At 45.2% G+C, this 70907-nt stretch overlaps 2 protein-coding genes across 7 annotated transcripts; one reads left to right on the top strand and one right to left on the bottom strand.

The window, feature by feature from the left end:
• Positions 1-2097: 2097 nt before the first annotated feature.
• LOC141511091 (uncharacterized) lies at positions 2098-26134 on the bottom strand. Of its 3 annotated transcripts, none has more exons than XM_074220395.1 (6): positions 26047-26134; positions 24869-24974; positions 22714-22814; positions 14458-14584; positions 13798-13884; positions 2098-5507 (listed from the first exon to the last, which is right to left on the bottom strand). In XM_074220395.1, the coding sequence occupies exons 2-6, from the start codon at positions 24900-24902 to the stop codon at positions 3784-3786; spliced, it is 2073 nt and encodes a 690-aa protein (XP_074076496.1). In that variant the 5' UTR covers positions 24903-24974; positions 26047-26134; the 3' UTR covers positions 2098-3783. The 3 variants fall into 3 exon arrangements, with proteins under 3 accessions (XP_074076496.1, XP_074076494.1, XP_074076502.1); XM_074220393.1 differs by lacking the exon at positions 26047-26134 and adding an exon at positions 25830-25901; XM_074220401.1 differs by lacking the exons at positions 24869-24974; positions 26047-26134 and adding an exon at positions 17425-17493 and having other exon boundaries at positions 22714-22798.
• A 27499-nt stretch (positions 26135-53633) lies between these two features.
• On the top strand, positions 53634-70679 carry LOC141511202 (uncharacterized). 4 transcript variants are annotated; one of them, XM_074220466.1, is made up of 6 exons: positions 53634-53664; positions 55570-55634; positions 58194-58277; positions 60286-60412; positions 61025-61126; positions 66674-70679. In XM_074220466.1, the coding sequence occupies exons 3-6, from the start codon at positions 58245-58247 to the stop codon at positions 67753-67755; spliced, it is 1344 nt and encodes a 447-aa protein (XP_074076567.1). In that variant the 5' UTR covers positions 53634-53664; positions 55570-55634; positions 58194-58244; the 3' UTR covers positions 67756-70679. The 4 variants fall into 4 exon arrangements, with proteins under 4 accessions (XP_074076567.1, XP_074076554.1, XP_074076556.1 ...); XM_074220453.1 differs by lacking the exon at positions 53634-53664 and adding an exon at positions 54044-54175; XM_074220455.1 differs by lacking the exon at positions 53634-53664 and adding an exon at positions 54330-54342.
• Positions 70680-70907: the final 228 nt, after the last annotated feature.

Raw genomic sequence — 70907 nt, 5'->3', positions numbered from 1 at the left:
TTTCCATCACTTTCCATACGCAAGAGGCCAAGCAGTGCTGACTCACACTCTCTCCCCCACCTTCTCCTAGCCCTTCCTTCCTTTGCCTCAAATCTCTCTTCAGTTTCTACAACATCACGTATGATATTATTTCAGTAGCCTCTTCACTGGTCTTCCTGGTCCCAGTCACTCTTCTGCCATCCACGCCACAGACAGTTGACAAATCAGTACTGAGAACATAGACCTGGGGAGGAAAACTAAAACTGTTTGTATATCCTGGGCAAGTGACCATCTCTCTGGACCCTGTTTCCTCTCCCATAATATGGGCAGTCTGAATAGGATGCCTCCTATCCAGTTCTAAACCCACCATCGCTCCCTCCTCAGGGTTACTCCCTCATTTATATTCTCTTCTGGCTACACAAGCCTCCAGATGATGCCCTCTCTCCTCTCCTACCCCTTGGGATCCCCAACTTTCTTCTCTGAGGGTTATCAAAGGAGCCCCTTCCAAGACCAGGTCTTTCCTGTTCCTGCCAGGTGGTATTATTCTTTCCCTCCACAAATTGCTACAAATTGACTTATCTAAATGGGTTTTACCTCCCACAATAGAATGTAAATTCCTTTAGGGGAAAAATAGTTTGCTATATGTGTGCCCCTTGTCTTTCCAATATATATAAACACACAGTTGGTGCTTAATAAAGGTTTAAGGACTGGACTTGGTGGTGGGCAGAAGTTCTCCAAGTATAGGCAATGGACCATTGAGAGTCCTCGGCAACTTTCAATAGTATCTGTGAGATCAAGACAATTTTCATAAAACTAAAATGTGATTCGCCTATTAAAATACTTTGTCAAGTATATATCTTAGTGAAGTCAACGATATTCTTCCTATGCTCTACCCAAAACAACGCAGAATAGATTGAAGGCAGAAGCAGATATGAGAATCCAGCTAAATCTATTAAATTAGACATTAAAGAGACCTGGAAAAAAATTCTAATTATTGTGGAAAGCTATTTTTTCCATTTAAAAATGTTGTATGTGATTATATATAAAACCTATAATAGGTTGTTTGCTGTCTTGGGAAGGAGGAAGAGAGAAAAATTTGGAAATCAAAATCTTATTAAAAAGGAATGCTGATGGGGGTGGCTAGGTGGCGCAGTGGATAAAGCACCGGCCCTGGAGTCAGGAAGACCTGAGTTCAAATCCAGTCTCAGACACTTAATAATTACTTAGCCGTGTGGCCTTGGGCAAGCCACTTAACCCCATTTGCCTTGCAAAAAAACCCAAACAAACACCTAATTAAAAAAAAAGGAATGCTGAGGGGAGTCTAGGTGGCACAGTGAATAGAGCACTGGCCCTGGAGTCAAGAGTACCTGGGTTCAAATCCAGTCTCAGACACTTAATAATTACCTAGCCGTGTGGCCTTGGGCAAGCCACTTAACCCCATTGCCTTGAAAAATCTAAAAAAAAAAAGGAATGCTGAAAACTATCATATGTAATTGAGAAAAATATTTACAAAAAACTATTAATTATAATGGGCTTATTATTTTAAAATAGGTAACTATTTTCAAATTTTATCAGTTTTCATTTCTAATATGATATTGATAATTAGAACCAGTGGTATGCTTGTAAATATTTAACAATCAGCTTTGGTAGAGGGTGGGGGTAGGAGCATTCATACATATACATCACCTAACATGGAACTGGGAAGTGATGGACCTAAGATAGCATTCATCCTGTGCTGTGTTACCTTTTCCATGCAAATAGATGAAAATAACCTCAAATGCATAGGCAATAGTAAAAGGTAGCAAATAATTCAGTTTTGATGAGTTTTGAGTGTTACTTTTATTTTAATATATGCATGTTTAGATAATTTAATTTTTAATCATGGTGATTTAACAACCAGCTCACAAGAATCCCTAAAAATTTAATGATCAGTGAGCTGGTAGAAGCCAATTTATGCATCTTAGTGGATATAACCCACAGAAATAAAAGCTCTTTGAGGGATTTTTTTTTAAGGTTTTTGCAAGGTAAATGGGATTAAGTGGCTTGCCCAAGGCCACACGGCTAGGTAATTATTAAGTGTCTGAGACTGGATTTGAACCCAGGTACTCCTGACTCCAGGGCCGGTGCTTTATCCACTGCGCCACCTAGCCACCCCTCTTTGAGGGATCTTAAGAGTACAAAGAGTCTCTTTGAGTATCTTGGAGTCCAAAACGTTTGAGAAAAGCTGGTATGGAAGGAAACTTCCTCTATCAAGGTCTGCTTTGCACAGATGGGTTTGATGTCTTTTCTACATGCAGTAAGGACGCTTGAGAGATCTTTATGTCTTAGAGACTGGTTCTCTAACCACTACACTATTCTGCCTTCCAACTGGGAATAGGAAATAATGGAACAAGCATTTCTATGATACCTGCTTCAGCAGGCACTGCTTCATACCATCTTTACAATAACCCTATTATCTTCATTTTACACTTGAAGAAACTGAAACAGACATAGGTTAAATGACCTAGCCAGAATCCCACAGCTTGACAACCATCTAATCAGGTTAGGCACATTATACCACTAGCTACCTCTATTTATTTGGATAAAATTTAGTATTAAAATGCCACAACATATCACAGATAGACTACAGAGAAATGTGGGAAGACATATGAACTGACACAGACTAAAGAAAGCAGTGGGAACAATAATATATATTCAACGACTACATCTAGGTACAGGACAGCAACATTCAGAAAGATACACGAGAGAACAAGGGGCCGGAGAAACAGGCAGAGTCTTTTTTTCACCATCTTTGGACGTGGATGAGTGGACAGCTTGGTTTATTTAACAGTCAATAAGATAATATACATTTAATGTACATCAATCTTTTATGCTTGTTTATTTTATTTTTGGTCATGAATGGCTAATAACTTTAGCATAAAAAGGAAAACAGAAAGACCTGTACAAATAACTAAATAAATAACATTTTGGTGATTTTGATTGAAAATATATCTATTTAACTTTACTGCCCAGGTGCTATTTCAGACCAACCCATTGGCTGCTCTGATGGAGGTCACCTAAGGGCAGCAAATTCATTCTGGAATAAAAGGGTCAAAATAGAGCCTGGAGATATTTCTGTCTCTCAAAGCACCAAACCAGGATAGAGCTGCTGACCAACAGCAGCCTCAACTATCGAGTATTTAATGAAGCCAAGTGATTAAGACAATTTTCCCCAGAAAAATGGTACACCTTTGGGGTCAGATGGGGCGTGATGGGAAGACCCTGAATCTGGGATCAGAGAATCTGGGTTCAGGCCACAATGTCATAGGCTGAGAGTGGGAAGGGACCTCAGAGGTCACAAAGTCCAAAGACTTGACTTTACAGAAGAGGAAATGGAGACCCTGGGCCTCATGCAAAATCACAAAGAGAGTGGGACTGGAGCCAGGTATTTTGGGTTCAGAGTACTAGCACCCAGTGGGCTCTCCATTGGAGGAAACTGGTTGCCCATTTAACCTCTGTTGCATTGTTTCCTGATTCTGAAAATGAGGATGCCAGATTAGATGATCACTAAGGTCCCTTTCAGCTCGATGGTAGTTGAGAATTAAGTTTCTGATATCTTGTGAGAGATGAACTGGGTTCTCTCAATTTTCTGTAGTTATTCCATTACTTGTGTTTTTCTTCAGTTTCTTCAATGCTTTCCAAGGGTCCTGAAGCCCTTTCTACATTAATACATGATGAAGATTCTCCCCATGAATGAATTCTCTGACATCCATGATGGTGTTTTTTCTGGCTAACAGTTTTCCCACACTCATCATATTCCAAGAGTTACTTTCGAGAATGAATTTTCACATGTTCAGTAAGATGTCTCTTCCGTCGGAAGGCTCTCCCACACTCACTACACTCAAAGGGTTTCTCTCCAGTGTGGATTATCTTGTGTTCTGTAAGGTGCCCTCTTCGGCTGAAGGCTCTCCCACATTCGTTGCAGATAAAGGGCTTCTCACCGGTATGAATTCTCTTATGTTCGTTGAGGTTTCCTTTCTGGTTGAAGGCTTTCCCACACTCTTCACACACAAAAGGTTTCTCTCCAGTGTGAATTCTCTGATGGAGAATAAGGTTTGAGTTTTGGCTAAAGGCTTTGCCACATTCATTACACACAAAGGGTTTCTTTACAGGGATTCTCTTTTGTTCAGCAAGGCTTCCCCACTGGCTGTAGGGTCTTCCAAATTCATCAAAGCTGTGAGCTTTTGCTCTGGCATGAACTCTCTGATGTTTAATAAGCTGTCCCCTCTGGCCAAAAGCTTTCAAACATTCAGTACATTTGTGAGGTCTCTCTCCTGTATGAATTCTACGGTGGGCACTGAGGCTTCCCCTGTGCCTGAAGGCTTTGCCGCATTCATTACATTTATGGGGTCTCTCTCCAGTGTGAAATCTCTGATGGAGATTAAGGCGTGTGTTGTTGATGAAGCCTTTCCCACACTCACTGCAGATAAAGGGCTTCTCTCCGGTATGAATTCTCTGATGTTCAATAAAATTCCCTTTCTTGCTGAAAGCCCTCCCACATTCATTACATTCAAAGGGTTTCTCACCAGTATGAATTCTCTTATGATAAATAAAAGATGCCCTGTGTCTGAAGTCTTTTCCACATTCATTACATTTATAGGGTTTTTCTCCAGTATGAATTCTCTGATGTAGATTAAGGCATGAATTGTTGCTAAATGCTTTTCCACACTCTTTGCACTCAAAGTGTTTCTCTCCAGTGTGAATTCTTTTATGTACATTAAGGGTTCCTCTTTGGCAAAAGGCTTTTCCACATTCATTACATATATAGGGTTTCTCTCCAGTATGAATTCTCTGATGTGCAGTTAGAGTTCCCCACTGACTGAAGGCTTTGCCACATTCATTACACTGATAGGGTTTCTTTCCTGTATGAATTCTCTTATGATGAGTCAGATTTTCCCTGTGACTGAAGGCTTTGCCACATACATTACATTTATGGGGTTTTTCCCCAGTATGAATTCTCTGATGTTGTGTAAGATATGCTTTTTTCCCAAAGGTTTTTCCACATTCATTACATTCATATATCTTTTCACCATTATATATTCTATGAAACTGAATAAGGTCTGAGTGATAACTAAAAGGATTCCTAGATTTATTATATTTACAAAGCTTCTTTCCCAAGGAGAGTCTATTACAATCAATTAAGTCTGAAAACTGCTTGAAGCTTTTAACAAGAGTATCATATTTATGAAGACTCTTCTCCGTAGATACTCTCTGCTGTGAAACATAGATTGACTCGAGACTAAAATTCCTGTCAACTGCATTGCATTCAGGGATACTCATTTTATTAAAAGATTTTCTGGAGGTAACTGTTACTGGTCTGGATTGTATCTCTCGGGTGCCTTTCTGCCTCTCTCCTGTGACGTCAAGGTCCCAAGCTTCAACCATCTTGGAATGCCAGGGACCATTCTTGGATGCTGGTCTTTCCTTGAATGATGCTCCCAAGAAAGGGTCATGCTTTGGAATCCAGTCATTGATTTCATACTTGGTTCCTGAATTGAGGGAATATGAAAGAAATGAAAAGCATCAGTATTTATTGTTCTTTGTAGTAGGAAGAAGGAAATTGAGACAAGTTAACATAAATTGATTAAGTAGCCACTATATATTGGGGATACTCAGTGTTGGGGATGCAAGGAAAGGCAAAAGATGGTCCCCCTCCTCGAGGAGCTCACAACCTAATGAGGACAATAGATAAACAACTATGTAGTGATGGGATAAACTGGAGATAATCAACAGAGGGAAGGCTAACATGAAAGGCTATTAAGAAAAGTTCCTTGGAGAAGATGGCATTTTAGGGAGGATTTGAAAGAAGTCAGGGAAGTTGTAAGGCAGAGATAAGGAGGGAGAGTTTTCCAAACAAGAACAGCCAGAGAAAAAGCCAGAAGTAGAGAGAACAAAGATCTTGTATGTGACTGGTGTCACTGGATCCAAGAATATGTGTTGGAGGTTAAGGTGAAGAAGACTGGAAAGATAGGAGAAGATTGGTTATGAAGGACTTTGAAGGTGGAGGCAGTATCAGGGGAGAGAAGGTGGATTGAGGAAAAAATCAATAGACCTTGAAAACAGATTAGAGAAGGGAGGAGAGAGAGAGAATGAAGAGTAGAAGGTGAATCTGAGGACTGAGAGGATGCTGGTAACCTCAATTTTTAGAAATGGTAAGTAGATATGAGAGTTGGGGGAAATGGAATGAGTTCAGTTTTGAACATGGTAAGTTTAAGATGTCCAACTGGCAGTTGGTGATGCCAACTGGGAGAGAAGGTAGGACAAGTTAAATAAATCTGAGAGTTTTGGGGAAATGGAATGAGTTCACTTCTGGACATTTTGGGTTTAAGATACAAAATAGATAATTGGAGATGAGAACCTTGGGGTTGGAACAGAAGGCTAGATTAGATAAGTAAGTCTGAGAGGTTGAAGGAAAGGAATGAACTCAGCTCTGGATGTGTTGGGTTTAAGATACCCAATAGGCAATTGGAGATAAGGGAGCCTTGGGGTTGTGAGAGAAGGTAGGATTAGATAAGTATATCTGAGACGCTGAAGGAAAGGAATGAATTCAGGATGTATTGGTTTAAGAAGCCAATAGGCAGTTGGAGATAGGAGCCTTGAGGTTCTGAGAGATGGTAGAACTAGTTAAGTCAATCTGAGAGTTTGATGGAAAGGGAATGAGTTCAGTTCTGGACATGGGGTGCTTAAGAGGCTCAACAGGAAGTTGGAGATGAGAGGCTGGTGATTGGGACAGAAGGTAGGATGAATTAAGTATATCTGAGAATTTGAGGGAGATGGAATGAGTTCAGTTCTGGACATGGTGAGTTTAAGATGCCCAATAGGCAGTAGGAGATGAGAGTTCCTTGTGATTGGGAAAGAAGGTAGGACCAGTTAAGTATATCTCAGAGTTGAGGCAAAGGGAATGGAGTTCAGTTCTGAATGAATTGGGTCTAGGATGGCAATAGGCAGTTGGACATGTGAGCCTAGGGTTTCAGGAGGGACAGCAGAAGTAGTAAATCTGAGAGGATGATAGAAAGCTGGGTTTTGGGGTTTAAGATGTCCAAAAGGTATTTGGAGATGAGAACCTGTTGACTGGGAGAGAAGATAGGACTAGTTAAGTAAATCTGAGAATTTGGGGAAAATGGAATGAGTTTACTCTGAATATGTTGAGTTTAAGATGCCCAATTGGCATTTGGAGATGAGAGTCTGGTGGTTGGGAGAGAAGGTAGAACTAGTTAAGTAAATCTAAAATTTTGGGGGAAATGAAATGAGTTCAGTTCTGGACAAGCTGAGTTTAAAATGCCCTACTGGCAGTTGTAAATGGGAGCAGTTGGGTTGGGAGAGAAGGTAGGACGAGATAAGTAAATCTGAGAGACTGAAGGAAAGGAATGAACTCAGCTCTGGATGTGTTGGGTTTAAGATGCCAATAGGCAGTTGGAGATGAGAGTCTGGTGACTGAGACAGAAGGTTAAGTAAATTTGAGAGGTTGATGGAAAGGGAATGAGTTCAGTCCTGGACATTTTAGGTTTTAAGATGCCCAATAGGTATTTGGAGATGAAGAGCCTGGCAGTTGGGAGAGAAGATAGGACTAGTTAAGTAAATCTGAGAGTTTGGAGGAAATGGAATGAGTTTAGTTTGGGATATGATGGGTGTAAGATGCAGTTGGAGATGAGAGCCCTTGAGTTGGGAGAGAAGATAGGACCAACCAGTTAAATAATTCTGAGAGTTTGGGGGAACTGGAATGAGTTCAGTTCTGAACATGTCGGGTTTTAAGATGCCCAACTGGCAGTTGCACATGAGAGTCTTGGGGTTGGAAGAGAAGGCAGGACTAGTTCAGGACATCTAGTAAAGTGGTATCCAGGGAGAAGGACTGAGTCCTGGAGGCCACGGATAGGTAATGGGTATAACCTGCCCAGGATCAAGTCAAGGAAACTGGGAAGAAGCAACCAGCTGGCAAGGAAGGAAGAAAAGAAACAAATTGCCCAAGCATCTACTATCCTCCAGGAGCCCCACAGGTGCTTACAAATATCATTTCACTTGTCTTAGGCCAAATTTGAGCCTGGGGCTTCATGACTCTAAGCTCAGGGCCCTGCTTGCTTTGCCACCTATGACTAATCAAATCCAGCCCCAGACAATGTGCTCTTGAAGAAAACCATGACATCAGGAAGGTGATACCATGACAAGCACATGAATAAGATTTGAGTGGAGGGTTGCTGTACTAAGCCCCCAGCCTCACTTTCTCCTCTGGAGCCATCTGGGCTCCATATAGGAATTAGGATGACTGGATGTGAGGTAATCAGGGTGAAGTTACTTGCCCAAGGTCACACAACAAATAAGTGGCAAATGTCTGAGGCTGAATTCAAACTCCCATCCTCCTGACTCCACTGCACCATCTAGTTGCCCAGCTACGATAGTAAAAATGGCGTGGCCGAAATTACCTTACTTATACAATGCCCAGGGCCACACAGCTACTGGTAAATCTCTATTCCCTCTATCCAGTGCCCTGTTCACTGTGCCGCCTAACGGTCCCATTTCATTGAACCAGGCGAGAAAGGCGAATTTCATTTTGTCCTAATTGTTCCTTTTTAAATAGAACTAGGAAAAACTGAAACTCACCTGGAGAACCAAAAGCTCAAGAGTTTCCAGGAAAATAACGAAAGTGAGGAGAAAGAGAGGAGGCCTAGCAGGACCAGATCGCAAACTACACTACAAAGCTGCAATCATTGAAATGCCTTGGTACTGGCTGAGAAATAGATTAGGCGTACAATATCCAGAATCAAAGAAGCACTACTGTGTTTATCATGGGGTCAATTAAAACCAAAGACCCCCCCCCCCCCAGTTACTGGGGTAAGGACTCACTCTTTGACTAAAAGGGCTGGAAAAACCAACATAAAGGGTGGCATCGTAAGCAATTAAAGAAGCAACAGAGAAATGACCATTCCAATCTGGAAGATGGCAAAAAAAGTATCACAAGAAAAAGAAAAGGACCATTTTGATTATAAAAAAAAACTTAAAAGGTTTTGCATGAACAAAATTATTGTAATTAAAATTAGAAGGGGATAATTAGGGGAAAAAAGTTTTTTGTAGTAAGTTTCTCTGACAAAAATCTCACCTCCAAGACATATAAGGAATTGATGCAATTTTTTAAGACTAAAAAGCCAGTCATTCCCTGGTAGTTAAATGGTCAAAGAAATGACCATGATCGGGGTGGCTAGGTGGCTCAGTGGATAGAGCACCAGCCCTGGAGTCAGGAGTACCTGGGTTCAAATCTGGTCTCAGACATTTAATAATTACCTAGCTGTGTGGCCTTGGGCAAGCCACTTAATCCCATTTGCCTTGCAAAAACCTAAAAATAAAAAAAAACAAACCCAAAACTACCATTATGAAGAAATTGAAGCTATCAACAAATTCTCTAAATTACTAATAATTAATGTGCATTAAAGCAGCTGGGGGTTCCATCTCATGTCCCTGACACTGGCAAAGTTGATGGAAAAGGAAAATGGCATATTGGAGCGACTCTGGGAAAACAGGCCACTAAATGCAAGATGGTGGATCCATGAATTGAACAGCCAATCTGGAAGGAAATTTGGAATTATGGCCCAAAAGATACTACTTGCATGCTTTTCACTACTACAATTAGGTCCCAAAGAAATTAAAGAAAGAAGATACAAATAGACAAAAAACATTTATAGCAACTCTTTTCATAGTAACCAAAAATTGGAGGTGGCACAGAGGATGGAGCATTGGACCTGGAGTCAGGAAGACAATTCTGAATTCCCATCTGGCTGACCCTGGGCAAGACATAACCCTGTTTACCTCAGTTTCCTCATCTGCCAAATTAGCTAAAGAAGGAAATGGCAAACTGCTCCAGTCATTGGGAAGAAAATCCTAAATGGGGTCCCTAGAGTCAGGCATGACTGAAATGGCTGAACAATAACAAAGTGATTTCATCAGCATAAGAACTATGGAATAAGAAAACTAACTAAACCCACCTTATTGTGTTGGGGGTGGCCTAGGACATCCAGAGGTTAAGTGACTTGCCCAGAGTCCTACAGCCTCATGGCATTTGAACTCTGATCCCCCAGTCTCTGAGGTTGGCATGCTAACCACTATACTGCCACTCAAAGAAAACAAAATAATAAACCAAAAGAGAAATAAAACCAATCATCAAAATGGAAATAACTGTAATCCTTTTCCCATTCTTATTCATAAATCTCTTGAATGCTGTCTGCAAATGCTTTGAGGGGGTCCCTGCTCTAATGGTTCAGAGACACACACATATTTTGTCAATCATCAGTCCTTATGCATTGAGAAATGGCTTATTTCCATTTATGTGATGTCCCCTGAGACTCGCCATGCCAAGCATCTTCAGATGCTGAGGGCTTGGTCTATAGGCATTTGGCCTCTTGGTTTTGTCTGTCTATCATTCTTGAAGAAGACCATGAGGTGATGCTGCAACTAGCATATGAACTGGATTTGAGTGGGGGGGGGGGGGGCTGTGCCAAGTCCCCAGGCTCACTTTCTCCTCTGGAGCCATCTGGGTCCAGTGACCAGATAGGGATCAGGATGACTGGAGATGGCCCTAGATGTGAGGCAGTCAGGGTGAAGTGACTTGCTCAAGGTCCCACAGCTAGTGAGAGGCAAGTGTCTGAGGCTGGATTTGAACTGGTTCGCTGTGTATTACCCCCTTAACCCAAATCCCATTCCCAACCTAATTTTTGCTATTCCATGCCCAACTTCACAATGAAGTTACAAAATAAACTCAAAATTCAACAGGATTCTGAAATAATAACAAAACCCAAGGGGCAAGAGAAATCCCATTCCAAATAACTACAAAATATATAAAATATTTGGGAATCAATCCACCAAAGCATACAAAGGACTTGTAAAAATTAAAGTATAAAATACTTCTTAAAGAAATAAAGGGGGGGGGGGAGCTAGGGGATGCAGTGGATAGAGCATGGACCTTGGAGTTGGGAGGACCTGAGTTCAAATCCAGCCTCAGACAAAAATTACCAAGCTGTGTGACCTTGGGCAAGTCACTTAACCTCATTGCCTTGCAAATCCCACCCCCAAAAAAGAAAGAAAGAGCCACCTAAATATAAGCAGTATTCAACCCTCATGGCTATATGTCTTTTATCACCATACTTTCACCCCTTTATCATCAGCTAAGAATTTCCCACCCTTGTCCTCTCCTGGAGAGTCATTCATTCATTCATCCATCCATCCATCCATCCATCCATCCATCCATCCATCCATCCATCATCTATCTATCATCTATCCATCTATCTATAATAGAAATGTCAACAGTAACAAATATATGCATTTAATAAGATGCAAATCAAATCATCAAAGGGACACTTTATAACTTCATAAAATCACAACATTCATTTGGAAAAAACAAAAAATCTAGATTATCAAGAGGAAAGATAGAAAGAAGTAGAAATGAAGGAAGAACTCAGAATTGTCTTCTTGACTCCAGGTCCAATGCTCCATCCTTTGCACCACCTCCAATTCTTGCTTACTATGAAAAGAGTTGCTATAAATGTATTTTTGTCTATATGGATCTTTTTCTTCTTTAATCTCTTTGGGACTTAAAAATAGAGATGGACCAATGGAATTGACAGCACAAGTGAAAATCAGAAAAGATGGAAATAAATATTTCAGTGTTCAATAAAGAGAAAGACATCAATTGCCTAGGAACAAGCTCCCTACTTGATAAAAACTGCAGGAAAAGGGAAAAGGAGCTGGCAGAAATGAGACTCGGACCAACACCTTATACTCTGCTCCATTATATGTTCTAAATGGATCCATGACCTTACTAAGTTCACACTATTAAAAAGAAGAGAAGAAAATTTGATAATATACCTCATGAGTGAGGGTAACAAACAACAGGCGAATTTCAATTGAAAATATTCTGCAGACAAAATTAATGCACCTTCGACAAGAGAGGAGGGGATCTAATGGTTATTTAAAAGATATATATATATATATATATATATATATATATATATATGTATATATACACCAATATAACTTTTCTCTAAAAGCCATTCCCTAATAGATTATTGGAAAGATATGAACAATTCTGAAAGGAAGAGTTACAAACTCTTTAAAGAACGTTCCAAATGATTGCTGGGGGAAATGCGGATCAAAACAATGCTTAAGTTTCACTGAATACTCTGCAAGTTGGCAAAGATGACAAAAAATGGCAATGTTCAATATTGGAGAGGTTGTGAAATCAGAGGTACACAATGCATTGTAGGTGAGGCTACGAAATGGCACACCATTTTGGAAAACAATTAGAACTATGCAAATAGAGAACTAAAATATCCATATTATTTCACCCCGAGGGTCCATTGCTGAGTTCATACTCCAAGAAAGCCATTAATGCAGAAAAGTCTCAGAAAAATCAAAATATTTATAGCATCCTTTTTGTCAGAGCAAAGAATGAGAAGCAACGTGGGTACGCCCTGAAAGGGGAACGGCTAACAAATTATAGTTCATTGGAGTTACGGGATATCACTGTGTTGTAGGAAATGTCAAATATGTTGAACCAGAAAAGTATGGAAGGATCTATGGGAACTTATGCAAAGGGAAGTCAACAGAGACAAGGAAACAATGCACATAGTGACACAGCCATGTAAACCACACAGACACACACAGACACACACAGACACACACACAGACACACACACAGACACACACACACACACACACACACACACACACACACACACACACACACACACACACACACTCTTTGCTGTGAAAAGTCTAGCCCTAAAGCAGGGATTAAAGAAGACACCCCTACCCTGCCTTGCAGAGGTGGAGGTACATAAAGGGTGTATGACAGTGATTTCTCCTGTTTTTTTTTTTGTCTTAAAAAAATGCTATTGATTAGATAGACTGGCCCGCTGGGAGAGGGCAATGAAAGGAAAATTTTTGCTGATTATAGAAGGTGAAACCATGTAATAAAGCAGCCAAGAAAAATTTATTTACAAACAAGAAATTATAAGGTGGTTTGGGGGCTCTGAACCCCCCCCAGAGAGTTCTGTGTTGTGTCCTGGAGGTGATGGAGTCCCTGTCGTTTACTGAGCAGGTGACACAATGGAACTGTATTTTAGGAAAATCCCTTTGGTGGATGAATGGAAGAAGGCCTGGGGTGGAGAGTGGGAGTCTGGAGTAGATGGCACACCAGCAGGTCCAGGTGAGGTGATGGGAGTTACCCTGGGTGGGGGGCAGCCTCCGAGGAGGTGGGGGGGCTCCAAATCTCTGCTCCTAAAAATACTGACAGCAGGACCCCTGAGCTAGGGCTGAAGGACCTCCAAGGCCGTCTTGTCTCAGCCCCTCATCCTCCAGAAGAGGCCCCCTCACTGGTAACACTCCTAGTCATAATGAAAAACTGTGTCTGATAAAGGGGGACGGGAGAAGTAAACTGTGATCCATCAAGAGAATGGAATGACAAGAGAATTGAGGGGTTCCGTGTGCTGAGGTGCCACTGAGCCAGAAACCCAAAAGCCAGCGCATGTGGACGTGCCCCGGGAAATCACACAGACATCGGCAGTGGACTGAGAGCCAGGGGTGCCTGCCTCGCTGCCCATCTGCCCTGGGCTAAATACGCCAGCTTGGCTGATAGCAGAGGCAGGATCTCTCAGAAATGTGCTGGTACAGCAGGGAGGAACTGGTGACCCTTATGGAAAGGAAACAAATGCAGAAGGCCAGGGCGGGGGGGGGGGTGAGGCTGTGAGACCCCGGCCCTCGTCTGACACCCGCCGGCCTCCTACACTGCTCACTCACCTGTACACGGCCCCTCCATCTCAGGCAAACACGGGGTTTCTCCTCTCTCCAGCCGGCAGATGACCTGAGGCTTGGAAACGGGAAGACCTGGACATTGGGACAGAAAGAAGGCAATGTTGGGGTCAGACCCCTCCCAGGGTTCAATCCTAGGTCCACACAGCATGTGACATGAGCCCGGGTGGGGGCAGGGTGAGCTAAGAGGAGGCACCTGCCCCCTCTCCAGACTATAGAGGAGAACCACTGACCCTGAGGAAAGATCTGGGAGGTGCAGTCCTGGAGAATCTGGGAAGACCTTTCAGAGGGGCAGCATGGTGGAGAGGGGGCGAGACCCCAAGTCCTTCCTCAGCTACCTGGGTAGTTGCCTCAGTTTCCACTTCTGTACAGTGGAGATAAGAGCAGTTCCCTCAAGAGGCTGTGTGATCCAATGAGATGCCGGGGAGGCGCCTCCCAAACCTCAACAAACCCCCTGTAGAAATGCCACCGGTTACTGTTATGACTGCGGTTGCAGCGTAAGGGTAGACTGGCTCTAGGCGATCGTGGAATCCTTGGACTCATCCTACCGTCAGGACTATTCCTGCACCCAAAGTCCGAGCTGGGGGAAGCCCTTGAACCCCTTCTCTCCATCCTGCCCCAGCCCGGACATCACCACGCTGCGCTTACCCAAGGAGACGAGGTTCTCAAAGTTCTCCAGCATCACCTCCCGGTACAGGGCCCTCTGGGCAGAGTCTAGGCGGTTCCACTCCTCCCAGGTGAAGTGCACGGCCACGTCCCGGAAGGTCACTGGATGCTGGAACGGAAATCGCAGGCCTGCTCAGCCGTGGACCCTCCCTCCCATCTGTGGTCTTAGGAGCAGGCTGTAGAGGGAGGCCTGGGGCTGTGCTGACTTGCCTGCCCAGGTGAGCCCTTGGTCGATGGCACAGCCCCGAGCCATACCATGAACATCCCCAGCTTTGATGTCTGACACTGCCGTCAGCTGCCCACCCCACTGCCATGCTCACAAGGCCACGGGAGGTGGGGGTGGGGCTCTATGGTTAGATGTGGAGTTAGACTCGAGGCAGGCTCCTGCAACAGACTGGGAGCAAGGGGGTGAGGCGAGGGGGACGGCCCATGAGAATGGAAGAACACGGAGCCTCATGGTCAGCTCTCAGCCCAAGTCTAGGCTGCCTCCAGGATGGGTCTCCCTTTCCCAAACTGACAGCCCCAAGGAGGAGAGGTCAGATCGGAGAAACCCGAATCACTGAAAGACTAAAATGTTTTCTCAGCCTCTGACAAAGTGACCGATGGTTCCATAAAGAATTCTGGAGGAATAGACATTTAACATGGAGAGGATCACCATCATAAGCCCCGACTACCACAATGCACTTTAAAGGGACCATAGCCAATGTCAACAACCTGCTGCAAGCGGGGCCTGGGGACCCAGATTTAACTGAGAGGTCACAATGAGGGGGTGAAAAGGGCATCAGACCTAGTTGGAAAGACCTGGGTTCAAATCCTCCCTCAACCTCAGTGGTCCCTAAGGTCCTCCCAGTTCCATCTGGGATCTCATCATCTACAATCTTATGAATTCGAAAAGGCAGACCCCGGAGCAGCTAGGGAGCACTGGCCCTGGAGCCAAGAGGACCCGAGTTCAGACCTCAGACACTTAATAATTGCCTAGCTGTGTAACCCTGGGCAAGTCACTTAACCTCATGGCCTTGCAAAAACCAAAACAAAAAAATAAAACACTAAGAAAGGGCAGCCCAACAGTGGAGAGGACCCTCTCCCCCCTCTGGAGTCAGATTACCACTCACAGCCTATATGACCTTGGACCAGTCACTGAAGGAGGGATCACAAGGCTGGAAGGACTCCAGGGGCCACCCATCCCCACCCCTCATTTTACAGACGACACTGAAGCAGTGACGGAAGGAAGCTCACACAGCAAGCACACTGGGGTTTGAACTCGGGCCCTCCACCACCACAGTCTTCTGTACCAGGATGCCTCTCTGGGCCTCTCTCTCCATTTGTAAAATGATGGGTGGGGCAGGGGTGGGGGGGTCCTTTCCAGGGCTAGATCTATGATTGGAGGATACTAGCATCAACACAGAAAACTGCCCATTTAATTGGAAGAGATCAGGGCCCTGACTTATGCCCTGAATAATAAATTGCTGAGCATCACGACTGAGTTGTGGGGAACCACTATGAGACCCCCACTATAAGGCATCAGAAAAGAGTGGGCAGAGATGAACTTGGATGCCACTTCTATCCCTGGCACCTGAGGGTGCCAGGAAGAAAATAATAAAATTAAATTAAAAAATAAAACTCCACATGCCCCCCACTTGAGAGAGCTGATCCTGGACTCTGGGGATGGGGAAGTTGAATGGGTTTCCTTTCTCTGTTGCTAAAATAAGGGAACTATTCTGGATCAGAGGTCCTGATCTGAGGTCTGTGGATGGAATTCAGGAAAGCCAAGAAGGGGGTTGGGAATCACATCTTTAGAGCAGCATTTCTGGTTTCTCTCATAATTGGGGGCCCTTCATTTTCTGCCTTTGATGCTCAGGAGTCCAGAGCTCTGGGACCCAAGAAAGGGGTGATCCCCATTGACTTGTCTTAGAGTCAACATGCAGAGTATCTTTGTCTTTATATCGTTGGGCTTGCTACTAAACTCTGCAGGCCACTATCCCTGATGTTTGTCTAAGCCTAGGTTTGAAATGGTGAAGGGGAAGGAAGCTGTTGGGAAAAGAGATTTCGTTGTTCTTCCTGGGTCAGGGCTCAGAGCTAATGATTCCTAGCATGTTTCCCATTTTAGTAACGTTTGATCTAATGTTACGCCATGCCTTGTACCTGTGACAGAACTAACATGGTAGGCAAGCCAGTGGTGGCTAGAGGTTCGGTGGGAGGCAGTTCTCACACCCTCCACTGGGATAACCCCTATGTATCCCCTAGACGTTTACCACCTAAGGGGGTGTGTGCAGGTTAAGGTTAGCCACGAGTACTGTGGAAATATGAAAAATCTCACACCGGCCCCAAAGCCACAGGAGCCCAAACAAAATGACAGATCCTTATCAACAGACACAGAACCCGAAAGGAACGGGGCAGAATAAACGTGCCGTCCTTCATACTTCAGGGTCCACGATGCCCATTTCTGTGGGTGGCCCTCTGAACTTGTCCCTTGTCTTCTCCCTCTCCTAAGTCTCCACAAACCACCTAGCCCATGTGCGGAGATCAGTGGATCAACTGGCTCCATATTGTTATTCTCCTGTGTAAAGGCAGTTGGCACTTGGAGATTTTATGTTGGAAGATCTGACAGGCTGGGGAGGGGCGCAGTGTGTGTACAGACAGAGGACCAGCCTTGGTTCTGGCAGGCTTGTGTTCAAGGATAGCCCCTGACACATGATGCTAGAGGGACCCTGGGCAGCTCCTTTCGTCAAGTCTCTCTTTGTCCCAGGGAGTTAACTCTCTGAGATGCTAAGTTACAGAGGAGTGAGCTCCTGATCTGGGTTGGGAGAAGGCATTTCCATACTGAAAGTCCTTCATAAAAATGAAATCATAGGCCTAGATTCTTAAAAAATGAGACTTCCTGTTTTAATAAGTTTTCTTAGGAATATCATTAAATTTGTAACATTTAAAAACACAAAGAATCAAACTCACCATAAGGAGCATCATGTGAAAAATAAAAGCCAGTATTATGTGTCCTGAGAAACACAAGAGGAATTCTCACTAAAAAAAAAGGCAAGAAAACAAAATACCCACTTGTTGTTGCGTCTTCAATTCAATGAAGTAGAGACAAGGCTAAAATAAATTCAGCCTCTGACACTTAGTGTGGGGTCACTAACCGCTGTCTGACTCAGTTTCCTCAACTTTAACAATACCATTAATGGGAATAGTGTGATTTACAATAACAGTGCCAACCCCGTAGGGTGGGTGTGAGGTTCAGATGATATCTGTGAAGTGTTTAGCCAATGCAGCCCCTAGAGCAGGCCCTCTTGACAGGCTTGTTCACTTCCTCTTCCTCACCTACCCCCCGTATCTGCCAATGGTTCAAAGACAAGACGTAGAACAGTGCAGTCGACTGCCTCCAACCAGTCTTGGGGCCTTCATCAAGGTGAGGGAGAAAGGTTCAAGACAGGTAAGACTTGAATCAGGAGAGGCTCTTGCTCGTGGATCAGGAGAATATTTGGACCTCGATTTCATCTCCAGAGGGAAGTCCCGGTGGAGAAGCTCTCTCTCCCCTGCCCGACTTCTAGTCACAGAGAGTGGCCTGGGGGTCCTCAGTGTCTAAGTGTCAGAGGGAGGACTGCTGACCACAACACTGCTCCCCGTTTGCTAACACCACCCTGCCCCTCAGGAGGCTAAATATAGAAAATAGGATATATTGGGGCATAAGACTTGTTGTGACTGGTCAGTTGTTTTTTTCATGTGTCCGACTCACAGCCCCATCTGGGGGTTTTCTTGGCAAAGTTCTGAAGCTGTTTCCTTCTCCAGCTCATTTTACAGATGGGGAAACCAAGGCAGACAGGGTGAAATGACTTGTCCAGGGTCACCCAGCTGGTTAGCCTGGATTTGAATACAGGAAGACTCATTTTCCTGACTCCAAGCCCAGTGCTTTATCCAACGTGCCACCTAACTACCCACAAAAAAATAGCCCGCTTTCTCACTGAGTGGCAACAAGAGTCTTTCTAAAAATGAAACTCCAGGGTGGCTAGGTTGCATAGTGGATAGAGCACTGGCCTTGGAGTCAGGAGGACCTGAGTTCAAATCCAGCCTCAGACACTTCATAATGACCTAGCTGTGTGGCCTTGGGCAAGTCACTTAACCCCACTGCCTTGCAAAAACCACCAACAACAACAACAAAATAAAATGAAAACATTCCACTTATAACTTGCCAAAATACTCCCAAGGCTGAGCTGCAATGGTGAAGGTGAAGGGTACCATTTCCACCAAGGGGGCAACGAACCTGGGACCTCCTGGCTTCAAGGCCAGCTTTCTGTCCACTGGACAAAAGCAGGATATTGAAATGATTATCAAAAAACAAAAGGGTTGGGCAGCTAGGTGGCACAGTAGATAGAGCACCAGCCTTGGGGTCAGGAAGACCTGAGTTCGATGATCTCAGACACTTAATAATTACCTAGCTGAGTGACCTTGGGCAAGTCACCCATTGCCTTAATTAAAAAAAAACCCCAAAAAACAAAAAACCCAAGGGGCCCCCTCCAGAAATGAAGTGGACAAAGAACTGTAAAATTAACAACTCTATAAAAGACAGCTCCAAATCTCATTCTTTTAACAGTGCCCAATGCTGAGATTGACCTCACAGCCGGCAAAGAGACATGGGAGACAAAAGATGAAAATAATTTCTCTCCAACTTGGGGGCTGTTCTCCAAACCATTATCTTCCTAATTTTTAAAAACTCATATTCAGTTCATTAATCTCCATTTCCTCTCCAAATTTTGGTCTGGTTCATCAGGATCATTCTTTCCCATAATGATCAATTCTGGTTTGTTCTTTAACCTTCTCATGAGTTGGGACCTCAATGTTAAGTCTCCACACGGCCCTGTGTCTTTGGTTTATGACCCCTACATTAATAATCATCTTTATTGCACCGCGCTCTATAACTGCGGTAGTTCCAATTTCTGCCATTTTACATTTGTTTGCAATCTATCTGTGCCCTGACACAAGGCCAGTTAACAAAACAAACAAACCACCAAGCTTTGCTTCAGAACATCAAGAAAATACATCTCCCTTCCTCTTATGAAGAAATGTGGGGTTATGGGTGTGCAAATGTTACACAATGAAGGAGATAGGTGTATCTGCCTCCCCACCTTTCCTTCTTTTTAAAAAAAAATTATTTATTTAAGGCAATGGGGTTGAGTGACTTGCCCAAGGTCACCCAGCTAGGTAATTATTAAGTGTCTGAGGCTGGATTTGAACTCAGGTCCTCAGGGCCGATGCTCTATCCACAGGACTACCTAACTGCCCTCCTTTCCTTTTTTTTTTTGATCATTTGTTTTGAGAAATGGAGAAATGGAGGGATGGAGGGGATGTCAAAAAAGTCACCAATAATTTTTTTAAGGGAATAAAGAATGACAAAACAAGGTAGTGAAATATCTCTACGCCACATGATGGAATAAGAGTCCTCTTATGCTTCTGAGTTTCGGATGATGTTACAAGGTGGTTAGCCCAAAACAAAACAAAAAACCAAGAGGCAGATCAATGGCATAGGATACTCCCTAACTCAACGTCTACAAATGACGAGGATTCAAACTATAGGAGAGAAGGGTTTGCTCAATGAGTCAACATCTTTTGGAAATTTGGTGGCCAAATGATACGTGGGACCTTGTGGACCACGATGCTTCCTAGTTAACTCCAGTTGACTGATCGACAGTTATAAAACAGCCAGTAAGAAAAGCAAGAATTACATGTAATGATGTCTTTGTCCTGCTTGGGAAAGGAGGTTTTTGTTTTGATTCAGCCAATGATAATATTTTTTTTAGGCTTTTTATAGGGCAATGGGGTTAAATGACTTGCCCAAGGTCACCCAGCTAGGTAATTCTGAAATGTCTGAGGCCAGATTTGAATTCAGGTCCTCCTGACTCCAGGGCTGGTGCTCTATCCACCAGGCCACCTAGCTGCCCTGAGCCAATAATATTAACAAGAATGCCTGATTCTATCAAAAGAGCAAATTCTGTCCAATAACCCCTCACAAAATGGAAGAGAAAAAGGTCAGGAAAAATACAAGTATCACAAAAACTCAATGTTTGACTGTATGGGAACTGTGACAAGTCTAAACATGGGAAGAGAATGATCCCTTTCCCAACTAGAGTGGTGGGAGAATTCTTCCCAAGGAATCGATGAGATCCCAAAGAATAAAACAATTTTGACTCCATAAAAGTAAAAAGCTTTTACACGGATCAAATCCATGAAGCCAAAAGCATTTGGTGGGTTTTTTCCCTCCCAAATGACTGCACCATAAAAATGAAGGACAGCCATAAAACCATTTAAATAGGCCCAATGGGGACAGTGAGGTGGCCAATGGTAACTCCCAGTCCATAATAGAAAAAGTCAAAGATGAACAATTTAAATATAGAGTATTCAGAACTGCTAGAAAAAATACTCCAGGGGGCGGCTAGGTGGCACAGTGGATAGAGCACCGGCCCTGGAGTCAGGAGTCCCTGAGTTCAAATCCAACCTCAGACACATAATCATTAACCTAGCTGTGTGGCCTTGGGCAAGCCACTTAACCCCATTTGCCTTGCAAAAACCTAAAAAGAGAGAGAGAGAGAGAGAGAAATAGATTCGTTCTTTAAAAAATAAATAAATAAAAATGAAAAAATACTCCAAGAACCAAAGATGTAAATTAAAATAACAGTACCCGTGTAGTCATTGAACTGGTAAAAATGATGAAAAGCAATGAAAGTCAGTGTTGGTGGGGTAGTGCAAAAGGAGGCTGGAAGGGGTGGCTAGGTGGCACAGTGGATAGAGCGCCGGCCCTGGAGTCAGGAAGATCTGAGTTCAATCTGGCCTCAGATACTTCATAATTGCCTAGCTGGGTGACCCTGGGCAAGTCACTTAATTCCATTGCCTTAACCAAATAAAAATTAAAAAAAAAAGAGGCTGGAGAAATCACCAAGTAACACCATCCTTTTTTTTAAATTTAAGGTCATGGGGTTATGTGACTCAGACAAGGTCACACAGACAGTCAATTATGAAGTGTCTGAGGCCGGATTTGAACACCATCTTTTTGGAAAGAAATCTAGAAATTAAGCAAGCCAAGCCTACTCTTTGCCATCTCCTTGCGGGCTCCAGACCCTGCAGGAACGGTCCCTAACGAAGAGTCTTGTGTCAAAGATTTCCCCAGCACCCTTGTAATTGCCCCAGATCCCCAAAGATCATGGCCACATTCAGGGGAAGGTTAAGTCACCGGTGCTCTGTTGACACCCAGCAAGTGCCCACCTCTACAGGAGCTGCTGCAACATGTAGCGCCTCGGAGAGGTTCCTGGGGCCTGGAGGGGTCAAGCAGCCGGGGGCGCTCAGGGCCAGCCCTGTGAGCTCTCCATCCCTGATCAGGCCGGACTACCAGAAGGGATGTCGGAAAGAACAGCAAGTAATTGGGAAAGAACTCAAGGAGACCACTGTTGGAAAGAGCCTTTGGCTAGGGACCCAGTAGGAGAACGTTCCAGGCCCTGAAGAACCATGTGTCCAGGGGCGCTGTGGTGGATGGAGCGCCAAGCCCAGGGTCAGAAAGACTCATGTACCTGAGTCCAAATCCAGCCTCAGGTCCGTCCTAGCTGGGTGACCCTGGGTAAGTCCCTGACTCTGTTTGCCTCAGTTTCCTCAAAGGAGCTGTCAAAAGGAAATGGCAAAGCCCAATGGAAGGGGGTTGGGGGGGCTTCTGCCAGGATGCCAACTAGATCTGGCCCCCAGGAGAACGGAGTTGAATTCAAAGCAGCAAGTATTAGATGACGACTGTGTGCTGGGTCCCAAAAGCGAGCATCCCCGTTGCCCTCACTAACCCTGGACCAAGGAAGCCTGAGGCATGTGCTGGCCTCCCCCAAATGCCAGGGTGTGGGAGGGGGCATGGGGCACTGGGACCTCCCCTTTAGGGATAGAGGGGGTTGTCGCCTTCAAACAAAGGGCTCGATGAAACCTCTACATGGCCTGATTCAGACATATTCTGTCTGGGTGACCCTGGATGAGTCACTCGTGTCCATGAGGGGCTCCAGGACCCTCTGGAAGGGGGAGGGGCTCCCCCTCCCCAGCTGGGCGACATCACAGGCGTACACACACACAGTCACACTAGACACAAATGCACAAACACCCATAGACACATTCACAGACACAGACACAGACACACTCCCACACTCTCTGCCCCCATCCCTCCTGGCCCCAGGCCAGAGCCGATCACCCTTCTCAGGGTGTCTCAAAACGGAGCCTTCGCCTCACCTGGGCCATGGACGTCAGCAGCCTGGAGGCCAGGCCCTCCTCCGCCTCTTCCTCTTGGAGGCTCCATTCTTTGGAAAGGGGGAACCCTTGGGTCGGCAGGCCTGAGGAAAGATAGGGGAGTCACGAGAGGTGGCCTGCTGCCCCCTGGAAGGCCTGCCCAGGTTTGAACATGGCCATGATGGGGCCGGACCCGCCGGTCTCGGAGGCCCGTCCAGCACAAGGTCCCGGCCTCCCGCGACCCCAATGTTCGCCCCTTATCATGGAAGAGTCAGCCCAGAATGGCCCCGGATGCCCCTGCCTCTCCCAAAGGAGAGGGCTCCTTGTGCCTCCGGGGAAGCAAAACAGGGGCTGGGCTGGGCCCTGTCCTCAAGCAGGGGGGACAGCCTGGCGCCCCTCTGGGTTTGGGGGGGTCCTGACGCTGGGGGAGCAGGACAGGAAAAGCCAATACTGGGGAGAGTGAGGACGAGGAGAGTCCACAGCTGGTGGGCCCGGGGGCCAGCCCCTGTCTCCTGGCTACATTCTTGAACACACTCCCTCTGAGGAGGGCAGGGGGTTGGCAAAGGAAGCCACGGAAGCCACCGCACTGTTGCCAGAACTGGTCAGGCTCACTGCCTGCCCCTCTTCCAGGAGCTCCAGAGGCTGGTCCGCTAGCCCTGAGGAGGGGGTTGAAGGGGCGAGGGCCAGTTGGGGAGAGTGGGCCCCATTCTAATCATTTCAAGGGACTGTTGGGGAGCTTAGGAAATCTGCAGAAGACATCAATCCCCCCACCTCTGCCTTCCGGCCCCCCGCCCTGGCTGCCGTCTTGCAGTCTCGTGCTGTCTCTTGCCTTCCACAAGGTTCTGTGAACCTGGGAAAAACGAGCCTGCGCTGACCGCCCATCAAAGGGCTCGCCACCCCATGTTTTAGTGGGTGTGTTCAAAAACCGCCCTTTGAGGAGGGGGCCCCAGGCCACTAAATGGCCATGACAGAGGGGACCGCCGATACCAGGGGGCTGGCGTCTCTCCCCTCCCCCAAACCTCCCTGGCGTCCTGGGCCAATCCATGCCTCCCTCACCCCCTGGTCCAAACCAGGCCTCAATAGGCCAGCCACGCCTCATCTGCCTCCGCTCCTCTACTGCGGCCCTCACCACCTCCCGTCTACACTACTGCAAGAGACTTGTACGTTTTGGGGGTCCTCTCGGCCTCCCATCTCCCCACAGGCCTGACCATCACCCCCTACTCAGGATCCTTGGGGCTCCCCAGCACCTCCAGGATCAACTATGAAGCCTGGTAGGCACCCCCCCAGCTCCAGGCATCTTCACCAGCTGTGCCCAGGCCTGCGAGGCAGCCCCTCTTTCCTTACCCCGCCTCTGCCACCCTCCAGGCCTCACCTCCGGGCCTGCCTCCCCTCTCTGGCTGGTTTGTCTGCTTGCCCCCCCCCCCCCATTAGATGGTAAACTCCTCGAGGGCAGGAGCTACCTTGTGTGGATCTTTGGACCCCAAGTACAAGCAAACAATAGGTGCCTAATAAATGCTCACTGCCTCCCAACAAGGGTCACCCAGTGTGTCAGCAGGACCCCTCTCCCGTCTGCTGTCTGCTGTGATGCCCCGTCCAATCCGTGAAAGTCGGCACCCCAGGCACCTACCAAAGCCCCAGCCACCCTCTTGCCAAGGTCACCCAATCCGAGAACCCCTCACTGGAGACGACTCCCCTCCGCCAGCCTCTGGGGAGATGCCCCAGGCGGGTCCCTCTGGGGTCGATCCTTAACGCCCCCCTCCCGCTGCTCCTATCTGGCCCAGGCCCTGCCCACGTTGGGGGGCAGCTGGAGGAACCCCTGGCTGGGGCCCAGGCGGAAGGAACCAAACCCGGCTTCCTGGGCCCAGCTTTCAAATCCGTGGGGGCAGCGGTCCTGGGGCCCCTAAAGTCCAGACCAAACAGCCATTGCAACTTCCACCGCGGGTCCCGGCTGCCCCCGGCACATCAGCCCACCCAAGGGACCCGGCCTCCAGGTCCCCGAGGCCTGGAGTGGTGAGTATACAGTAGGTGTTCGACGCATGCTGAGCCAGAAGGACTGGAGACCCAGGCCGGCTCGGGGGAGGGAGAGGGCTCTTCTGGGGGGTTTTCTTTATCCCTCCGCCTGCCCGCCTTGGGTCCCCCCCAGGGGTGCGGCTCTTACCTCTCCCCTGGAGCATGAGGAAGAAGTGGTCCATGCCCCCCGCCAGGCTGGGCCTCGGGGCTACCCGGGGGTCTTCACGTCCTCTTCCTTGCTGCACGGTGGGGACCTGGGGGGTAAGAGGTAGGGTCACGGGGTGGTGCCTCTCTCCACTCCAGGGCTCGGAGCCCCCCAGCAGAAGGCCCGGAGAGGAGCCCGAGGCAGCGGGGGCTCCCCGCAATGCCAGTCAGGGGCCGGGCCGCGCCAGCCGAGGGACCCCGAGGCGCTTCATTCATTCAGTCAAGATCAAATCTGGCCTTGGAGCCCAGCTGCGGGTGTGACCTTGGCCAAGTCACCTCACCCGACGGCCTCGCACCCAGGGCCGCACCGGCCCCGCTGGACCCAGGTGGCTCCGGAGGTGAGCGAGGAGGGGGGCTTAGCCCTGCCCTGACGTCATCGTCATCTCTAAAGTGGGGAGAGAAGGGCGGCTCCCTCCTGGGGTTCTGGGGGAGTCTGGGAAAGAGCCCGGGCCCCCCAACACTGAGAAGGGTGCAACTGGACCAGGGGCCAGCGGGGGAGGGGGGCAGCGGGGGAGGGGCAGCGGGGAGGGAGGGGGCATGGAGGGGAGGGGCCATGGGGAGGGGCAGCGGGGGAGGGGCCAGGGCTTAGAAGGCAGAGGGGCTGAGGAGGTGGGGGAGGGGTGGGAGGAGGGGGAGGGGCCCGGCAGCGCTGGAGGCTCCTCCTGCCCCGCCCCCACACCTGGCCCCGCCCCCCACACCTGGCCCCGCCCCCAGCCGCAGCCCCCCCCCCCCCCCCAGGCCCCACCTCCCCTTCTCCGGGCCGGACCCGGGAGGCCCTGGGGGGGGCTCTCGCGCCCTCCGTGGTTCCCACGCGCGGGGCAGCAGCGCCCCCTGCACACCCGCTCACACCCCCGGCCCCCCCACCGCAGCGGTGCCACGCACACGCACGAACGCGGGAGACTCACCGGGCCCCACGCGCACTCGCTCACGTGCCCGCGGCCAGACAGATAAGTGCACGTGGGCGCGGCCACGCACGAGTGCGATCACGCGCATGCACGCTCACGCGCCCTGACACACGCACACTCACGCACGACCGCGGCCCCGGCCCGCCGAGCCCCGCAGCACGCCCATTCCCCTCCGCCTCCGTGGCCCGGCAGCCGCGCCCCGGGGCCACGCCCGCACCTGCCCCGCCTCCACGCCCACGCGCGCTCCGCGCCGCCGCCCGCAGCTCCCGCAGCCCCGCGGACAAAGGCCGGGACGCCCAGCCCGGGGCGCACTGCGCCTGCGCGCCGGGGGCCGGGGAGGGCACCAAACTACAGTTCCCGGCATGCCTCACCGCTCAAGTTCACCGTCAGGTGGCGGGCCAGCTTAGACTGCGCTTGCGCACAAGGAACCTCTCCTCCTCTCCTCCTTCCTCCCCTCCCCTCCCCTCCCCTCCCCTCCTCTCCCTCCCCTCCTCCTCCTCCTCCTCCTCTCCCTCCCCTCCCCTCCTCCTCTCCCCCTCCTCCTCTCCTCTCCCTCCTCCTCTCCTCCTTCCTCCCCTCCCCTCCCCTCCCCTCCCCTCCCCCCTCCTCCTCTTTTCACCCCCTCCTGTTTTCCCATGCCTCCGGATCTAGCACAGCGCAGGGCAGGGAAACTGAGTCCCTAGGCTCTTTCTGCAGCCCCCTGCTGGGTGATTGGAGATGAGCCCAAGCTGGGCCCCACAGAGGACCTCAAGAGGCCCTTGGGGACACCCCGGGTGGACGAGGAGATGGGGCCTTCCTTTAGAAAGAGTTTGTCTAAAGGAAGTATTCCTCCTGACCCTCACAGGGTGCTTCAAGGATGGTGGGGGGCTTTACAACCCTTCCAACCCCCTGCTTTTACAGACAAAGAAACTGAGGCAGGCAGCAGCTAAATGACTTGTCCAGGGTCCCGGAGCCAGGAAGCATGGAGGCCGTGGTTCTGGGTTCAAGGCTCTTTCCCATGAACCCCCAAACTGCCTCAAACTATTCTTTCCAAGGCAGATGATCAGTCCCAGGGTTTCCTAGAAGCAGACTCTTCCAGGGAAAGGGTCGGTCCCCTTTGGGCCTCAGGACCCCTCAGATGGAAGACTTCTCTGGCCCTCTAAATGTCGGCCTTCTTCCAGAAACAACCTGAACCCCTCTGGGGACAAGCCAGAAGAGCTGTTTGCAGGGTCATGGGGGCGGGGGGACACAGCCCTTCTCATTCAGACCCTGAACCTGCATCTGTCTTCTCCCAAGGGGGGGCAAAGGGCTTCTGGGCTTGGGAAGGCCCCCAGTGGAAGCCCCTGCCAGTGTGGGGGCAGTGAGAAAGCCCCTCTCATCTTCTCCAGGCCACAGTGGCAAGCCCAAATTGTCTCCCCTGAACCCTTAGTCAGAGGGCTCCCATTTTATGTTTATCCTTCATTCTCCAAGGATGTCAGGTAGGTGATGCCATCACAGGCTCTTGGAGTGGGGGGGGGGCTGTTCTAAGCCCCCAGCCTCACTTTCTCCTCCAGAGCCATCAGGGTCCAGAGGCCAGATAGAAATTGGGATGACTGGAGACATGGATGGGAGGCAATGAGGGTTAAGGGACTTGTCCAAGGACACCCAGCTGGTAATTGTCTGGTGGATTCGAACTCCTGTCTTCCTGACTCCATCAATTGCATCATCTAGCTGCCCCAGCTCCCAATTTATACTGTAGAACCAAGGGGATTTATGGGGGGGGGGGGGTCACCTGCTTAGATCTGTGCTTCAAGAAATCACTTTGCCCGGATTCATCATCTGATGAGATCCAGAGACCAATAGGACAGGGGAAGAGGGGATGAGTGTGGGAGATCTGGCTGACAAGGGAGAAGGAACAATGGGGGACACCGATCTGGAACCATAGCAGGAACTGGCCAAAACTGGGGCATTGGCCAGAGACGTGGAGGAAAAGGTCATGAGTGAACCCTGTTTGGGACACATGCTGGTGGAGAGGCCTCAGGGCGATTGGTGGGGTGAAGCTAAAATTCAGGGGAGACCCAGGGTCTGGATCTATAAATCTGGGAGTCATTTACATAGAAAAAAAGTAGATTAAATCAATGTGACAGATACTGGAGAAAGATAAGAGATCCAGAACAAGCCTAGGGGACCCCCCCCCAGGCTGGGCTAGTAAAGATGCCGTCAAGGGAGATGGAGGACACGGAGGGGGACAATCTGGAGAGGCCTCTGAGGGAGCTAACTTGGGAGAACTAAGTTTCAGTGGAGTGATGAGATCACCCACCTGCTAACCAAAGTGGTGAGGGAGGCTTGGCAGGCTATCAGCTTGAAAGCTCTGCCTGGAGTTTGGGGAGGAGGGGGAGAGGACCATGGCTTGAGGGCATCGTGGGGTGAAGGTTTTTTAAGGGAAGAGGGAGGGGGCAGCTAAGTGGCAGCTGGGTAGTACGGTGGCTAGGGCACTCATCCTGGAGTCAGGAGGACCTGAGTTCAAAACTGACCTCAGACTCTTGTCATTTTTTTTGTCTTTCATTTTTGAAGAAGACCATGATATCATGGATTTGAGTGAGGGGGGCGGGGCTGTGCTAAGTCACCAGTACCTCACTTTCTCCTCCGGAGCCATCTGGGTCCAGTGACCAGATAGGAATCAGGACCTCTGGAGATGGCCCTGGATGTGAGGCAGTCAGGGTAAAGTGACTTGTCCAGGGTCACACAGCTAGTGAATCAAGTGTCTGAGGCTGGATTCAAACTCCCCTCCTCCTGACTCCAAGGCCAATGCTCTATCCACTGTGCCACCACCTGTGTGACCTTGGGCAAGTCACTGCATCCTATTGCCTTGCAAAAGCAAAAAAAAAGGGAAGAGGGAGGTTGAACTGGTTACCTTGTGAAACTTTGAAATATCCCAACATCCTGCCACCTGCCACCCTCAGCCTCAACTAAAATACTTCCTAAGAGCCCCTTAGAATGGCACCCCAAGCGGCAGTGCACTTACCTCCTCCTCCCCCCACTAAAGACCTCGATTTTGCCCCATTGCTTACCTCTCTCTAATTCAGTTCCCAGTCCCGTAAGGCTCTATGAGCTCCTCAACCTCATTTAGCAGGAGCTGAGTCTCAGAGGAGGAGACCCTTGGAAGGACCAATAAGGTGCAAGGGGATAAGGGAATCTGACAGTGGTGCTGAGTCAGTGAACTGATTAGCTATGGGGTCGGGATTGAAAGGGGAAGAAAAATGAAATTAGAGTCGTGCACTGGGCTTCCTTGTATTACAGTTAACATCTTCCATCAATGACTTGAGTGTAGACGTAGATAGCCGACTGCTCAGATTTATGGATGATGGAAAGGCCTCAACCTTGGCCTTGAGAGGAGATTCAAGACTGTTGTGGGAAACAGGAACCCCTGGGTTTGAGTTATTAAAGCAAATTCACTGGGTTCAGTGATTGGATCTATTAGAAACAATTTTTAAAAAATTAGAAAATATTAAGACAGCTCTAGAGAGGATGATGATCAGATGGAGATCTTTGTTGACCAAAGGTACCAGTTTGACATGATGATGATGATGATGATGATGATGATGATGATGATGATTTTTTTAAATTTTCTTTTTCTTTCTCTTAAAGATTTTATTTATTTTGAGTTTTACAATTTTTCCCCTGATCTTACTTCCCTCCTCCCACCCTCCATAGAAGGCAGTCTGTCAGTCTTTCCATTGTTTCCATGGTCTACATTGATCCAAATTGAGTGTGATGAGAGAGAAATCAGATCCTTAAGGAAGAAATATTAAGTATAAGAGAGATAGCAAGATCAGACAATAAGATAGATGATGTTTGATGCTTGTCCTGCATCACAGCATCAGGGAGGTGATGCCATCACAAGCACATGAATTGGATTTGAGGGAGGGCTCTGTGCTAAGTCCCCAACCTCACCTCCTCCAGAGCCATCTGGATCCAGTGGTCAGATAAGAATCAGAACAACTGGAGATGGTTTTGGATGCGAGGCATCTTGGATGTCCAAGCTCACAGCTAGTGAGTACCAAGTGTCTGAAGCTGGATTCGAACTCCCATCCTCCTGACTCCAAGACCAGTGCTCTATCCACTGGGCTCCTCTGCTGACATAGAAAGACTGGGTCTATTGTACTCCTTTGGGGGGAGGGGAGCTCTGGAAAGTTCTAGAAATTCCCTCACTGTCAAGTTTTATATTGGGAACGTAGTATTTATTTAACAAGTTATATCCTGTGTACTGAAGAGTCAGGACTGTTGTGCTCCAAGGACATCCAGGCTGAGGTCAGGAAAAAAGCATCAACCAACACAAGTTTTATGAGATTAAACAAAATTCTTATCACACATGTAAAAACTTTACTGTCTTTTGGTATCTAAAGCTTGTACACAGGCTCTTTTGTTTGGATTACCAATGGGAGGCACAGAGTGTGACCCAGGGGATGAAGAGCTGGGTCTGTGGCCAGGAAGCGCCACTCCCCCAGCCCCTTCCCATGGACCCTGGACGCTATCCCTTATCTGCCAGTGCTCACTGTAGAAGACCATGACATCAGGGAGTGATGCCATGACAAGCAAGTGAATGAGGTTTCAGTGAGAGGGTGCCAGTCCCTATGGGTAAAGGGAGGTCCTCATTCTGGCCTTCTCCTGGCCAGTGAATTCTCCAGACCAGTCCCTGTCCATTACCAATTATAACCTTAAATTTTTGTAGCTAAACCTTATGCATTCATTTTAATTTATCTATAGAGTTGAGATTCTCAAATTTTAGCCTCCACCATTCACCATTTGGTGTCTTCCTAGCACAACCTGTGTCTCAATCTTAATTTGTTTGATCTTGTCATAATTGAAATTAAGGTAAACTGAGGCACAAAGCTCTAAGCACCACTGAATGACAAGCCAAGCCATTACCTATAAAAAAGTCTCTCAGCTTCTCAGAAAGCCAAAAGATTCCAAATGAAGGCTGTCTGATGGACAAAAGGAGGAACAAGCAAAAACCGGATGGCAGCATCATCGATGGGGAAAGCATAATTGGTTACAAAGTCCGAAGCAACATAGATGTAGTGGATAATATAACTGACTGGAAATTTGGAATATAGAACTAGCAACAGCTCCTCCTTCCTTTCCTGTGGAAAGCTCCTTGGAGGCATCTATCCACCTGCTTAGCTAGTTCAAGTCCCAAGGGTACCAGACCAGGTTTTTTTTTGTAAGGCAATGGGGTTAAGTGACTTGCCCAAGGCCACACAGCTAAGGTAATTATTAAGTGTCTGAGGTCAGATTTGAACTCAGGTCCTCCTGACTCCAGGGCCAGTGCTCTATCCACTGCACCCCCAGACCAGTCTTATTGAAAGGCCAGCTAGTGTTTCAGAGACCAAACTCCCTGGCACCCATCTGCATCCTTCACACATAACAGATTTCCTTGACAAGAGTAAAATAGTGATTAACAGGAAAATGAACTTCTAAACTTAATTCAGAGACAAATGACATGTAATTTAGGTGGTGAAGGTGTCAGCAGGGTTGCATAATTAACTCAGTTATAGAATAGAATCAATTTGATTTTCTCCATTTTCAATTCCCCTCTTTGATCAATGGACTAATTTTATAAGATTTTAAAAATACCAATAGCAGTGGTATACACCCACTTTAGCCTTTTTGAGGAAGTTTGGAACAGGTTTTATTTGACACAGCCACTAATCCAAAATCTAAACATGATTATAAAGCATAGAGACTGGCTAAGGTAAACTCGGGCACAAAGCTTGTGCTCATTTCCTTGTAGTCAAGTGAACCAAGAAGAAGGGTTCTGCCAAGGGTCACCCAGGAGGTGGGGGAGGAAGGTGTATTTCTGCTAAAACTTGACTGATACCAATTTACCCTAATTGGTTCATGTAAGAACAACAAGATTGACGAATCATGCCATAAATTATAGTAAGACTATCTAAAACCTTGTAGTAATTTTGAAGAGGAGATTTACTTGTCACAAACTTAACCAAGAAAACTCAGTAAATATATAAACATAAAGGCCAAAATACTATAATTGATGGTCTCCTTGTATCATAATAACCCACTCCCAGTTTCCTTTTTTGGGGCTTCTTGCAAGGCAATGGGGTAAGTGATTTGCCCAAGGTCACATGGCTATGCAATTAAGTGTCTGAGGCTGCATTTGAACTCAGGTGCTCCTGACTCCAGGGCCAGAGCTCTATCCACTGCACCACCTAGCCGCCCCTCCTAATGTCCTTTTAATCAACATGTTTCATCTTGGACCTCAGATGGTCCATGGAAACGTCTTCTCATGGACAATCTGGAATAGGACCAGTAGTTCACTCATGTGGTCAGGGGGATTAGATGGCACAATGGAGTGAGAACCAACCCAGGAGTCAGGAGGACTTAAGTTCAAATCTGGCCCCAGATACTTGACACTTACTAGCTATGTGACCTTGGACAAGTCACTTAACCCTGATTGCCTCTCATCCAGAGCCATCTCCAGTCATCTCAATGGCCACTGGACCCAGATGGCTTTGGAGAATAAAATGAGGTCAGGGACTTAGCACAGCCCCCCTCACTCAAATCCAATTCACTTGCTTGGCATGGCATCACCTCCCTGATGCGCCATGGTCTTCTTCAAGAACATTTTGTGAGAGGCAGCTAGGTGGCGCAGTGGATAGAGCACCGGCCCTGGAGTCAGGAGGACCTGAGTTCAAATGCGACCTCAGACACTTAATAATGACCTAGTTGTGTGGCCTTGGGCAAGTCACTTAACCCCTTTGCCTTGCAAAAACTAAAAAAAAAAGAACATCTTGTGGAAAAACCAGCTCAAACCTTAAGGACCTGGTCTTCTTAACAAGAGAGCAATAAGAACAGCAAATGAAGAATTCATAATTCACCTAAAACTTAACACTTGCTAGTTCTATCTTTTCCTAAACACAATTTTCTGAAACTAGACATTGCCAACAGCAGGCTGAAGGAAGAATCTTTTTTTTTTTAGGTTTTTTTTTTTTGCAAGGCAATGGGGTTAAGTGGCTTGCCCAAGGCCACCCAGCTAGGTCATTATTAAGTGTCTGAGGTCGGATTTGAACTCAGGCCTCCTGACTCCAGGGCCGGTGCTCTATCCACTGCACCACCTAGCCATGAAGGAAGAATCTTAAAAAGAATCTATGAGGACCTAACTTATAAAATGGGCCCATCTGTTTCTTCGATACTTCAAATAGGACGGAGATGATTTATTGATTTATTGATTGATTGATTTTTTAGGTTTTTGCTAGGCAATGGGGTTAAGTGGCTTGCCCAAGGCCACACAGCTAGGTAATTATTAAATGTCTGAGACCGGATTTGAACCCAGGTACTCCTGACAAGGCTGGTGCTTTATTCACTGCGCCACCTAGCTGCCCATGGATGGAGATGATTTAAACAATTTTTACATTATCAATGCAATGCTAGAAGTAAAATCCTCAATCCAAATTTGAAAACTCACTACTAAAACATACTCAAAGTCTATATTTCCCATTAGAAATATTAGGAAGCCAAGTACGTACTTAGAGAAAACAGTCCAATGCTGTTATTTTTTTCAAAGTTTACTGTGCCATTTTATTCATCTTATTAGAAAATTTTTGCATCTTTGTTTTAATCCCCACCTTAGGTAGATATCATTCCCATATCAAACTGAAAGAACAAGCTATTTCAAGGACTTCATCTTATCTACAAATATATAACTATTAACGAGCCTCAAAACTCATATACTAAGTGACTTAAGGAATATATTTGACTACCAATCTGGATTGAAAACTAAGATTTTCCAAACCTGCAACCCATTATAGTTGGTCAGAGCTGTGGGGAGTATTGCAGCAACAAGACTCATCCTATTTTTGTAACAACTTTGCCCGCCACAGCTAGAGAGGTGTGCTATGAAAGGAAGAAGCAGGGACATGCTCATAGCAGTGGCAAGACTGGTCCTCGAGACCTAAGCCCAAGGACAGACAATGGACCTACATGGGTATAAGAGGATACTGCAACTTTAGTTTTGTTTTATTTCTGGTAAGAGCTGTAGTTAACCTTCTGGAGCAGCCAATCGTATAGCAAAGTCACGGTATTCATCGGGTATCCTAGCCAGGCTCAGAATGCATCAGGTGGGAAACAGTCCTATTCAAAAAGGAAATAACACAAGGAGAGAAGTGATTTGAGAGGTCTGAGCTGGAAGTGGAGTCTAGGAAGTTTGAGACCCAAGGCTACCTTAGATGCTTGATTTCTAGGATCCTGACTGTCCCTGAGCCTCGTCCTCATCTTGGAAGACCTGCAAGGTCCCTTCCTCGGGAAGCTATGATTCTATGAGCCTGTGATTAGGTGTTGGGAGTGAGGAGGAGGGTAGAGCCCGGGATGACCCTGAAGCTGTGGACCTGAGTGACCAGAAAGATAGTGGTTCAGTTAGGGAGTTTGGCAGAAGAGTGGACTTTGGAGGAGAAATTGGTTTGGGGCATGCTGAGTTCACTCAAGTTTGAAATATCCCATATGTGGCTTGTAACAAGTCACTGAAAGAGAAATGATCTTTGAAACTAGGAAAAAGAACAAAGAAGAGCATTGAGAGAGGGCTTCAGAACAAGGATGCTTCAACCAAAGCAGGGGAACTTCATAAATGCCAAATACCAAATGATTACATGGCAGATATGTCTGCCAGCATGAAGTCAAGGCTAGGAGAGATGCCAGGGCTAGGGGAGCTAGCCCTGCACAACCACCTCCAGTCAGTCAAAGTGGGCCCTGGCTCCTCTGGGCTCTGGGGCCTGGGATGCTTGCCCTCCTTACCCCCCAAAGTGTTCAAAAGGCAAACTTTCACACAGGCCTCCCACCCTCTCCAAAAGGCCCCTGCTTTTTGTCTTTTCTTCAGCTTTCTTCTTTCCCCTTCTAGAATAGAAGTGACTCTAGGACTTTTGTGTGGGTCTCTCCAATACCCTGCCAGCCTGGCACAGTGCTTGGTCCTGGGTAGCCCCTTTTATGGTGCTTATTGATTGACTGGTTGGTCACCCCAGAGATGCCTGGCAGGTGATGCAATGAGGACCCATGCAAGTGGGAGTGTGACAACCTGAGCATCCCAATCACTGGACACCCTTTCTCAGTATTCCTCCCCTCGTGCCTAGTTGAAAATTTTTCACCTCAACACTTCCAGTTGTGGTGGATTCTGGGAATTATAGTTCTTTGTTGGGAAGGGGTGGACAGGTACAAGTGTGTATCTACATTCAAATGTGTGGGTATGAATGTGTCTGTGCAGGGCTAGGTCTGCAGTAGTGGTGGTGGGTTATTGCCTCTGCATGGTCTTCTACAGTCCAGTGCACCTGTGTCTTGTTCATGTCAAAGGGCACCAATGAACATGCATCTGCATGTGTGGGTACATGTCTCTGCAAACATGTCATCATGTGCTCATCTATATATCAGTTCATGTATGTTTCTGCATGTCAAGTGGATGCATGTTGGAATGCCTTTGGGTCAGTGTGTACCCATGTTTGTGTCTCTGGATTGCTTGAGTGTAGTGACTGGATATGGGGATGCTTAATAATATGGTTGTGGATTGATGGATTGACTAACTGGGTGAATGTTGGGTGTGTGGGGGGAACCTCTTCCTATTTCCTGACTTTATCAGGGTTACTTGATTTCACCTGCCATGAGGAGAGCGAGGGATTCCCACAGCACCGACCTCCCAGGGTTTTTAAGAGGTTCCAACTGGATCATGTGCTTTGGAAACTTTCAAGTACCATAGAAATGGGAACTGATTTGTGGGTCGATCAATCAATCAATCAATCAATCAATCAGCATTTATTAAATGCACATTGAGTCCTGGAGATACAAAAAAGTCCTTGCCTTCTCTCACAGTCTAATTATATAATTATACTGGCTTATGACCCAACTGGCATGGAATGGGTGGGAGTGGGGCTCCACCATTCTCTTAGATGCAGAAATGTTTTGCCCAAAGTCTCCCATATTCCTTTGCATTTTTCCCTCTTTGCCTTTCTGTTACTGTTCACCAGCACAGTTAAGATCACCCTAACAACCGCCAAGCCATCAATATTGGTTCTTATGTCTCCATAATGAAATCAGTTCAAATGATGAACCTTTTCTCTAGCTTCCCTGGCTCCTGTGGGATTGTCCCACCAGTCTGTTACTAGGCAACAAAAGCTATCATTGATCGAGGTTCCAGGTGGATTTCTGTTGTTTCCTTCCTTCCTCCCTCCCTTTGGTTTCAACATTATCAACAAATCAATTTAAGCGGGATAAAGATCTATTTTAACTCACAATATAGACATAGGTCACTTGAATATCCGGAAAAAAATCAGACTTTATTGATTTATGTTCTTCTCCTTTGTTCCATAAGAAGCTAGGTGATCGTTAGAAGGTACAAACAAGATGAGGACAATAACCTAGAATTTCCCCTACTACCCAAGGATTTAAAACATTTAAAAATGTTTTTAAAATTTTTTATATCTATATATTTAAAAAATAAAAATTTCAGCTCATTAACTACTTGACTATGACTTCATTTTAAGAGAAGGGTCAGGAACTGAAGAGATAAACTAAAAAAGGCTTACTTAGATGTCAGAGCTGGCAATTCACTCATCAAAAGGAGGAACCATTAGGGGAATGCATGAAACATCTTACAATTACCAAGAAGGGGTACAGAAAGGTCAAGGGACAAGGGCCCTGCTTTCAGGAAACATACATTTGTTGGGCCTGGAGCAAAAGCCTTTCTTACTTCCCCTTAATGCTACTGTCTTGCCTCCATTAATTATTTCCAGTTTATCTGTATATCACTTTTGGCTCATTGTCTCTCCCCTATCCCTCACTTTAGACTGGGAACTCTTTGAGGGCAGGGCTTGTCTTCTAATACAGTGTATAACAGATCCTTAGTGTTGTTTGCCCACCATTTTTCAAAGAGGACCAATGACATCAGGGGGGACCTTTTGACTTGCACATGAATTGAATTGAAGTGAGGCAGAGCTACCCAAAATCATCAATCTCACCCTTTCTTCCAGAGTCATTGAAGTCCAATAGTAGAACAAAAGTCAGGACAGCTGGCAATGACCCCGTGCGCAGTGGAAGACTGTTTTTGATGTCCATCCCTCTGAACATTTCATAATTTCTCCTTCAGTCATCTTCATGGCCTTTGGAATAAATTGTTCTCATTTTCCCATTCCACTGGTGAAAGTCTTCACATGCTGGGGAAGCCATTCCCTTTAAGCAACTGTTGGGTGTAAGACCTGGTTGAGCCCATCTGCTGAGATGGTTTTACCAGGGTGTGACTTCTTGGAGTCGCAGGCGAGAGATGGTGCACAGTGGATTCTTAATAAATGTGTTCTAAAACCAGACAAGGCAGCAGATGCTAAATGGCAAGGGCTGGGGGATTCCTCAGTTCTCTTGGAATTCGATGAGGGTTGGGCAACCTGGGAAGGCTTTTCTGGAGGAGGGACATATGGAGTGAACTTTATAGAGACAGTAGGAATTAACTCAGAAAACCAGATTCTTTAAATTCAACTAGCCAGATCTCTCACATGATTAGGTCCCCACTCGACTGTTGGCTCAAGAGTAGACTATCCTTGGCCTTTCTTGGTATGCTCAGCACTTAGCTCAATGTCTATAAACAAAGCAGGTGCAAAATAAATTCTCATTGACTCGAAGTGACTCAGCTTGACCTGGCAGATGATTATCCAGTCATTATCTGAAGACCCCCAGAGAAGGACAAACCATGATCCTGAAAAATAGCCTAATTTGCTGATGGAAAGTTCTGAGTGTCTTTTGTCCTTTTTTTTCTTATGCCTAATTTAAGTTTAACTCTTATGTCATGTCTATCTTTTTTTTTTTGGCCTGGTTCATCCTCCTGAGCACGAGCAGGACAAACATTTTAGCTTTTCAGATACCTGAAGACTCTGCCATGATGGCTCCCAGGTCTTCTCTCCACTTACCATCCCCAGTCCTTTCTGCCGATTCATAAGGCATGATTTTGGAATTCTTCACCAACCTAGGAATGGCTGGATGATTGTGAGGATTGAATGAAATAATATTTGTAAACTATTTTGCAAACCTTCAAATTCTATCAGAATGTTATCTTTAGGGGGCAGCTAGGTGGTACAGTGGATAGAGCACCAGCCCTGGAGTCAGGAGTACCTGAGTTCAAATCTGACCTCAGATACTTAATAATAATTACCTAGCTGTGTGGCCTTGGGCAAGCAACTTAACCCCATTGCCTTGCAAAAACCTAAAAAAAAAAATGTTATCTTTATCCATTGACCTCCCTTGGATGATCTTGAATTTGCCAAATTAAATGTTGTGTTCTCCAAGCAAGTGGGCAAAGGAGAAGAACAGTTTTCCTCTTTTAAAAAAAAATGGCATCATTTGCTTTTCCTTCCTTTCAATTTCTTAACTCTCACTTGCCCTTCAGATGATCTATTCTGCATTAGGAATGTTTGGATACCTTCTATTTCATTCAAAGTTTAGCTTTTCCCTTATACAACTGTACTCAGTTTTTCTAAGTAATTCTTTGTTCATTTGTTTTCTTCTCTCAATGAGTCCTTGAACTGAATTTGGCTGCCCTATCCCCATTGGTTTATGGGGATGTTCTATAGTCTTTTCAGATCCCAAGATCCTCTTCAGATGAGTTTCTAGCTCTCTAGGCCTTGCCTATTTTATATTTTTGATATGGATTTTTGAATTCCAGGATGATACTTTGTCTTTGTCCCTGTTGAATTTTACCTGTGGTCCAATGGGCTAAGCCTACTCAGATCCTTTTGGATCCTGATTGTCATCCAGTGTGATAGCTACCTCTCCCAGTTTGGTGTCCTTTGCAAATCTGATGAGTGTGTGCCATTTATGTCTTTATCCAAGTCATTGAGAAAAATGGTAGAAAACAGAGCATTAAGGACTCTCTAGGTATGCCATTGGAGATCTGCCATGTTGACATGTTATTAAGATCATCTCTCTGTCTTCTCTAGATGGCTATTGGGAGTTACTGTGAGATAGATAAGGCTGGTACCATTGGCATTGCCATTTTATAGATGTGGAAAGAGCCTCAGGAACCACTAAAAAAAGATCAGATTAAATGCAGTGATCAATCCTGGTTCTCAAGGACAGATCACCCAATGCTTTTCATTCTTCTCTAGGAAGGGGAAGATGGAGCTCTGGGTATAGAGTGCTACATACACCAAGGTTAGATGTCCCCAAATCAGAGGGCTGGTAAAGACCTCTGCAGCAGCATCAGGTTTTTTTGGTTTGTTTTTGGCAAGGCAATAGGGCCATGTGACTTGTTCAAGGTCACACAGCTAGGTAATTATTGAGTGTCTGAGGCCATGCATCACGGTTTATTGGAAAGGACATTGATTTTAAGATCCAAGTCTGTATTCTGCTCATGTGACTTTTGACTAGTCACTTTTCCCCTCCTGTAAAACAAGGTGGTGTCCTAATTGGCTTTGAATCTTAGATCCTGTGGGCATGCAAAAGGGAAGATAAGGTGAATAAAATTAACTTCAGGGGGAAATCCTGGTATCTGATAAGAGAGCAGGAAAAGCCTGGTGTAACAACTGGTTCTTTGGGCTGTGCTCTGAAAAAGGAACAAAGGTAAGGATGGGGAGGGTGCCCCTCACCCGAGGATGTAGGGAAACAGGCAGTGGGTACACAGGCCAAGCAGGGGAATAGACTGTCCCACACCTGGACAGCTAACAATTCCAGTCTGGCTGAAGTGGAGAACACATGAAGAGGAGGGAGATGAGGGGTACAGACCGTGGAGACCATTAGAGGTCAGCTGACCTTTTTTTTTATTTCCTCCTTGGGGAATCAGGGGTTTCCTAGAGGTGTTTGAGTAGGGGGGTGACAGGGTTGGGTCTTTGTCTAAGGAATAGCAACACTTTTAATCCATTACCATATGAAAGGTGGTTGGAGAGGAGAGACCTTGGAAGCAGGGAGACTGAGATAGATAGTGTGGATAGGAGGATGAGGCTCCAGCAGAGGCTGTTGGGGTAAATGAAAGGAATATGGGGGAGGCATTCTGGAGGTACAATGAACCTCGGCCTCAAGATGTATGTGTTCTAATGGACAGAGCAGAATTCTGACCCTTGGAAGTAGCCGTGATCCCTGGGGCAGACTTGGGTCTCAGGCCCTCAAGTCCCCATTCCTTTCCTCTGATTTTGGGGTCAGTCAGGGTCAGCTCTGAGTGTCCTGGGAGCTCCTGCTACAAAGCTGGAGACTGTAGGCTTCAGGCCATCTGATATATAGGAAATTCTGCACCCCATGACTCTGGAGTCAATCTGGCAGGTTTGCTTCTCAATATTGAGCCTTTCCCAAGGCAGGAACATCAGAGGAGGCAGGGAAGACATCCTTACACCACACCACTGACTTATGGAGCTGGCAGGCCACTCAAACCCCCAGATCTTTTTCAGACCAACTCTATCAGATCATGGCATTCCCATATTATATTTATGAAACTGATTTTCAAGATCCAACTATAAGACTTGACATTGACTCTACTAAAATTCATCTTATTCATCAACAGCAGTCAAACACACCTTTATTAGCTGCTCATTCTGGGCCAGACATTACACCCAACACTATTATTGCCTGTTGGGATTGAGACATTTGCTCTTCCCTAGTCCCACTCCTCAGTCTTTCAGAAAACCCCTAACAGAGGGTAGCTAAGTGGCAAAGACCTGAGTTCAAATCTGACCTCAGACACTTAATGCTTACCTAGCTGTGTGACTTTGGGCAAGTCACTTAAACCCATTGCCTTGCAAAAACCCCAAGAAAACCCCTGATAGATTACACCAGAAAACCCCTGACAGACTCCCTCTTTCTGTGTGAACCCTGGGAAGGTATGCCTCTGAGATAACAACTTGGACCCCCGCCCCCAAGTCCATCCCTGTTCATCAGAAGTTTTGGTTCATTGAATGGAACTTCTTGAGAGCAGGGGCTGTCATATTCCTTTCTCTATAACCCAAGGGCTCGGGACGGTGTCTAAGACACGGCAGGAGCTTCATAAATGTTTACTGACTGACTATTTGGTTCTTTCCTTCCCAGTCCAATGACTTTTCTCCTGCCCTTGGCAGAGCAAATGGAAGCAAATTCCTCCTCACATCCTTAGCTGTATGATTCCCAGGGAAGTCACTTAGCCTTCTTCAACCTCAGTTTCCTGATACATAAAATGGGGATAATTCACAGCTGCTACTTCACGGGGAGACGCTATTTGTAAAGCAAACCTTCCAGCCATGTGAATGCTGTCAGTATTATGATTATCCTTCACTGGGGTTTCATTACAATAGAGCGTTGGGCTCTTCATCTTTTCCCCAGTCTCCCTCTTTACCCCAATGTAGTTAAAACCAAAACCCCAAACCCCTTCAAAACCCAACCAACCCATTCCAAATCTTGTGAAAAGCTCTATATATTCTGGCAATTCCCAAATGCAAAAGACTGCTGATGAAGAGGGCTTCCAGCCTCCTGACTTCTTAATATCTCTCTTTTTTGCTTAATTTTATTTATTTAAAGCAATGGAGTTAAGTGGCTTGCCCAAGGCCACACACCTAGGTAATTTTTAAGTGTCTGAGATCAAATTTGAACTCAGGTCCTTCTGACTCCAGGTCTGGTGCTCTATCCACTGTGCCACTTAGCTACCCCCTTAATATCTTTCTGAATGTTTCTCTCCTTCTTAGAGAAGGGATGGGGGCAGATTAAGACATGCTATTTCTTTTCTTTTCTTTTCTTTTCTTTTCTTTCTTTCTTTCTTCCTTCCTTCCTTCCTTCCTTCCTTTCTTTCTTTCTTTCTTTCTTTCTTTCTTTCTTTCTTTCTTTCTTTCTTTCTTTCTTTCTTTCTTCCTTCCTTCCTTCCTTCCTTCCCTCCTTGCTTCCTTTCTCCCTTCCTTCCTCCATCTCTCCTTCCCTCCCTCTCTCCCTTCCTTCCTTCCTCCCTTCTTCTTTCCCTTCTTCCCTTCTCTCCATCCCTCCTTCCCTCCTCCATCCTCCTTCCCTCCTCCTCTCCTTCCTAACTTCCTTCCCTCCATCCCTCCTTCCCTCCTTTCTTCCCTCCTTCTTTCTTCCCTCCTTCCTTCTTTCCCTCCTTCCCTCCTTGCTTCCTTTCTCCCTTCCTTCCTCCATCTCTCCTTCCCTCCCTCTCTCCCTTCCTTCCTTCCTCCCTTCTTCTTTCCCTCCTTCCCTTCTCTCCATCTCTCCTTCCCTCCTCCTCTCCTTCCTAACTTCCTTCCCTCCATCCCTCCTTCCCTCCTTTCTTCCCTCCTTCTTTCTTCCCTCCTTCCTTCTTTCCCTCCTTCCCTTCCTTCCTTCCATCCTTCCTTCCTTCCTTCCGTCCTTCCTTCCTTCCTTCCTTCCTTCCTTCCTTCCTTCCTCCCTCCCTCCCTCCCTCCCTTCCTTCCTTCCTTCCTTCCTTCATTAGAAAGAACTTTTCACCAGATAGAAGTGGGGGAGAGACATTCAGAAATGAATATTATATAAAAACAAGTTATCAATTAAACAGTGCCTTAGTCTTAAATAAAATGATTGTAAGAGATGCAAGCTCCCAGACTAAGGCTTACAATCGTTTTTTCTCCATTACACTCTGAGTAAAGACAGTGGGTCCACTAGATAAAGTGCTGGAGTAGGGGTCAGGTTGCTCTGGGTTCAGGCCCTGCCAACTCCTGCTTGGTGGCTTTGTGACTGTGGGGAGGTCGCTTCACTTCTATGTGCCCCATGCAAAGCACTCCTCCTTCCCCCAGCCCCAGGACTTATCTACTAAGTCATAAATGGGTAGTGATCTGTTTTGGTGGAGGATTCTTTCATCCTGGGAGTTCCCTGCTTTGCTGAGACAATAGATCTTTTAGGTACATGTGGTCATTCTTACTTTTTGCTTTTTTAAAAGAAAACATTTTATTCGTTTAACAAACCACCACTAAGAACAAGTTATCAAAAATATACACAATAAGGGAGGAGATCTTTCTCAGCCTTGAACAAAATTGAATCAAACAAATCGAAACTGGGCAGGCGGAAAGATGTCTGTCCTGTTTTTCCTTTCAAGTCCCTTCCATTTTATTGTCGTGACTAACAATGAACCCAATTTGGGGGCCTCTTGACAAAGACACTGGAGTGGTTTGCCATTTCCTTCTTCAGGTCATTTTATAGAAAAAAACCGGAGGCAAACAGAGTGAAGTGACCAGCCCAGGGTCACACAGCTAGGAAGTGTCTGAGGCTGAATTTGAACTCAAGATGAGCCTTCCTGACTCCAGGCCTGGAGCTCTGTGCACTTTGCCACTTTGGGGGGGGATATCTCCAATCATCCTGACTCCGATCTGGCCACTGGACCCAGATGGCTCTGGAGGAGAAAGTGAGGCTGGGGACTTGGCCCAACCCCTCCTCACCGCAGTCCAGTTCATGTCCCTGTCACGGCATCGTCTCCCTGATAGTGTGGTTTTCTTTGAAAACCAAGGTAAGCCTCATTGTTGTTGCTGTTGCTGTTGTTTTGGCAAGGCAGTGGGGCTCAGTGACTTGCCCAAGGCCACACGGCTAGGTCATTATTAAGTGCCTGAGGCCGGATTGGAACTCAGGCCTTCCTGACTCCTGGACCGGTGCCCTATCCACTGCCCCACCTAGTGCCCCTAGCATCATCTTTTAAAAGAAAGACAGCTCTGTGGAACTGAGATCTCTCTGTCCTGATAGCCATAATTTCCCTTGGGCTAACACAAAACAACAGAGTTAGTTTTATAAACGAAGTGTAATTCTCTGGGATCTTACCAAAACCCATGGCTGGAGGGCATTCTTTCAAAGGTCAGTGTTTTCCTAACATTTGGGGGAGTTTTTATACAATTCAGACAAAAGCAGTCAAACTTTATCCATGAGATTTCGAAGAGATGACATGGTTTTACAAATTCAATTCTCTCAAATCTCATAATAGTTACTGAAAACTCCTGCTGAGAAGAATTCCACTGATGCTGGAGAGTTCATCCAGGCTGTCTGTCATCTTAAAGTCTGTTGGTCAGGTCCTACCATTGAAATAACCAGGCAGTACGGCCACAGGGGGAGTCAGCAGTGTAGGAGACAGGCCTTACATAGCAGGCTGACATTTATAACCCTTAGTTAAAAGTCAAGAGACGAACTTCTGGTCAGAAGTATATTACTTCAGAAATATAGATTCCATCCTAAAGAATATCAGGTTAGACATTCGTTTGGCATTGATTCAACCAGAGCAGTTTCCCTGGCTTTCAAGAATGACTCTTCATCTAATACACAATTTGAAAGCCATCCTTTGAGATGCTCATTTGAATAGATCTTGCAGACAAGACCTTTTCCCTTTGATCTATTGAGAAAGGATAGGCCCTGTGGGGAGACAGAGATAAATATTTCTGAACCTCCTTTCCTTAGTTAAAGCTAACAGAATTCTTTTATTTTTAATCAGAACTATCGAGATCAAGAAATATTTTTTAAAGAAAGATTTGATTGATTTTGAGTTTTACAATTTTCCCCCTAATCTCGCTTCCCTCCCCCCACCCCCCACAGAAGGCAGTCTGTTAGTCTCTACATTGTTTCCATGGTAGACATTGATCTCAGCTGAATGTGCTATCCTTAAGGAAGAAAAATAAAGTATCAGAGATAGCAGAATTACATACCTAAATTAAAGGTAATAATCTTTGGTCTTTGTTCGAACTCTACAGTTCTTTCTCTGGATATAGATGGTATTCTCCATTGCAGAGAGCCAGAGATCAAGAAATATTAATAAACTATTTAAAGATATGAGAGTAGGCAGTACCTTGCAAAGATACAACCCATAGACCACCTACTAACCCCTGTGTCATTTCTTCCCCAGAAGTCAGGACAACCACCAGGTGGAGACTGGGGTCTTCAGGCCAAAAGGGTCTCTCTTTTTTTTTTTTAGGGTCAAGAATGAGCAAATAATAGAAATGAATAGACTTAGTCTGTATCTTGTCTGTTATCTTGTTTAATCCTGTGCTCATTTTATTATCTTGTTTAGCGATCTAATTGTTTTAATTTATGTAAGGTAATGGGGTTAAGTGACTTGCCCAAGGTCACACAGCTAGGTAATTATTAAGTGTCTGAGGCTGAATTTGAACTCAGGTCCTTTTAACCAGGGCTGGTGCTCTATCCACTGCACCACCTAGCTGTCTACAGAACATGGTACAGTTGAGTGAAGGGCTAAAATGAGGCATGTGGAAGGTATAGCAATCCACAGCTTGACTGGTCAATGAGCAGCATTGGGTTTGAGGTGCTGGAGAGAGCCAGGCTCTGGGGCAGATCTGGGGGCTCCTTGTATGAATGTAATAATAGTGATTTGTCCTTTATTTTCAAAGAAAACCACACTATCAGGGAGATGATGCCATGACAAGGCCATGAACTGGACTGGAGTGAGGAGGGGTTGGACTAAGTCACCGGCCTCACTTTCTCCTCCAGAGACATCTGGGTCCAGTGGACAGATAAAAATCAGGATGACTGGAGATGGCCCTGGATGTGAGGTAATCGGGGTGAAGTGACTCGCCCAAGGTCACATAGCTAGTAAGTGGCAGGTGTCTGAGGCTGGATTCGAACTCTAATCCTCCTGACTCTAAGGCCGGGGCACTATCCACTGCATCATCTAGCACTGCTTATATGAGAATGCTCCTAGACTAACCATAATGATGATAACAATGCTCTTGACAAAGCTCTTGACAAATATTATCTCATGTTAACCTCAAGATAACCCAAAATTGTTCCCATTTATAGAGGAGAAAACTGAGGTAGAGGTGAAGTGACTTGCTCAGGGTCATACAGCTAGTGATTGTGGTTGGATTTGATTTCAGTCTTCCTGACTCCAGATTGAACTCTCCATTCACTTTGTACCTTTCCCTTGGATAAACCATTTGCCCCTTATCTTTCTCAGCCATTATATTTCCCAGTTTCTGAGAGAGGTGTTCTTGAGTTCTATTTATTTTTCTTTAAAAAAATTCTATTTAAATTTATAACCATGAAGATAAACATTCTGATATACAAATAAGATTATAAAATGACCACAGAATTATAAACCTCCACCGTTTATAATAGATTTTATTGGTATACCTGTTTTTTTAAGTGCAAAAATGTCATTAGTTTTCAAAACTGCCTCTGAACTCTTTAGCACAATGGATAGGATGTGAGTTCTGAAGTCAGGAAGGCTCATCTTTCTGAGTTCAAATTCAGCCTCAGATACTTACTAGCTGTGTGACCCTAGGCGAGTCACTTAAGCCTGTTTGCTGCAGTTGCCTCATATGTCAAATAGACGGAGAAGGAAATGGCAAACCACTCCAATATCTTTACCAAGGAAATCCCAAATGGGGTCACAGGGTTGGGCATGACTGAACAGCAATAACATTTTCCAGACTTTTTTTTTACAGCTGTCCTAAGTATCCAATTTTTCTTTATTCATTGTTATTTAATATATTTTCTCTTTTAAAAAAAATTTCTTCACACTTGCCATTTTTTAAGCTGTAGTCTATTTTATGACATTTAGCCAATTCCCATGCCCTGGGCCCATGAGCTATTCCCAGGGTTTATTTGTCTATTATCATGAGTAATGTTACCATGGATACTTGTGCTCGAAAAGAAATTTTTTCCCATACCGCAGTAACCTAACATTCTCAATGGTTGGATCATTGGGTCAAAGGCTGAACAAGGTTTTACAACTATTATGGTGTATTGTCATATATAATCTTCAAAAGATATCATACTAATTCACAATTTTATCAGGAGTGGGGAGAGTGACTGTTTCTTCACAGCCCAACCCATATTGGATTCTTATCATTTTCAATACTTATGTTAATTTATAGGAAATGAGATGGGATCTCAAATTTAATGGAGATGAAGAGGACAGTTAAGTGGTACAGTGGATATAGCCAGAAGACTGGAAGACCTGAGTTCAAATCTACCCTCAAACACTTCCTAATTGTGTGACCCTGGACAAGTCACTTCACCCTGTTTGTCTCAGTTTCCTCATCTGTAAAATGAACTGGAGAAGGAAATGGCAAACCACTCCAATGACTTTGCCAACAAAAGGCCAAATGTGTTCATAAAGAGGCAGACCAAACGGAAAATTCAAACGGAAAATATTCAATCACAATAAAAGAGGTGGCATCTCAGTGTTATTTTGGTTTGCATTTCCCTGGAGATTGGAGAACTGGGTATAAATATAAATTATGGGTTTTTTTTCTTTTGAGAATTCCCTGTTTGTAGCATTTCATCACTTATCTAACAAAAGAGAGATAATATCAGAAATCAATGGTAATATTTAAGGTGACTTCCCAGTAGAATTAAGAGAACTAGTCAAAACAATAGCCCTTTATTTGGTTTATATTATTCTCTCCTACAAGGTTTTTTTCCATTTAAAAAAAATTAATTTGTATTGACATGCTTTGTATTTACTTCTTTCATCTTCTAACTTACCTTGGGTGTCAACTCCCCTTAGTCATTTTTCTGTAGTCAGTTCTCAAGTGATGGTCATTACCCTTGAGAGAAAACAGAAGCAAAATAAGCAGCAGTTCCATCTTTGTCACTATCACTCTATCTCACCCTGAACAAAGTTTCTTCCTTTTTCTTTGATCCTCCAAGTTGTTCTGCCCTTCAGTCATGAAGCATAGAACGCCAGGTTCTTCTTTCCTCAAGTCTGTATTTCCATGATAGTGTCTATTCATCTCATCCTCTATCACCTTTCCTTCAATTGTTCCCAACATCCGAGTCTTTTCCATGAGTCTTGTCTTCTCATTATGTGGCCAAAGTATTTAAGTTCACCTTCTAGGGAATAGTCTGAATTAATTTAAGTACTGACCGGTTTGACCTCCTTGCTGTCCAAGGGACTCTCAAAACCCAACACCAAATTTGAATGTATTGATTGTACGGTGTTCAGTTTTCCTTACAGTACAACTTTCTTATCCATACATTACTAGTGGAAAAACCATGGCTTTGCATACATATAAAGACCTTTGTCAGCATGATGGTGTCTTTGCTTTTTAGTCTGCTATCCGAATGTGTCATCATTTTCCTTCCAAGGATCAAGTATCTTTTAATTCCATGGCTGCAGTTACCATATGCAGTGATCTTTGAGCCCAATCTGATGCTACTCCCATTTCTTTTCCCTCTATTTGCCAGGAAATGATGGCATCAGTTGTCAAGATTTTAGTTGTTTGGTTTTTTTTTATGATAAGTTAAACTTCACGTCGGCTTTTACACTCTGTTCTTTTTCTCCTCCTCAAGAGGCTTCTTAATTCTTTACTTTTTGCCATTAGATTGGTAAAATTATCTGAGGTGATTGATATTTCTCTTTAATTTTAGCTTTTGATCCATCCTGCCTGGCATTTTGCACGATGTGCTCTGTAAAGAAATTAAATAAACAAGAGGACAATATAGAACCTTGTATAAACATCAGAGAATTCATACAGGAATGAAACTGTTTGAAGGTAATGAATGAGGGAAAAACCTTCAGGGAAAAAGGACCCTTTATTAAACACCAAAGAACTCATAATAGAATGAAACCCTTTAAGTGTAACGAATGTGGCAAAACCTTCAGTAGAAAGGCAAATTTTATTCATCATCATGGAAGACATATTGATGGACTGGCCAACTGGCTCAGTAGATAGAGTGTTGTGTCAAGAAGACTCATCTTGAGTGCAAATTTTGCCTTGGACACTTGATAGCAACCATTTAACCCTGTTAAGTGACCTGGGAAAGGAAATGGCAAAGTGCTCTAATAGCTTTGTCAGGAAAACCTCACTTGGGGTCATGGAGAGCTGGACACAACTGAAACAACTTACAACAAAAGTCATACTGGAGTAAAGGTGCTTATTTATAATAAATATGGGAGAGCTCCCAGACTTTTTAGCATGAGATTTTCAGTCAGGTTATCAAATGCCTTCACTGAGGATGAACAAGGCCTCAAGGTCAGCTACCACACTGATAGCAAATTCTTCAACTTGGAAAGGTTCCAAGCCAAGAACAAAGTGGAGGGCGTGTTAGTGCAGGATCTTCTGTTTGCAGATGACTGTGCCCTCAATGCAGCCTCTGAAGCCGAAATGCAACAAAGTCTGGATCGATCCTCTGCTGCTTGGACTCGTTTTGGTCTACCAATGAACACCAAGAAAACTCAGGTGCTCCATCAGCCAAAACCACACCCTCCATATGTTGGAACTGTGGATTACAGCCAATGGAGAAGTTGTGAATACTGTGGACAAGTTCACTTCCCTTGGTAGTGTCCTTTCCAAGGAGGTACACTGACCATGAAGTTGACACATGCATTGTCATGCTAGCTCAGTATTAGGGAGACTGAAAGGTGTGGAAGAGAAGAGGCGTTAGACTGACCAGCAAACTGAAGGTCTACAGAGCCATTGTGCTGACCTCATTGCTATATGTCTGTGACACCTGGACAGTCTACCAGTGCTATGTCAGGTGTGAATCACTTCCATTTAAATTGTCTTAGGAAGAGTCTGAAGATGACTTGGCAAGAGAAGATAGCAGACCCTGAGGGCCTTTCTCAAGCTAAATTGCCTGGCATTCCAACATTACTACAGAGAGGGCAACTATGATGGACTGGACATGTTAGAATGCTAGACATACGCAAGGCTATTTTATGGAAAGCACACACAGGGCAAGTGCTCACAAAGGGGTCAGAAGAAGCAGTACTGCAACACCCTGAAGGTCCCATTAAAGAACTTTAGAATTGATTGCACAGTATGGGAGACACTGGCACAGGACTGCCCAGCATGGTGTGCCCTCATCAGTGGGGGGCTGCACTCTGAGGAAGGCAGAAGTGAAGCAGTTCAAAGGAAATGTCACATGCATAAGTTTAGAGGACCCACCCCAGGTGGTCCCATGAACTGTTTGTATCCAACCTGTGGTACAGCGTTCCAAACTCACATTGTCTGATCAGCCCCAATCAGTCATACTGTCATTTGTCTCAAACATCGTGATGCCATTTTGGTCTTCTTCAATAACAAGAACCAAAGCAATGGGAGAGCTTTCAGTTCAGAGATATACCACAATAAATTTCAGGTGTCTCATCCTGGAGCAAAGCCTTTTGATTATAATGAGTGTGAGAAAGCCTTCAGGCTGAAGAAGGGACATCTTGAAATCATCAGGCAAACTTGTCATCAGAAACTTCAGATTGGAGAAGAATCCTTTGGATATACGGAATGTGGAAAAGTCTTTAGTTTGAAGGGACACCTTGAAAAACATAAGAAAATTCATAATGGAGAGAGGAAAACCTTTGATTGTAATGAGAATAGAAGTGTTCAGTCAGAAAATAGGCCTTGTTCACCACCAGATAACTTTCCCTTGTGTCTTGAATCCTCTCAGGACAAGACACTTTATTTCTCAGTGCTGAAGGATACCACCTATGAGATAAATTATCCTCATAGATTTAACAAAGGGAATCATATTTAACTTGGAGAAACTCTTAGAAAAACATGAATAAATTAAAGGGAAAGATAAAGATTCTCAATTGCATAATATTGGAAATTCATCAAGGGGGTTGTTAAACCCACATCCTAGAATTTATGCTGGAGAATAGCTGTGTAGATGTTATCATGAGGGACTCAGTCATATTTTATTGAAAACTGGAAAATCAAATTAATAACGAACGTTACTAGCTCCCTTTTCATTTAAAGCTCTCAGGGATTAAAAACTGAAGGGTCTTACCTTGCCAGTTTTTGCTTCAAAACACCAAAGTTTCCATTAGGTGGCAATAGAGTTTCTTAAGTTTGCAGGTTGTAGCCTTTTTTAAAAAAATTTTTTTAATTATTTTTTTTTAGGTTTTTTGCAAGGCAAATGGGGTTGAGTGGCTTGCCCAAGGCTACACAGCTAGGTCATTATTAAGTGCCTGAGACGGAATTTGAACCTAGGTACTCCTGACTCCAGGGCTAGTGCTTTATCCACTGCCCCACCTAGCCACTGCCCCCCATCCTTTCTTTTCAAAGAAACTACAGCATCAGGGAAGTGATGCCATGACAAAGATGTGAAATGGATTTGAGAGGGCATGCTTGCTAAGTCCCCAGCCTCACTTTCTCCTCCAGAATCAACTGGGTTCAGTGGCCAGATATGAATCAGGACAACAGGAGATGGCCCTGGATGTGGGACAGTCAGGGTTAAGTGACTTGCTCAAGGTCACACAATTAGTCAAGTATCTGAGGCTGGATTCAAACTTTCTCCTGACTCCTATCCAAAGCCAGTGCTCTATCCACCAGTTTTAGAGCAGCTTGGAAGGTTTAGAATTAAGTGCTTTGCCCCTGGCCACAACACTATTGCCTGTCAAACACAGCTTTTGAATCCAAGGCCAACTTGCCACCCATTCTCACATATGCTTGTATGTTAATGCATGCATATTATATGTGTGCACGCAAATATTCATAGAAATGTTTTAATCCAAGGATCCTTACCCTGGGGCTCATAAACTGTTTTTTGTAGTTTTTTTGCAAGGCAATGGGGTTAAGTGACTTGCCCAAGGCCACACAGCTAGGGAATTATTAAGTGTAACTTTTTATTTCTTTTGTAATACTGTGCATTTTATTTGGTGCATTTAAAAACATTATTCTGAAAAGGAGACCAGAGGTTTCACCCTACCAGATCAGGACTCCAAGAGACAAAAAGACTTAAAACGTCTCTCTAACTCAATGTATGAGAAATTCAATTGAATGTTATATTCTAGAAAAGACATCAAAGGAATTAGGGATCTAAGGGATTAAATTTCAAGAGAATTTAAAGTTTCAGAAGAAGCAAAAGTGGAAGAGTTAAACCAAGGCACCAGCCTAAATCCTATAACAGTAACAGGTGAATCATTGTCTTTTAGGAAATTGCATAAAGTGGAGCAAATAGCTGAAGCAACAAAAATGGGTGATGCACCTTTATCAAGATCATGGAGGAAGCATGGTGAATATTGGTTTCTATGCTTTATTAACTGGAGAAGGGGATGGAAACCAATGTCCTCCATGGAAAACCTGGGACAAAGACATGGAAGGAAGAAATCATACCCCACAGGGAAGGGACAAGGTACTGAGCATTTCTTTTGATTTCATCGTAAAATCACCTTCTGATTTTTTTGTATTGTTTATGACCAAGTGCTCTCCTAAATCTGTGAGGCCTTTTTCCCTGAACCTGCTTGATTCTTTGTTGAATTTAATGTATTTTTTACATCAAAAATCATGATCTGAGGGTTTCTTGTGAAACGTTTGTCAACAGGCAATCATAATAGCACGAGACGTTTAAGACAAATGAGCATGCATGTGGAACCCAAATAGTGTCCAACTGGTACAGAAGATTGCATGTTTATATCAGTACAAGAAAAGAAGGAGAAAATAGGAGGGAGCATAACCAGGAGGGGAAAGGTGCAGTAAGCCCTCCCCTGGAGGGGTGGGGCAAGGTGATGATGACAAAAGCCTCATTCTTTTCCCTAGGGAACCACCAGACTATGAAGATAGTAGGAGGGTCTATTGATCTGCAAAGGACCCCAGCTAGAAAAGCATCACCTTAGCCTGGCCCAACTGGCTGGTGTCTGTCTTGCCTCCCAAGGACACACATGGAGTCCAGCTTGGGGTACAAACCACAAATTATGTCAGCTCTGGACTTGGGGCTTCATCCTTGATAACTTCAGGTTCTCCTGCATGCTCTGAGTGCAATGTTTCTGGAAAATAGGGCAGCTCACAAAGTCAAATTATCACTTTGTTCCTCAGAATTCCTTTCTGTTTCAGATCCTTCATTTTTAACTAGGGCAGGGAGGTTTATTTTCTTTCTTTCTTGGGGTGGTGTGGGGATGTGTCTGAGAGGAGCTTCTTGACTGACCGGTTTGAGGGAGTTGTTGACATCTGGACTGGTCTGTATGTAATAGGCGGTGGCAGCTGTTGACATCTGGCCGGGTCCATGTGCAGTAGGAAGTGGCAGCTGACATCTTGGCTAGAATGGTTGTCCTTTTTTTTTTTGTTAGTTTTTTGCAAGGCAATGGGGTTAAGTGGCTTGCCCAAGGCCACACAGCTAGGTAATTATTAAGTGTCTGAGGCTGGATTTGAACCCAGGGACTCCTGACTCCAGGGCCGGTGCTTTATCCACTATGCCACCTAGCTGCCCCTTGTCCTTCATTCTTGAAGAAGACCATGACATCAGGGTAGTGATGCCATCACAAGCAGATGAATTGGAGTGAGGGGGTCTCACTTCTCCTCCAGAGCCATCTGAGTCCAGTGGCCAATAGGAGATGGCCCTGGATGCGAGGGAGTCAGGGTTAAGTGACTTGCCCAAGGTCGCACAGCTAGTAAATCTCTGAGGCTGGATTCGAACCCCCATCATCCTGACTCCAAGACTAGGGCTCTCTGTCATGCACCATCTAGGACATGACAGCTGTTGGCCTCTGGACCAGTCCATGTGCAGTGGGAAGTGGTCCTCAAGGAGAGGCTCTTGAGGAAGGGCATGAGGAGGAGCTGGAAGCGATGGTGATGGCCAGGGAGCTGCCCAGTGGGGCAGGGGCTTCAAGGCCGTCCTCCGGCCCTTAGGCCCGGCTGACCTGGAGCAGAGCCGAGCCCCCAGGGCCTCCGCATCCCGGCCCTTCCAGCCCGTCCTTGGGCCCAGCCTGCTCCGGCTCCTGTGGGGGCCATGCCAGCGGTGCCCCCAGAAGGTGCCCTAGGAGAAGAGGCCTGCATCTGGGGTCCACGGGGTGGGAGGGGCAGCACCGCATGACCCACCGTCCCTGGGCTTTGGGGGTGCCTGTGCAGCGGGGTGCAGGGCCCCCAGCAGCCGGCTCGGGAGGTGTCAGGGAGGCTCTGGACACGTGGGCCCTCGAGAAGGGGGCGTGGTTCTGAAGGGGCGCGGCCGCGGGGCGCCGACGCATGCGCATGGCGCCTGCCTGCCATTCCGGGCCGCCCTGCGGGTGAGCGTGGTGTGGAGGGGCCGTCGGGGGCGCGGCGGGTGCGGGGGGTCCGCGTGAGGGGGGCGGAGGGGGAGCAGCCCCCCCCCAGAGCCCCGCCACCCTGGGGAGCATGCGCACCCCCTGGAGGGCCGCCGGCCGGGCCGGGGGCGGGGCGGGCTGCCTGAGATTGAGCATGCGCAACGTGCCCTTTGGGCTCGCGGGCGCGCGGCGGAGACGGAGCATGCGTGCCGGGGCCCCGCCCAGGGGGCGGAGCAGAACGTCCCCGGGGCTTCCCCGAGCCCGAGGGCGGGCCCTGGGAAGGCGGGGCGAGGGGAGGCCCCGCCCCCGCCTGTGCTCGAATGCCGGAGCGCAGGCGCGGCCTCCTCCTCCTCCTGCTGCCCCTGGCACACAGCAGGCGCTTCCTGGCTGCCTGCGGACGGAGGCTCTCAGCTTTGGGCGGCCGTGGTCGTCCCCCAGAAGCAGCAGATGGGGCGATGCCGGGGCCGGGCAGCCAGCGCATCCCAGGGCCAAGGCAAGGGCGCCGCACCCGGAGGCTGCGGGGAGGCGGCAGGGGCCTCCCTTCCTCGGCTTCTCTGCCCCGTGGCCCTGGCCCGGCCGTGCCCGGGCGCTCGGAGGGGTGGCAGGGCGTCGAGGCTGAGGCCCCAGCATTGCCAGGGTGACGCCTCCACAAGTTCGTTGGTGAGGACGGCCCCAGCACCCCAGGCTTGGGGGCATCCCAGGGCTCCGCGCTCCCAGCTGCCCTCCACCAAAAACAAGAGGCGCCCCCAGGGTGGAAATGCCCAGGGGAGCTTGGCCAGCTGCTGTCCGAGCTCCCTAAGGGGTCAACGAGAGTGACCCACGGAGTGGCTTCCACGCGCCGAGGCCTGGGCTTCCAGAGAGGCCCAGCTAAAGCCTTGGAACTGCGGGTTTTTAGTTTAGTTGGAGACACAACCTGCAAACTCTGTGTGCAGACGTCTCCCCAGGACACATCTCGGGAGGTCTCAGATGGGGCAGGGATGGCATGACCGGAGGAGGCCAAGAGTCCGGATTGCCCAAAAGGGAAGAGACCAGGATCTGGAAGCGACAGGACACCGAGACCGGGTTGGATTCAGGGCAGACCGTGCATTTTCCCGAGTTTAGCCGAGCCTTTCACAGGCTTTCTTGCTCTTCTTGTGAAATAGATGGAGGGGGCTGTTGGCTTGTATGGCAAGGTGCCCAGGCCAGGCAGTGACTTCCCAGAGGCCATTCATTCATGACTGGTTCAGGGTTAATGTGAAAGGAGAAGGTTGGGGTCCTGCCTCAGGAATCGGCAGAGATGGTTCTTTGTTTTTTTTCTCTTCACTTCCCTAGTCCCCAATACATGAATAAAGTCTTATTCAGTGATTGATTGGCCTCGTGCCATTTATCTATCTATCTATTTATCTATCTATCTATCTATCTATCTATCTATTTTAGGTTTTTGCAAGGCAAATGGGGTTAAGTGGCTTGCCCAAGGCCACACAACTAGGTAATTATTATGTGTCTGAGACCAGATTTGAACCCAGGTACTCCGGACTCCAGAGCCGGTGCTCTATCCACTGTGCCACCTAGCCTCCCCTGGCCTCGTGCCATTTAACATTTAATCTTACTTTGAGGAAGACATCTGACTCTCAGGTGAGAAGAGGCTGACCCTGAGCAATGTCTCCTGGAATCTACTCCGTCCATCCACCTAAAGGTGGAACTTCAGGCAACTCTGGGCCCTTTGCTTTGACTCTGAGCCTAGGTGGACTGGGCCCTTCCTTTGTTCCACTGTCCCCTTTCTCAATAATCAGATCGAGAATTGTGTCTAAAGTGTGGCCTTTGGAAGCGGTGGGAGATGGGATCTTTTTTAGCTTGTTGCTTCTGGAAGCACTGTGATTTTCTTCATGGTTCCCTTTTCTTCCCTAGATTTGCTTTCTGAGGACACTCCCACAAGTGGAGCAAAGAGAGGAAAGAATAGCTCCTGGGTCAAGGTGAGTTGAGTTTCTTTTTTCCTGATATACCATGTCCAATTTAAAAAAAATTGTTAATTGAAATTTTATTTTTCTAGTTAGTTTATCAGCATTCATCCATTTGCCAATTTATGAGTTGCACATTTTTCTAACTGTCTCCCTTCCCTCCTCCCCTCCTCCAAGGCAGTGAATAGGCTGGTAAAAGTTAGATGTTGTACATTTGTGTTTAACATACTTACATAGTTGTAATTTTGTGTCAGATAAAAGGAGGAAGGAGGGAAGGAAGGAAGGAAGGGAGGAAGGGAGTGAGGGAGGGAGGGAAGGAGGGAGGGAGGAAAGGAGAGAGGGAGGAAGGAGGGAAGGAAGGAAGGAAGGAAGGAAGGAAGGAAGGAAGGAAGGAAGGAAGGGAGGAAGGGAGGGAAGGGGGAAAGGAGGGAGGGAGGAAGAAGGGAAGGAAGGAAGGAAAGAAAGAAACCAGTTCACATCTATTCTTATCCCATCTGTCCCTTCTGCTCCCTTGTCTGGACTATTGTAATAAGATACTCATGATGTTCTTCCAATCAAGCCTGCACATACTTTTCAGATTAATTTAATTGATATTAAAGGCCTTCCCTGGTCTTATCATAACCCTCTTTTCTTTTCTGTTTTTATTTATTTGTTTTTCCAACGACAACATGGAATAGTGGTTTTTTTTGTTTTTTTTGCAAGGCAGTGGGGTTAAGTGACTTACCCAAGGTCACGCAGCTAGGTTAGGTACATATTAAGTGTCTGAGGTCACATTTGAACTCAGGTTCTCCTGACTCCAGGGCTGGTGCTCTATCCACTGCCCCCACCAATCATTTTTTAACAAGATTGTTGAGTTTTACATTTTTCTCCCTCCCTCCCCTTCCCTCTCCCCCCCTGACAGAAAGCAATCTAATATAGGCTCTCTATGGGTAATTATGCTAAACACAGATATATATATCTTAATCATGTTGTGAAAGAAGAATCAAATCCAAACAGAAGGAAAAAAATTAGAAAATAAAACATAATACTTAAGACAACTTTTAAAACTTGAAGATACTAAGCTTCAATCTAAATTTAAATTCCACAGTTCCCTCTCTGGAGATGGATGATATTTCCCATCACAAGTCCCTTAAAATTGTCTTTGATAGTTGTACTGCTGAAATGACCAAGTCTATCAAGGTTGATCATCACTTCCATGTTACTGTTTAGGGTGTACAATGTTTTCCTGGTTCTGCTCACTTCACTCAGCATCAGTTCATGCAAAAACCTTCCAGACTTTCTGAAGTTCCATCCCTCATAATTTCTTTTTAAAAATTTTTTTAGGTTTTTGCAAGGCAATAGGGTTAAGTGGCTTGCCCAGGGTCACACAGCTAGGTAATTATTAAGTGTCTGAGGCTGGATTTGAACTCAGGTCCTCCTGACTCCAGGGCTGGTGCTCTATCCACTGCACCACCTAGACACTCTGCCCTCTCATGATTTTTTAGAGAACAATTGTGTTCCATCACATTTATCTATTGGAATATACTTCTATGTGTACACGACATTTTCTTCTTAGAATAAAGACTGTGAGGGACAGTCTGTTTCCTCAAGTGACACTCCATCATTTAACTAGCTCACAATCTGAGTGATTTTTCAACCCAAAGCACCCTACCCTGGCCACCAGTCCTCTCTGGGTTTTGTCTCACTTTCTTGGAATGTACACTGATCATCTCATTGAATGGATACCGCTAACCATGAACACAGTGCAGCACTTCACAGATGTGATTTCATTCCTTCATTCCTTCATAGTGCCTGCCGTTTCATCAGCTCCTGAGAAATGCTTGTTGATGTGGCCAAAGCCCAATGCTTTGGATATTTTACTAGAATCATGAACCAGTCACTCAGTAATAGATTAGGATGGGTGACTCTGTCATGTGCCATGCCAGATCCTGGAAGTCAATAAGTCCCTCCTTCCCAGAACTCATATTTTCTCATGGAAAAACCTTCCTTTTAAGTTAAAATGATACATTAGGATGAATTTTTGGTTTGAATTAGTCAAATATTTAAGCATTCCAAATTAAACTGTCTTAGGTTTTTAATAGATAACTGATAGACTTAGGGTTTTGGAAGAGGCATCTGTAAATGAAATAACTGGTACAGCTAAAGGAGATGGATGAGAGGAAGGGATCACTGTCTCCTGAGATAAGCAGGTGGACAAGAAGGAAAATCATCATGATACAAAATACTCAAGGTAAAGAAGGAATTTGGGTCAACTCATATTGGATGACATCAGCCTTTTTGCAAGGAAGACCATAGGCTATGTGGCTGGAGTAGGCCACTGGGCTTCAAGATGATGAAAAAACCTTGAACAGATGAGCCAAAGATGAGGTCCTGTTGAAAGTAAGATGAACATGTAGCATACCCATCAAAATTCAGTTTTAAACTCTCTTTGGAAGCATTGGGTCAACCCAAGGATAGTGGTGGAGAAAGTTGATGGAAAGGTCACCCAGACTGTATGATTGACATGGGAGAAAGGCTTCAGGATGAAGTTCCTAGGTGAATTGGCCTCCTTCACCACTTCTTTCTTCTCCATAGCTAGGCCTTCTCAAGAGCCTGCCCTTCCCCAGGACAGAACACAGAGAAAGGATGACTTCTGGGCTTCTGACAGCCAGACCCCAGGTGAGTTTAGGTTTTCTTTACAGAAATATTATGTTCTTTCTTTTGGGTGGTCTGGGCTCATCCACAGTCCATGCATGGCCTTAGGCCTCAGTTATTCTCTCTTAATGACTGATAGAGAGTTCACAGAATCTTGGGAAGAAGCTGTGAGGGAATAGTTTTTGCCACCTACCCAGCAATTGGGTATGCTCTGCCAGTGAGGAATCCAGGCTTTCTTGAGAGGAGGGGGAGACCCCTTTGAACCATTCTGCTCTCCTTTGGGATCCCTTTGATCTTTTCTTGGTATGATCTTCTCTCTAATTTCCACTCATTGCTCCAACTTCTCCAGCCCGGGGACAAGCAGCTGCAGAAGTGGGTTCTATCTTCTCTGCATTACAATGTCAAGTCCTGGGGCAGCTAGGTGGAGCAGTGGATAGAGCACTAGCCCTGGAGTCAGGAGGACCTGAGTTCAAATCCGGCCCCAGTCACTTAATAATTGCCTAGCCGTGTGACCTTGGGCAAGGCACTTAACCCCATTGCGTTCAATAAATTTTTTAAAATGTAAATCAAAATGTCAAGTCCTTATTTCATCCCCAAATAAGCTTTAGTTCCCAACATCCTTATTTCCTTCAAACAGTTCTCAAATGGCAAGACTCGGTCATTCACCACCCTGGCTTTCTTCTTCTGGGCACTCAGTAGCTTCTCCTTCCTCCTTGTGGACTTAGAATTGGGACAAGGTGTCCTGGGAGGTTGTCTAGGAGTCCTTCTCCACCCTGGTGTAGAACAACATGATAGCGTGTCACTCATGTGTCCACTTGTAGAGACCTTGGTGTCCACTGCCACAAGCCACTTGGCATCCATGACCACTTCCTCTTGTATGTGTGCCTCTAATTGTTTCACTGCCATCTCAGTCTTTCCAGTTCCCCCAATTCAATTTCATCCTTAGATTCAGTTCAGGGTTCAAGCCTGGAATGATCCTGTTGGATCCTGGTGTTCATTGCATTAGCCATAGGAGGGATTTTCTGTGACTCCTTCTGAGAGATGATTTATGGGTATGAATTTGGTCAGTAAAAGGAAATGACCTTAATGATAGAGGGCTCAATACAAAATGAGGCTCATGATAAATTGGCTACATAGAATTTAGAAAGAAAAGAGATGGCCATGGGGCTCAACCTGGACCCAGCAAAGAATCCTTACCCCAACAGTACTGGATGCCGAGTCTTTGGCCTCTGCCTTGGGACTTGGGAGGAAGGGGAGCCCCCAGCCCCTAAGGAAGCCCAGCTTATGTTCTGGTATCGCACCTCTATCCTCTGCTCTTTGAGGCCAAACATAATAAATCTAATCCCTTATCACCCAGAGAGTCTTCAGTGACCGACTCAGTCCAGTCGTCTGTCTGGTAGCTAGAGACCTTCAAGCTTGGTCCCCGCCTCTCCTCCATGTGCTCTGTGATCCGGCTTCACCGGCCTGCCTCACCCAGCTGGCTTCCCCCATGCCACTCCTCAGGCCTTCTCTGCTCTGCCTCCACATCCCTGCCTGTTGAGTTCCCCTGTCCATCAGGGGATTCATTCAGCTCAGGAGAGAAAAGCATGCGTACACTTGGGTGGGGTTGCTAACAGGACAACCAGGCTTCTGCTGGTGCCTCTCCAGCTGCTCTGCAGGCTCATGGGTATTTTGACATTGTCCTCTTTGAGGACCCCCCGGCTTCAGTGGTTGTTTTCCGTGGCAGCCTCCTACACCAGTCATTTAACTTGCCATGTGTTTATTCTTCTTTTCCTACTTGTACTCTCCTTCTAATTACTTCCTCCTTCATCAGGGTCCTTGCCCTCAGATCACCTTAAGCTCTGACCATGTCCTTCTCTTCTTTGGCTCTTTCTCCCACAGCCTTCTGGGGCAGAAACCAATAGTCAAGCGGTAGTTAGCCTGGAGTATTTAAACCCTCAGGGAGGAGAGACCCCCCTCCCCATCCATTGTGCCAACTCCATGGGTCTTCTGTTGATTGTGAGAGTGGGTGGTAATGTCTTTCATGTTTCAGCATCCAGTGACCTTCACGGACGTGTCTGTGGATTTCTCCCTGGGCGAATGGAGACACCTGAGCCCGGCCCAGAGGGACCTGTACAGGGACGTGATGCTGGAGAACTACGAGAACCTGGTCTCTGTGGGTAAGACCAGTGCCCACCCAGGGACTGGGCCTCTGGGCATTTTCCCCTCTGTTTGCCTCCTCAGGTCTGGAGGGCTGTCCTGAGGTATTGTTTAAGGTCTAAGTATCAAGAATGTATACCCAGAATGCACATATACCATATACATAGGAGTATGAATGGGTATATAAATATAGCCTGAGATTGGAGAGAAAGAGGGAAAGGGTAAAGGGGGGAGAGAGAGAGAGAGAGAAATAGAGAAATGAAGGGAAGGAGAAAAAAAAGGGAATCTGATTTCTAGGGATGTGTTTCTGCTCCCTGTGCCAGCGTCCGTGGCAATGCCACGGTTTCCTTCAGCTCCCCTCCATTTTTTACTTTTTGGTCACAACTTCTTCCTACAGTCACAGGGCAAAGCTCCTGTCTCTTGGCAGGCCAGGGATCAGCTGACTCAATTTTCTTTCTGCGCCCCTATCCGATGTGTGACTGCCCTTAAGACTCAGGGTAGGACAACACAGAATGTCTTCAGGAGACCCTTTGTCCCATAATCTGTACTTTCTTTTCCCACAAGATAAAGTGGCCACATTTGAATTCTGAGAGAGCACATTGTCCCAAAACCTCTCCCTATTGCATCTCTAGGAGCTGGGCTTCCAGTGTCCAAACCTCATGTGATCTCCATGTTGGAGAGAGGAGCAGCTCCATATATGCCTAAGGGAAAAGTCCCAAGAGGCACCTGCCCAGGTGAGTGAGTAACAAATAGGCTCAGAGGATTCTGGTCATTCACACTGAGGCACATTTGAATGACCGGCCAGGGCATTTTCAACCCCCCGAGGCTTCTGGGGAAGACCTAGGGCACCAGCTTCCTCATCTAGCTTTATTTTTGTTTTGAGCTAAACTGCTGCTGACCTCTTGCTGTCCCCTTCCAACTATTGCCATTTTATAGAAAGTGATATTGTCTCTGTGATATCTGGAAAAAAGTTTTAAAAATTCTGGACACTGTGCTGATTTTTATGTAATCTCTCCTTCTTTGTCACTGGTCACTCCCAGAGGTTCCAAGATAAGAAACAAATTGGGAATAAGCTCTTGAAATAACATTTGACTTCACTGAGCAAGAGGAGCAAATTAAAGCAGCTTTATGGTACACCTAACATGTTGGCAAAATAACAATAAGGAATGAAATTCAGTCTGGGAAGTCTGTGGAGAGAAAGGTACATTCCCTCCTCACTGGTGGAATCATTTCATATTGCTTTGTATTTCTGAGATTCCTAATTTCATATAACATAGGTCATTTCAAGATGCATGAAGCCATTCCTTCCTTGAGGTCCACACCTGGGCTTCTCCCAATTTTTTTGCATCTTTTGAATAATACTATTTTTTTAAAGTGCTTTTGTCTTGAAGGTTTTTCTTCTTCCTTTCAATAACATCCTGTAGACGTCTGGACTTTGATCAGTGGTTCACAGGATCCTGTGATATGAACAGTAGGAGACTTCTTGCAGCAGTGGCCATTTTCTTTTCTAATAACATGGTCCCCATTCGTGGCTGCACCTATGTTAGAGTTAGGGGCCTATTTCTACATGGCCTCACCAGCAAGGAATTTTTTAAAACACTTTTTGCTAATGTAATGGGTGTAAGATAGTATCTCATACCTGTTTCCTCTGGAATTTTTATAATCTTTGGAGAGTTTTAACAGTATTTCAGGTGGGTATTGAAGATGTGTTTCTTTCATTGAGAAATCCATATTGGTATTTTGTTATTTCACCACATATTTATGGTTCTTTTAGAAATTCATTTTGATGCCTTTTGGATTTTGTATATTTTTTTCCTTTTTTTTTTTTATTTCTTCAAGGCAGTGGGGTTAAGTGGCTTTCCCAAGGCCACACGGCTAGGTAATTATTAAGTTTCTGAGACCAGAGTTGAACTCAGGTACTCCTGACTCCAGGGCTGGTGCTGTATCCACTGCGCCACCTAGCTGCCCTTGGATATCTTTTTAAATGGACCTCTAACAATAATTTTTCCTCTTTTAGTCTCATTAGGGTTTGTTTTTTTTTTTTGGTATCAGTGAGCAAGTATGGTGCAAAGGGCAAAACCACCTTCTTTCCTCAAGGACCTTATATTTTAAAAAGAGGAGACATGTCAATTTTAGATGCTTAGTTAGGTACAGGGACAATTGTGGCACAAAGAATCATGTACTAGGCCTGGAGTCAGGAAGATCTGGGTTCAAAAATCAGTTTTAGACACCACTAGTCGTGTGAGCCAGAGCCTTCATTCAGTTCACTTCTGTCTGAGTGGTAAAGTGCAGATAATAAGAGCACCCCTTCCCTGGATTGTTGGGCCCAGGTGAGTTATTGTTACAATTGTTGTTGTAGATAGAGGTAAAGAAAGAGGACAAATTAAAGGTTACCTTAACAGTCTAGGCTCCAGTGGACCAGAGGAAATCTCCTGCAGAAGCTGAGCTTTGGGTAGTGATGAGGTGGGGGGGGGGGCAAGTGCCAGGCCATGAGATGGAGCAAACTGAAGTCCAGTGTCACTGGATCAAAGAGGATGTGCAGGGGAGTCAGCTGAGACAGGAGGGGACAGGTTAGGCAGGAATTTGAATACCAAGCATAGCTCCTGGAGCTAATAGGGAGTCACTGAAGTTTATTGAATAGAGGAGTGATAGGATCAGACCTGTACTTTAGGAAAAGTGGCAGAATAGAGGATGGACTGGAATGGGGGCAGACCCAGTAGGAGTGAGGTACAGATCAGGATGGTTATAGAGTCAGAGGAGAGAAGGAGATCTATTGGAGGCTGCCAAGATGAAGTTGAACAGCCATGGCACCATATTGGACATGGAAGTTGGAGACAGGTCATGATGAGGATGAAGGACAGAGGGAGACATGAAATGTCAATAGATTATGGTCAGATAAGGGGATTTCAGAATTCTTGGATATGGAGGTGGTATATCTGTGGGTGATGGCAAGATGAAGGGTTTGACCTTCTTTGTGTGTGGCTAAGGGGGGGTAGCAAAGGAGCTTGTGGGAAGTGAGTAGGTTGAGGAATTGAGGCATTCAGGTGTTTGAGGGAGAGTCAATATATATGTTGAAGTCCCCTAGTAGGAGGGCAAGAGATAACGGAGTAGAGAAAATTGTGAAAGCAAATTTGTTCCCTATGGAACAGGCATTCCAGAGCGCACCATGAAAGCATACTTTCCAATGGAGGGTTGTGGGAGTTGAGTTAAGGGGATGGGAGTAAGGAAATGGGACTTGAATAATGACAGCTGAGCATTCCCTGTCACTGAGGGGGAAGAGTATGTCCTGTTGAGATTTTCTCATTTACAGAAGAATGAGATAGGTAGGTTAGGGGAAGAATTCTCTTTTTTTTTTCTCTTACTTTGTATTGATATGTTTTGTCTTTGCAACACCTTTATTTTTCTAATATCTCTCTCCCTGCTTCTCTGTGGAGAAAGCTATCACTTAGAAAAAAGCACGCATACACACACACACACACACACACACACACAGACAGATAGAAAAAAAACACCTTTGACCATGTTTACCATGTTCCCGCTCTGAGGCCCTCTATTTTTCCAGAGAGGGCAGGGTAGTCATTGGGTATTTTGTTTTGCTTGTCAGGCTTACTTCACTCAGCATTTGCCACCCTATATTTTTTGTGTTCATTGTTTTTAAGATATTATAATATTCCATTACATCTAGCTCCTGATTAGTGTGAATAAGGACCCTCCCGAAGTAGTCACATTTGAATTTATCCTCTATATTTCCTTTGAGCTGGAACGATTTACCATAAATTATATAATTTTAACATTGAATAATTTGAATTTAGATATGTCTAACTGTATCAGAGAATTCATTAGTCTCACTAATTAACCTTGCTATATTTGAACAAATTACAAGTTGTGATTTTAGGAAACTGTTTTGTTTCTGGTTCTTGCAACTACAAAAATTGTTCCTATAAATATTTTTATGAACATTAACCTTTGTTTCTATTTTGTCTTTGACTTTCTTCAGGGAGTACTCAGTAATAGGGAAATTTCTGGAAGAAACTGAAGCTACAATTTAGTCATTTTCTTAGTTTGATTCTAAATTGTTTTCCAGAAGGGGTGCATTACCTCACCAGCATCACATTAATGATTCTGTCTTTCTATGACCCTTCCAATATCTTTTTCCTGTCATTACAAATTTTCTGGATATGAGATGAAACTTGACTTGTTTTGATTTTCATGTAATAATAATAATAATAATAATAATAATAATAATACTAATAATAATAATAGTAATTACTCTCAATAAGTAATTTGGGAAAATCTTTCATATGTTTATTAAAGTTTTTTATTTCTATGTTTTAGAACTGCTTATTCACATTTTTTGACTAATAATCTACTGGAGAATTGCCCTAAATGTGAGACATACAAACACAGACACACAGACACACAGACACACAGACACACAGACACACAGACACACAGACACACACACACACACACACACACACTTAATTTCCCAAACATCTCGGTTATCAGGCTACTGATACTCCTACCACTTGACCTCTTTTCTTCTTATCCTAATTATGTTGATTTTGATTGGTGCAAAAACTTCAATTTCCCATAAGAGTAATTATCTATCTTGTTTTATCTCATGTGATTGCCTGTGTCCCTAATTTGGTTAAGACTGGTTTCCCTGTCTGTAGCCAAAAGAGGTCCTTAAACTGGTTTTTTTCTGATTTTTCAGGTGATAGTGTATGAATTCTTTCATATTCTGTTTTTTTTCCTTGCATGTCCTCATAGACCAACAGCAAAAGTTGTTTTCAATGATATTTCTGCCAAAACTCATTCTGGCAGTTCTTACTGAACAAGTTCTTTCACAAGTATTTTGTGTTCTTGGGTTTATTCAGTTTTTGTGGATCCAGCCATATCTATCCTGCCCCCCAATTTCTTTTCTATCTGTTAACTAGGGTTCAATTGTTTTAAGGAGGAAAACTCCTAGATAATCAAGGTATACAGGAGAATATAAAAGATAGCTAGATGGATAGAAAGATAGACAACCATTCAGACAGATAGATATATAGATGTATAAAGACAGGCAGCAGATAGATGGACAGACAGACAGCTAGATATAAAGAAAGAAAAATGGATAGGCAGAAAAGAAAAATGGATAGATAGATAGATGAACAGATAGATAGATGGACAGATAGATGGGAAGAGAGGAGTGTAAGCTTTTCTTTAGCACCTAGTATGATCCAGGTATTACACTAAGAGCTTTTACAGATATTATCTCATTAAGTAGATAGAGTGGGTATTAAGTATTTACTAAGTGGGAAGAATAGAGATGATGACTGATTTTATTTTTTATTTATGTTTTTATTTATGTTTTACAAATTTAGAAAACTTTCAGAAAAAAAAATCATTGTAGTTAGGAAGGAAAAGCTTCTGATTATGCTGCCTACTTTGCAAAGAGCCTCATAAGGCTGAGCTATAAAGAACTGACCCAGACATGTGAGGGGAGAAGGCATCCCCAACATGCAGGTGCTCTAGTTATTTGAACAACATTCAACAAAAATATTCTGTGTCTCTAATAATAAGAAAAACTAAATCAAAACAACTTGACCAATGATAGCACTCATGGATAACCCATCTGAGAGTGATTGTGAGGAAGTATGGCAAATGAATAGAGCTGGTTGTATCTCTGGTGATGACTTCCAACACTGATTACTGGGGTTGAACAATCTTTGTACCTTATGATAGATAATAAATCACACCTCTCTGTATAGAGAGATAAGGGACTAGGGATGACTGTGTTATTTTTTATGTTTAATTAAATGTTTTCATTGAGGGAGGGTTCAATTGAGAGGGCAGAGGATGAAAGACAACTGTACAGAAAGAAAGGAAACAAGAACAAGATATGTTTTGCTTTTAGGACAAATTTTATTGGAACAATTATAGGTATTGAAACGTATGCAATGAAATATGGGAAAGAAAATGAGAAAACAAAGCATACAAACTTTTAAGAAAAGGAAAGATTAGAAATGATTATATATCTCTGTACACTTCTCAGATTTACTGATTGCTACCCACTCCAGACATAATACCTATATCTTCATCACTGTTTTCAGATTTCTCATCTTTGTCTATATAATTCTCATCAGTTCCATTTGTAGTGGTGATGTTATATCTTTCTACATACTCTCATTTAAGTTTACCTATGCTTAACAGAATACTTCATTTTTCTGTTTTTAGTGGCACAGTGTTATTTAATTAACTTTACCTCATTTAGCTAGTTTCTGGTTTCTACTCAGACTTGAGTAAATGTCGAAGAACATGTGATGGAGAGAAGGCATATGACTGTAATGAATGTGGGAAAACCTTTGTCAGAAGGTCAACACTTGTCAAACATCAGAGAACTCATACAGGAGCCAAACCCTATGAATGTAATTCATGTGGAAAAACCTTCACTTGGTGGCGAAATTTTATGGAACATCAGAGAACTCATACTGGAGAGAAACCATTTGAATGTAATGAATGTGGAAAAACTTTCAGTCGGAGGGGAACTTTTCTTAGCCATCAGAGTAATCATAATGGGGTAAAACCTTTTGAATGTCAAGAATGTGGGAAAGCCTTTAGTCAGAAGGGGCTCCTTGTTAACCATCAGAGGACTCATACAGGAGTGAAACCCTTTGAGTGTAATATATGTGGGAAAGCCTTCTGTCAGAAGGGAAACCTGATGAGCCACCAAAGGACGCATACTGGTGTGAAACCCTTTGAATGTAAAGAATGTGGCAAAGCCTTCAGTGAAAGAGGCACCCTGATTAGACACCAGAAAATTCATACTGGAGTGAAGCCCTTCGAATGTGAGGAATGTGGGAAAGCCTTCAGTGAAAAGGGCACCTTGATTAGCCATCAGAGAATTCATTCTGGAGTGAAACCCTTTGAGTGTAATGAATGTGGGAAAGCCTTCAGTCGGAGGGGAACCCTTGTTAGCCATCAGATGATTCATATTGGAATGAAGCCCTTTGAATGTAAAGAATGCGGGAAAGCCTTTGGTTGGAAAGGGCATCTTATTAGTCATCAGCGAATTCATACTGGAATGCAGCCATTTGAATGTAGCGAATGTGGGAAAGCCTTCAGTCAGAAGGGACTTCTGATTAGCCATCAGAGAACTCACACTGGAGTGAAGCCCTTTGAATGTGCTGAGTGTGGGAAAGCCTTCAGTCAGAAGGGAAATCTCATTAGACATCAGAGAACTCATGTTGGCATGAAGAGCTTTCAGTGTCATACATGTGGGGAAGTGTTCAGTCAGAAGGGGCACTTGGTTAGACATCAGAGAACTCATACTGGAGTGAAGCCCTTTGAATATCATGACTGGGAAGCTATTGCTTAGAAAATAAAACTTACTGAATAGAAAAGAGAGAAAACTTTTTCAAAGAACAGAGTTGAGTATCTAAAATAAGGCAACAATAAAGAATAACTTCTTAAAACAGTTTCCACCATTTACATTTTGATGAATAAACCTATTATAATTAATTAAGCAAGATGAATTAAAGCTCCTAAGTCAAAGAGGAGCCAAATTCAACCTCAGAAATATTCCTGAGACAAGGTGAGTTGAAATGCTCTCAGTCAAGAGAAATGCGAGTAGACAAAGAGTGGGTGAGGTATCGGTATTCATTAAGAGATACTTGGATGATTAAGGGAGGAAAAGAAACATTTTGTCACTAGAGAAGACCATAAACCATTAGGATAGTAAGAGTAACTAAGTGAGGAATTCAGAATACATCAGAAGCAGGCTCCACAGAGTTAGGTTTCTTAGAATTCCAAGCTTTCAAGACTCAGCTAGATGCTACCTTGGGCCCAACTGCTAGTGTCTTCCCCTCCAAGATTATATCTACTTTAAATGTATCTTTAATTTGGAGGCAGTTGGGGTTACATGATTTGCCCAGGGTCACACTCAAGTTCTCCTGATTCCAGGGCCAGTGCTCTATCCTCTGTACCACTTAACTGCCTCCCACTATATATATGTGCCTATAGTGTGCCTATTTGTTCTGTCAGTAGTCAGCCAGTCATTTGTTAAGCTTCTATGTCCCAGACACTATGCTAAATCCTGGAAATAGAAAAAAAAGACAATCTAAGGAGGGAACCAACATACAGTTATGTTTAAAGAAGGTATATACTGGATAAATCAGAGGTAATCTTCAGAGGGAAGGTTTTATGGAGATCAGGAAAGACTTATAGAAAGTGAAATTTTAGTTGATACTTGAAGGAAGCCAGGAGGTGGGAGTGAGAAGGGATGAGACACAGCTAATGAAAATGCCTTGCATCAGGAGATGAAATGTCTTGTGTGAGGAAGAGCCAGGGGTCAGGGTAACGGCACAAAGAGTACCTGGGATGGGTGAAGGGTAAGAAGACTGAAAAGTTGAATGGGGGTCCTAGAGAGCCACTGGAGTTTATTGAGTAGGGGGCTGAGGCAACCTGCTTAATTAAGCCTGTGCTTTAAGAAGATGATTTTGATAGTTGACTGGAGGGTGGGATCAAGTGGGTAGAAATTTAAGGTAAGGTGGCCAACTAGCAGCCAACTGCAATAGTCTCAAGCGTGAGGCAGTGGGAGCCTTCACAATGGGGTGGCAATGTCAGAAGAAAAGAGAGTGTAGGTGAGAGATGTTACCTTGACAAAATCAATGGAACCATTTAGATATGGGGATGGTAAGAGAGGGGTTGAGGATGACACCTAGGTTGTGATCCTGGGGGATTAGGAGAGGGCTGTGGATTCTGATTCAATCTTAGGAGAGGAAGGGGTTTGGAAGATGGACATATGGAGCATAAGATGTCTATAGATTTTTTAATTTTAGTTGCCCAATTAGAGTCTGGAGGTTAGCAGATAGGTTTGGTCTATGCATGTAGAGTTGGATATGGTCTTCCCCATTAGAATATATATATATATATATATATATATGTATGTATGTATGTATATGTTAAGACCAGGAGCTCCTACCTTTATATCCTCAGGGATTATTTTACTGCCTGATACATAATAAGTGCCTAATAAATCCTTGGTGAGCAGCAGTTTTAGGAATCTTCAGATGTACAAACTGCTGGAACCCTGGCCAAAATCTTGACTTGCTCTGGTGATTATTTCTCCCAAAGGCAGAACCCACGAGTGGAATTCTGTACTGGATCAGATTTGCACTGAGAGAAACTTACTATTGCAGGTAGAAATGATGCAATATTGGGAAAAGTGACTTCTCCTTCCTTGAGGTTTTGATAGAGGAGAGGAAATCTAGGCATAGTCTATCATGCACCCTAGACCTGGAGGAAACACGTCGGACTGTTCTGAGGAAGTCCATGTAGTATTCCATGAAAGTAACTTTCTACAGAGGAAGTCAGCCAGTGAGAAGCAAGAAAGGCATCAGAATGAAGTTCTGAAGAAACTGGGAATCAATCAGGAAGAAAAGCAACAGTGGCAGGAAGAGAGATGCCAAAGGGATTCATCAACCAATCTAGTCTCTGAAAAGTGTTGAGTATGTGGCACAATTCCATAGAATAGTGTCAGAAGAGAGAACTCCCAGAATGAGCTGAGGCTAGGAAGGGAGCTTAGTCACTTAACCCCATTGCTTTGCAAAACAATAAACAAACAAACAAATAAAAGCATGGCTTTGGGGCAGGTGGTGCAATGGATAGAGCACCAGCCCTGGAGTTAGGACCCGAGTTCAAATTCAGCTTCAGACATTTAATAATTGCCTAGCTGTATGATCTTGGGTAAGTCACTTAACTCCATTGCCTTAAATAAATAACATTTAAAAAATAAAATGAAATGATCTACAATTTATGATAAAGGGAGTTATATTTTATCTCCTATCCATTCTCTTCATTCTCACTTTGCTCTCTTGGGTTCTCATAGGGCCTCCACATCAACCTCCCTGCCTCCAAGCTCTCTTCCTTTCTATCCTCCCTCAGCACAGTCTCACAGATGGGGTCTTGTCACTTATCTGATGGTTAAAAATCTTTCACCACCCAAGTTTACCCTACAATTCCAGCCCCTACACATATTAGGGTAGCCAAACTGGCCATCCTGTTGCTATTCTTATGACTCTACACTTTTGCAAAGTTGTTTGCAAACCTTAATGCAAATGCTACACCATTTGTGTAGACCCTCCCATCCCTAGTCCTCCTTTGCCATTCTTGGAATGGCTTCCTCAACTTAGGACCCCCATCTTTCTTTAGAGCACAGCTCAGATGCTACCTCCTCCATGAAGCTTTTCCCAATTTTGCCTCTCCCTACCCTCCCAGAAAGTTGCAGCAGACACTGTGATATTGGGCATCTTCATCTCAGGGAGAATGCGAAGAAACATGTAAAATGGATCAGGAGTCATGGAATCAGAGGAACAACCATAAGCTCCAGGGAAAGGAATCAGTCACAGATTCTGGATATGCACCTGGGCAATTCATGAGTTTCATTCATTTAATAAATATTTGTTAGTCACATTAAAAAATTGATGGACTGATTTTTTAAATTAAAAATTTTATTTTGAGTTTTACACT

This window comes from Macrotis lagotis, chromosome 1 (assembly GCF_037893015.1).
Source record: "Macrotis lagotis isolate mMagLag1 chromosome 1, bilby.v1.9.chrom.fasta, whole genome shotgun sequence".
Classification (NCBI taxonomy): domain Eukaryota; kingdom Metazoa; phylum Chordata; class Mammalia; order Peramelemorphia; family Peramelidae; genus Macrotis; species Macrotis lagotis.
This window is presented reverse-complemented; position numbering and strand designations above follow the sequence as displayed.

Excerpts from the sequence above, each read along its gene's own strand:
- LOC141511091 (XM_074220395.1), bottom strand. The coding sequence starts at position 24,902 with ATGGACCACTTCTTCCTCATGCTCCAGGGGAGAG. Across the intron at positions 14,585-22,713 it reads TGCTGACGTCCATGGCCCAG|CATCCAGTGACCTTCCGGGA; the intron begins GTGAGGCGAAGG and ends TTTCCGTTCCAG. Across the intron at positions 13,885-14,457 it reads TGAGAACCTCGTCTCCTTGG|GTCTTCCCGTTTCCAAGCCT; the intron begins GTAAGCGCAGCG and ends CCCAATGTCCAG.
- LOC141511202 (XM_074220453.1), top strand. The coding sequence starts at position 54,130 with ATGGGGCGATGCCGGGGCCGGGCAGCCAGCGCATCCCAGGGCCAAG. Across the intron at positions 55,635-58,193 it reads AGAATAGCTCCTGGGTCAAG|CTAGGCCTTCTCAAGAGCCT; the intron begins GTGAGTTGAGTT and ends TCTTCTCCATAG. Across the intron at positions 61,127-66,673 it reads CCCAAGAGGCACCTGCCCAG|ACTTGAGTAAATGTCGAAGA; the intron begins GTGAGTGAGTAA and ends GTTTCTACTCAG.